The sequence below is a fragment of the Phyllostomus discolor genome, chromosome 7 (assembly GCF_004126475.2).
Source record: "Phyllostomus discolor isolate MPI-MPIP mPhyDis1 chromosome 7, mPhyDis1.pri.v3, whole genome shotgun sequence".
In the NCBI taxonomy this organism is placed as follows: Eukaryota; Metazoa; Chordata; class Mammalia; order Chiroptera; family Phyllostomidae; genus Phyllostomus; species Phyllostomus discolor.
In genome coordinates, this window is record NC_040909.2 from 37308027 (window position 1) to 37364886 (window position 56860).

At 41.9% G+C, this 56860-nt stretch overlaps 1 protein-coding gene across 1 annotated transcript; it reads left to right on the forward strand.

Moving 5' to 3' along the window:
* Positions 1–5895: 5895 nt before the first annotated feature.
* On the forward strand, positions 5896–51227 carry ATP1B3 (ATPase Na+/K+ transporting subunit beta 3). Its single transcript, XM_028518755.2, has 7 exons — positions 5896–6260; positions 28981–29109; positions 33658–33765; positions 37119–37303; positions 39556–39609; positions 48192–48275; positions 50566–51227. The coding sequence occupies exons 1-7, from the start codon at positions 6152–6154 to the stop codon at positions 50734–50736; spliced, it is 840 nt and encodes a 279-aa protein (XP_028374556.1). The 5' UTR covers positions 5896–6151; the 3' UTR covers positions 50737–51227.
* Positions 51228–56860: the final 5633 nt, after the last annotated feature.

Here is a 56860-nt window from a genome sequence, read left to right on the forward strand (position 1 = left end):
AATAATAAAGGAGAACTTCCCCAATGTGGCAAAGGAAATAGACTTCCAGGAAGTCCAGGAAGCTCAGAGAGTCCCAAAGAAGTTGGACCCAAGGAGGGACACACCAAGGCACATTATAATTGCATTACCCAAGAATAAAATGAAAGAGAGAATCCTAGACGCAGCAAGAGATAAGGAGACAGGTACCTACAAAGGAGTTCCCATCAGAGTGTCAGCTGATTTCTCAAAAGAGACCTTACAAGCAAGAAGGGACTGGAAAGAAGTATTCCAGTCATGAAAGACAAGAACCTACATCCAAGATTGCTCTATCCAGCAAAGCTTTCATTTAGAATGGAAGGGCAGATAAAGTGCTTCTCAGATAAGGTCAAGTTAAAGGAGTTCATCATCACCAAGCCCTTATTATATGAAATGTTAAAGGGACTTATCTAAGAAAAGGAAGATAAAAAACATGAATAAAAATGAATATAAAAAACTAAATGGTATAGGAAAGGCCTTAACTGTGGGGCTTTTTTGTTTCATTGCACATTTTTGTTAAAGGATTAGTACAGTAAAATGACAGCAAACTCACAATAATTAACAACCACACCTAAAACAAAAAGAAAAACTAAGCAAACAACTAGAACAGGAACAGAACCACAGAAATGGAGATCACATGGAGGGTTAGCAACAGGGGAGTGGGAGGAGGAGAGAGGGGAAAAGTTATAGAGAATAAGTAGCATAGATGGTAGGTTGAAAATAGATAAGGGGAGGGTAAGAATAGTATGGGAAATGTAGAAGCTAAAGAACTTGTAAGTATGACATATGGACATGAACTAAGAGGGGGAATATGGGTGGGAGAGGGTGTGCAGGGTAGAGGGGAATGAAGGGGGGAAAATGGGACAACTGTAATAGCATAATCAATAAAATATATTTTTAAAAATCAAATACCTCAAATTTATTGGGAGCATATGAGTTTTATTTCTTTAAAAAAAGGCCTAAAACAAACTTTTAAGATTCAGATACTATCAAGATTTGCTGTAAAATAATTACTGTGTGGGACATGATTTTAAGTTCTTCGCCCTTGTACAAGGAAATTCTTTTTGGTCCCTCTTTAGTTAGTGTTCATCATGAAAGGTTAGAAAAATTATAGTGTGGATTATTTTAGCGTATCACATGTCCAAGGGGCCTGATTATTTAATGGATGGCTTCGTGTGACATCCTTTTAGTTTCACATTTGAATTAAATTAGCAAGTTGCTTTGTTAGAGACATGTTGAACAAAAGTAAACCAAGACTCACTGGAGACTCATGGCTCAGCCCTTTCTATGACTGAAAATAGTTTTGTAGGGAAAGGGGGTGCAGTAGGGGAGGTAGAAGAAGGTAAAGGGGGGATAAATGGTGCTAAAAACCGGCTTGCCTTTGGGTGGTGAACACACAATACAATATACAGATGATGTATTATAGAATTGGACACATGAAACCTATATGATTTTATTAACCAATGTCACCCCAATGAATTCAATAAATAAAAAGAAGTTTTCTGTTTTTGACAGAGCTCTGTGAAGTTTAAAACATTTTTTAGTTAAATTAAATATAAAAATGAATATAAAAAACTAAATGGTATAGGAAAGGCCTTAACTGTGGGGCTTTTTTGTTTCATTGCACATTTTTTAGTGAAAAAAGCATGTATTATATAAAACCATATGAAACTGTTATCTTCATTTATTTTCACCTAATAGTTTATAACTAATTTATTTAAATGTTCTTACCCTGTTACTGAAGAATTTAAGTCTTCCTTTAAAAAGGGAAAAAAGAAATCTGCAGTTAGGGTTTGTGGGTGTCAGAGTTTATGATAGGAGGAGCTAGTTATATACTGTACTTTTTGGACTATAAGATGCTCCCCCCCAAATCTGGGGGGCTGGGGTGCGTCTTATAGTCCAAATGTAGCTCACCTAGCTTGCTGTGGGGGGTGCGTGGAGCGGGGTCACAGGTTACTAAATATTTTACCACATTTTTTGCTTCAAACTTCTTTTCCTATTTTCCTCCTCTAAAACCTAGGTGCGTCTTATGATCCCGTGCATCTTATAGTCCTAAAAATATGGTACTAAAATTTTTTTCCCCAACCATTTAATTTAAACTACCAAAGTAATACAACACATACATAGTTTTAAAAGAGTCAAAAAAATACAAAATGGCCCTGGCTGGTGCGACTCAGTGGATTGAGTGCCGACCTGGGAACTAAAGTGTCGCTGGTTCCATTCTCAGTCAGGGTACACGCCTGGGTTGCAGGCCAGGTCCCCAGTGTGGGGTAAGCAAGAGAACCACACATTAATGTGTCTCTCCTTCTCTTCCTCCCTCCCTTCCCCTCTCCAAAAATAAACAAATAAATAAAATCTAAAAAAAAAAGTTATAACAACAAAACCTCTACCATTTACAGAGCCCTTTCCTCTGCCAGATACTGTGCTCATGTTTTTCAAAACACCGGTTCACTTAACTTAAGATGATCAATAATGCCCTTTAATCTGCAAAGAATATAGAGATCCTGTTTGTTAAAGGATTAGTAAATAAAAACAGTTTTTAAATCAATGTGTGGAAAAGTACATTTTTTGTGGAGAAGAGTATGTATTCACAACTGTGTTTCTCAGATGCAATAAAATGCCAACACAATTACAGCTGCTCATGTGGGAAAGGACTATTTCTAAGGACATCTTAAATCTATTCTTTGAGGAACAAATAATAGACTTTCAGTGACTCAGTACCATAGTTATAAGACATCAGTTACAATAGCAAGTTACAAAGAAGATGCTGCTATGAAGTACTGATATATATTTTTTCTGTACACATGATTCTAAACTTCAGAAACAAACTAAGAGTTTTAGCAAATTAAGAGTCAAAAATATCTTGTTTATGTCTATAGAAAATAGAAAATGCATTCTGCTGACTAGAGAGTATACTCAATCAACAGCCAACAACTGTTTCTCTCATTCGGCCTTGTTCAGCTTTGTGAAATTTCCTGAGCTCTGCCATCATTCACTGCAGAGGTAGTGGAGGAGATAGGCATTTGAATCCATGTGCTGTCTGATAGTTTTTGAACATGGCCAATTACTTAATTTCGTTAAACCTTAGTTCCCTCATTTACAAAAGTAGGGTAACAACACCTCCTTCCTTAGGGTATTTGGGAGACTAAGAAAGAAATGACAGTAAGCAAGCAGTATGGGCCTGGGACTGCAGTGTGTATGAATGGTTGTTGTTATCATTAGGGTGGATTCATAGATGTCCTCTACAGGCAGTGTGGCTGGACTTAGCAAGTAAGCATACAGGACATCCAGTTAAATCTGAATTTCAGATGGGCAAGAATTATTTTTTTTAGTCTAAGTATGTCCCAAATATTTCATGGAATATACTTTTACTAAAAAATCATATTAAATTTCCACATCTATCTGGCAAAATAATTTCTCTTATTGGAGGAGGCCTCTCACAGGTAACGGCTGAAAGAGAACAGGCAGAGGACAGAGAGCCACAAAGGATTTTGCTTCCTTAACAATGCCAGGTGTATCCCTGGGGGCTCCAATCACCAACCTGTTAACAACCTAACAAGATGACCAATCGTGCCACAGAGACCACAATAATTTTTTTAGGGGAACCTTAGGACCCCAGCCAGTGTGGCTCAGTTGATTGGACATCACCCTGCAAACCAAACCAAACCAAATCAAAAGGCCACTGGTTCAATTCCCAATCAGGTCACATGCCTAGGTTGCCAATTCAGTCCCTGGTCAGGGTGTGTGCAGAAAGCAGCCAGTTAATATTTCTTTCTCACATTGCTGTCTCTCCCTCTTCTCCTTCCCTTCCCCTCTCTCTAGAATAAAAAATAAAAAATAATTTCTCTAAAGGGAGCCTTAGGTACAATCAAATAAACTTGCAGAGAATAAAGCTATGATTAAATTTCATATTAAATCTGCTCAGACTTGGTAGTCCACTATCTCCTAATACACTCAGTATTTTCTCTTCCAGGAAAGGTTCCAATATGATATACCAGAAACAAATAGTTCCCGCATTTTGGAGTAGAATATAAAATTTTCTCCAAACTGAAACCTGTTGGATCCAGCTACTGTATTAAACTAGGCATGGGTCTTAAAACTACTGTATTATATTTGTATTTAAATTCTTATTTGGAAAACCACAAAGCACTAAATATGAAAATCATATTAATCACCACTAAAAATATACAAACTACAAATCTCTGACAGCATTCAATGTCTCTGAAACACTATTTCATAATGTTCTTGCTTACCATATTTTCTTTGTGTGTGCCAAGTAATTTATTTCTCAGTGTGCTTGTTATCAGCACAGGCACACACACACCCAAAATAAATAAAGCAGATAGATTTTATATTTTATTCCAAACAGAACTTCTTCCCTCTTACCAAAACTAAAAAGCCCATCAAACCCATTATCAACTGTACCAGTACTTCAGCTTTCTTCTAATTTGAAATAGGATTTTTAATGAGATAAAAATAGTTAACTACTTCCATCCCTAAAGTGTTTCGATCTTGCATGTAAACTAAAGAAAAGCATTGTAGTCTACTTGCATGGTGATTTTCTATTTCTAATCCTAATTTCATGCCAGTTTTTACAAAATGCTTCTATAAATCTTTTCATGCCACTGGCTCAAGTAAGTAACTGGATTTTGATTATCCCCTGAGTCGTAATTATAAATTCAGTTTTCCTAAATGCAGGAGGGAATCACTTACAGTATTATATTCTCCCATCTCTTTTCCACTTGTGGGAGACCTAATTCCTAATTTCTTGCTTTGACAAGCAAAGTGAGCCAGAATTTCATTATCCATTTAGTTCTTTGCAGTTGCAGGCTGTTTAAACTTCCAGATGGATTATAATGCATCATTTCAAACACGAAAATGTGTGCTATATTTCTTCATTCATAATTTTTTACTTGGTAATAAAACAGAGGCACTGCTCCATTTCTTTTTCCCCAAATCCGCACCTTCTGCCCAAACTCCTGCAATCTTTTCATCCTGTCCCAGCAGTCTCAGAGCACGGTACTCTTCAGCTCCATCTTGTGTAGGAAACGTAGACTGCACCCTCAGCTCGGACCGAGGGGAGCTTTCACTATAGTGGAAAAGATGAGAAGCCGGGGAAGTTATTTAGGCATCAACGCTAAACGAACTGACTTCCTGTGAATTAAGAATCTCAGTGTCCGGGGAAAAGCAGAGGGCCTCTCGTTGAGAGAAACTTTAGGAAAGCATGTACTGTATATTGACTTCCTTGATCAATTCTGGGGAAATATTATACTCCATTGAATTAAGAATGGCATATTTAGAATGAAATTCCCATTCAGCCCAGATTCCTGGTTAAATCCGTCAAAAGAGCCAAAAACGGACATTCTCTGAGCAGCACTATAGGTATAATACACTGGCCTATACAGCAGACTATCTTTCAGTCACGTCATAGAGCCCAAAGGAGATCTCTTGGAGACGGTTTTGGAGGTAGCTCGAGAAAGGAAGTTTAAGCCCCCTCTTGAGCGAGGACATTTTAGGCAGAGTGGAGTCGTTTCCGAGTTTTGCTCCTCCGACGCCGCCGCAGGCAAGGAACGGAGAGGACCGCTGCCCGCATCATCTCTCCAGACTCCTCTTTCTGAGAAACCTGCGGGTGGGGGACGCCACCTTTTGCTTGTTATTATAAATTTGCTTCTTATTAAGCTTTCAGGATTTTTAAAGCTGCTCTGTGAAGTTTTCTGCCTCCTTCGACCAGGGCGAAAGAAACATCGAGCGATCACTGACCTGGGCAGGGAACTGCAAGGAGGGGAACAGCAGGGCGGGGAGGGGGCGGGCAGGGTTGTGGGCGGGGCGTCCTCGCCCCTAAGGCCGCGCCAGGCCGCAGGCGGGAGGCGGTGGTGGCGGCTGTGGCGGCGCGGGTCCAGCGGCGCGGGGATTGGCTGCGGCGGGCGGAGACGTCAGGCTCCCGCGGCCTCAGCGGTAGCCTTGCTCCTCGCGGAGCAGTCGGTTCGAGTAAGCGGGGCAACGAGGAGGTGTCCTCCGCAGTTCCACCTTCTGCCGCCGACTCCGGGCTGTGCCGCTTGAGCCGGGACGCACCTCCGCGCTCCTCGCCGCCTCCACCGCCGCGGCCGCCGCTCCCCTCGCCGTAGGCGCACACACCATGACGAAGAAAGACAAGAAGTCCTTCAACCAGAGCCTGGCCGAGTGGAAGCTCTTCATCTACAACCCGACCAAAGGAGAGTTCCTGGGACGCACCGCCAAGAGCTGGGGTAAGCAGACTGTTGTGGGGCGTGCGGGGCCGGCCGCGATCCAGAGGGCTCCGGGCAAGGTTGGAGGGGAAAGGAAAAGCGGGAGGTGTCTCCCGGCGGGGGTGGCCCCAGGATCCGCCTCTGCCGCCGGCAGCGGTTTTCGACCCCGGCCTCCAGACTCGAATCCGAGCGGCGGCGGAGCGCGGCCCATTCATTTTTCTTGCAGCCGGAGGGCCCTCGCTGGCAGCGGAGGCAGAGGGCCCGCGGACAGCCCCCCGCCTGGTTGCGCCGGTTTCTTCCTCCCCGCCCAGAGCGCACGTGCTGCCTGGGCCTCTCACCCTGAGCGGCCCCGGAAGCCGGGGACCTCCGCCCGGGGCCGACCTCCGAAAGTGCAGGGGACCGAGCTCCCGGGCCTCTTTGTACGGAGCGTGCCGGCGGGGAGAGGCCCTGGCGGAGGCGCTGGTGGCGCCGAGCGGTTCGGGGAAGCCAGACCCTGCCCCACACCCGGGGAGAGGAAATTTCCACTCCCGCTGCTATCTTGTGACTCGTCCATTCTGCCACCCCAACAGGTCAGAAAGAGTGAGAGTGTTAAGTGTGTGGGTTGCATGAATGCCGTGGTGAGTTAAACCAAGTGCATCGTCCACGAAAATGCACTTGAATTTGGGGAGTGAAAAGACCCTGAAAACTTGGTTCCTCCCTAATTCCTTTTTAATTATAGAGGTTTTCTTTATTAGAAAAATTGCTTCTTTGGGGGAAAGTAAATCCTATCTAAATGGCACAATGTTTTTCTGTGCCTCCAAAACGTGTGATGGTTGTATATGTTAGCAGTTTTTCTCTGTATGAGTTCTTTGTTTAAAAAAAAATAAGCCATTCACCGATGTAGTGCTGCTTTAGGGTGACTGTCTTTTTGGAAACATTAGGTAAACTAATTTTATTCTTTGTGGACCTTTTGAAAAATATTTTGTAAGTGGGTCTCGGCAGAACTTTTTTCTGAGATTAAATTCCTGGAGTTGAGAATTATTTAGTTGCATTTGTAAGAGAAGCATAAAGATAGAAAATTAGGCATAACTTAGAAAATAAACTTGCTGCTGACTGAAATCGGCTCCTCCAGAGTGATGGAAAGGTGGCTTTAGTCCTATCACAAGCTGAAAGGGGCCTTGGAGGTTTTTTAAACCAAAACCCAAGTTAGAAAAGAAAAGAAAAAAAGTATGTGGAGAGGTTGTGATTTTGCTTTGTGTAAAATTACATATTCCACAGAGCCAAGAAAAGAACCCAGTTCTCCTTTAATCCTGGTCCAGCGGTTGTATTATTTTACAGATGCCTTGCCTAACTGCATGGTAATCACTCACAATTTTTATTTAAATGGCTGTCTTTTGGGAACCCACTAGTGTAATGAGGAAATACATCTTGTGTCTGGAGATAAATGCGGGGGGGGGGGGGGGGGGGGGGGGGCGGGGGCGGGGGTTGGGGAGGGAGTGGTGAACAATTGTTATTGTTTCTCGAGTGTACTAACTTTTGCTGAAGGAATTTTTGAGCCTTCTAGAGGGATTAATTTCTGTAGGCTAACTTCCTTCCTCAGTGCATTTTCATTTCCAGTGATTAGTGTCTTCACTTACTGTTAGAAGGAAATGACCTTTCTTACTGGAGATAATGCTCTCTATATCTAACCTTTGTATTATATGAGGTTGGGCTAGAGGTTTTATTTGCTGTGTGCATTTAAATTGATAACGTGCCCAAATTATCACAGAATGGGGCATCCTCTAAGGGCAGCAGAAGTAGTACAAGTAAAGCTGGGATTAGTTTGTTAGGGTTAAGGCAAGACCTTTATCAAAATTGAAAATAAAGTATTACACTTAACAACAAATATTAAAAATTTCTGTTCATTGTAATAATAGTGCAGCATGGCATAAGTAGGTGAAAATTATCCGTATTATCCAGTTATCCCAGTGTAAGGGCATCCCTCCAAGGACATGTGGAGGAGTGGAATGTGGAGGCTGAAATCTGAACTCAGCTCACCAGGCTGTGTGTACCTTAGACCATGGGGGTCTTCATGTAGACAAGGGGTATCTTGTTCTAATTCTCGGAGAGGTGCTGTATGAGCTAGTTGATCTCATCATCCCAGAGATGCCCCTTATTAGTATTTAGGTATATATCTGAGCAGACTTGAGAAATGTCTATAACATTTTTTTTCCTGCAGAAAGAGGTCATACAGTGTTATATAATCTTTTCAGTATATTGTGGCCATTTTCCACGTTAATAAGAGTCTCTATTACCATTTTTAATACCTGACTAGTGTTCCATTACATAGTTAGATGTACTGTGATTTTTTTAACAAGTGTATTAACATGTATATTTCATGTATGCATAGGACATACCCAGGGAAAAATCAGTGACTCTTGTTTTGTTTTGTTTTAACCGGTGCATTATTGTATGTACTGGTCCTTCCTCCTCCTGTTCCTTTCATTTTTGAAAATTTATTTACTTGAGATTTTTCTACTGGTAGAATTTCTAGGTCAAGTATAATATATATGTAACTTTTACATTTTGAAAACGTATTAACCCTAAGAAAAAAATCCTCATTTGTGCAAAAGGTTTTTTCTAGTTGCTTTTGAATTTAGTGTAAGTGGTTATGGGGGTGGTTACATCTTTTTTTGATCTTGGTAAAGTTGCCGGGTCTCCTGGTGTGTAGAGAAAGGCCTTTTCTGTATACCCCAAGGATTTTATAAGGCATTCATCTAGGTTGTCCCTGATTTTATTTTTGTATTTGTCTTATAGTCTGAGGTTCCTCTCCAGATTCATTAGATATATTAAAAGTACAAATATTTGAAACACAATTTCTCCATTTATATTTGGGATACAGTGAAAGCACTACATGTTACACCATGTTGCCTTTTTTAAAACTGGCTATAATAAAGATTTTGAGTAGCCACTTGAATATGAAATAGCTTACTCTTGGTTACAGCAGTTTAAAATGCTTATAATAATTTACATATAATCATTTCATTTTATTTTCACAACCTTCTAAATCACACTGTGTAGGTAGGTGACCAAGTGTACCTAGAGCTAGTTTCTTTTTCTTTTCTTTCTTTTTAAGATTTTATTTATTTAAATTTAGAGAGGGGGATGGAGAGAGAAAGGAGAGAAACATCAATGTGTGGTTGCCTCTCACGCGCCCACCCACTGAGCACTGAGGATCTGGCCTGCTACCCAAGCATGTGCCCAGACTGGGAATCAAACCAAAGACTCCCTGGTTCTCAGGCCCGCACTTAGTCCACTGAGCCATACCAGCCAGGACTCTAGAACTGCTTTCTTAAGCACAACAATCAGGATGTATCAGGAATAAATAGTTGCCATTTGTGGAGAACACAGGACAAAGAAAATTTACTACTTTGTGACCAATGCTGCTATATTAAACCTAAATGCATTAAATACAATTAAAATGAAAGTACTGAAAGGTAGCCTAGAGATCATTCAGTGGTATTCAAACTGTAGAGGTAGTGGGCCATGTGTTGCAATTAACATTTTTTTAATAATAAAACAGTAAAAAACCAAAGTTTATTCTGCAGGAAAATGTTGTTCCATGAAATTTTTCTGTATTCTTTATATATAGATATACCAGTGTAATATGTATTTCTCACTGTGGCTGAGTCAGAAAAGCTTGAAAACCACTAACCTAGCCCTGTGAGAAAATTGAACCCACAGATCTGACTTATCAAAATTTACTCAGTGACAGAATCCTTGGGCTTTCAGACTCCCTCCAAGGCCAGAGGTTGTTAGGTTTTTTGTTTGTTTATTTCATTTTAGAAAGAAAAAATTATGACATTACATGTCCTCAACTAATGACATCTGCTTGTAGACTTCTTTGGAATTCATTGACTAACTTAAAGCTTGAGCTACTGATGTCCAGGAAGAGTCAGGATTCTAGACCAAAATAGTTAATACCTATTATTTTGTTCATGTGCCTTCTCTTTCATTATAGGTCCATGAAGTGCCATTTTCTCTGTTACCTGCTCCCATTATGGGTCATGCCTCATTTACATTTGGGATGCAGTGAAAATACTGCATGTTACACCACATTGCCTTATTTAAAACAGCTATATATAAAGACTTTAATTATATACAAATGCTCTGCTTTGGATATCAGACACCACCCCATCTTGGGTGTCTGTCTGTAGGGATCCTCAGAAGGCAAGTGTGTGTTTTTTCTCAGTATCATATAGTTTTGTAAGGTGGTGTTCTTTGTCCCGTGGAATGTGACACATTAAACTTGACAAATCCATGCACCATTGGGAAAGTAATAGAACTTGCCTTAGCCTGTGTGCAGACTGTGAGCAAAGGTCATTGGTGGGTGTGGCAGGGGTAGCAGCAGAGGCACCCTGAGCCATCACCCAGCAGGAGGCGGCACTTTCTTTAGTGGCTGTGGGGGAGAGGGGTAGCTTGCTGTGTTGTGCTCTAGACACCACTGTGATTACCATGACATGTGCCTATTCTGGTGGCTTTAGTTACTATCACTGTGTTAGGGCTCCCAAATCTGCATCTCTAGTCCATATGGCTTTTTTATATTATTATAACCAGTTGCTTATTAGAAATCTTAAGTTGGATGTTTTTTCATAGGCACCTCTTCATGTAAACCTCCATTGTCCTCAGGGGCTCCATTATCTCTCTGGCTCATTGCTCTCCTTTCATCTCTCTCTGCCATTCCATGCAGTTCTCTCCTACCCCTCTGGGCCTGCTTTCTAGCTTCTGAGCCTCCTTCCTTCACCTTGACATGGCAACTCAGGTGTCAGCTTTAATAACCTGATCTATGGTAAACATCTAACCTCTCTTTTGCTTTAAGACTGGATCAAGTGCTCCTGTGTATCCCATAATACCGGGCTTTATTATAGTACATATGACTTTATTCAGTATTGTTGTTTCCCATTGCTAGACTATAAGCTTGCTGTTCACGTCTTACTCATCTTGATTCCCTAATACATAGGTGGCAAACACAAGGCCCACGGGCTGAATCCAGCCCTCCACCTTGTTTTATCCGGCCAGGCACCTTGTTTACCTGGTGGCAGCGCCAAGCTCTCCCTTAACTGTTAAGGAGTAGTTACATTTATGCAGTCCTAAAATTACATTCAGCTCTGTGAAGGCAACCATGAGGCTGATGTTGCCCCTGGTGAAAATGAGTTTGACACCCTGCCCTAATACCCAGCCTGTTGCCTGGCACTTAGTAAGAATGCAGTAGAAATCCATTGAATGGTTGAACACTATCATGAAAGGTTCCCGTGTAATTAGTCCTTTTTAACATATTTTTAATGTCTTTGATACTATTGATATATCATAGTATAACGTTTCCCCCAAGGTTTGGGCACTCCCCCCCTCGTTTGTTTGTTTGTTGGTTGGTTGGTTGGTTGGGGTTTTTGGGGGGGGTTGCTACAGCACTGATAGGCTTTCATAGTTCAGTGTTCTAAAGATGCTTCCACTTAACTTTCTTGTTGTAGACTCAGCTGAGTTTGTGACCTGGGTTGAGTGTCTGACTAGGGTAACAGAACCAGGGGTATTCAGGTCTCCCAGGTCCTGTCCTATTGCTCTTTTTAGGCTTTTTTTTTTTCCTTTAAAGTTTACTTGCTCTCAAATTTAATGAGGGCTGAATTGATAGTGTCACCCACTCCCTTACAAGGCAGACTCAACTATTACTAATATTTCTGAAAAGAATTCTCTAACTTAGCCTCCCACATATCTATTGAAGCTTTGTTACTGAGTTAGTTGTGGAGTTGGCTCTTACTTTGCTGATGCTGTGGTAAGATACAACTTTGGAACTGACCCTCATCCAAAGCATGAGGTACTTTGGCTAGTAACACACAAAAACAGTGGCCCTAGCCCAACTCCATACTTCTCTAACTATTCCCTTCCTGGTTCCTTCCTGTCTGCTCTTCTCCTCTTTACCAAATGTATATTTTCTAGGTGCTGTCTTTGGCCTTGATTTTTCTTCATCATCTTCCCTTGCAGTTTCATAAAACAATCGCAAAGGTCACTCAGATTTTACTTTCTGATTTAACATCTATCTCAGATTCCAGTTGCTTCATGCCTGTCCCATTAACCTGTGAGAGTGAGGCTTAGGTAACTGTGGCACCTTATATATCACCTAGTAGATGGAGTCTTTCCTCTTCCTCCACTAAAGTTATGAGTTGCTCCTATATTTGTAATTTTTGAAAACAGTATCACTATTCTTTTGTATCATGTGGGCTCGAAACATGGACAGATTAGGCCAGTTCTCTGTCCATGCTTCTGACCTGCTCATCCTGCAAACCCTCCTCCACTCTCCCGCCCCCCAGTATTTTGTGAAAGCACACATGCAGGGAGCCTGGGATATTCATTTTCCCAGCTCCTAACACTTGCTACCTGTTTGAAATGTCTTAGCCCTTAACACCTCCACCGAACTCTGTCCCTTCTTTAACAAGATCTGGTCCTCCCTTTTCTTATCAATTTTCTGATTAAAAATCTTAAAGCATCAGATAAAAAGCTTTTGTAACTTTTTCAAGTGAACACAGACTATTGGCTTTCCAGCTTTTTGAAAAGTGTTGTTGATTCTAGGAAGGTGGGCCCTTAACTCCTGGTCCATCCCCAGAAAGATCCCAGGAAGCAGTTGGAACCATCGTGACCTAAACCTGTGCAATCTCGGTGCTGTCAGATTATTTCTCAGGCTGCAGCTTTGATCATGCTACTTCCTGTACCCCAAAACTGGGGATCTCCACTGCTTTCAGAAGGTCGAAATAACTTCCAAGACAGCTTGGCATTTCAGGCTTATTGGCTTAAAACTCAATTTTCAACCTTATAACCTGTCATTTCCCGCCTTACTTCCCAGACATCACATGTCAAAGCTCTATGGGGGTTTGTGAGGCTCTGGGTCTGGAATGCCATGCACATTCACTCTCCCATGCCCTTCATTCTCTGTATCATGAATCTTCCCTATTCTCCAAGCTAGCGTGATTGCCAGCTCTGCTGCCCAAAGCCTTTGCTGATGATGCCCAAGTGAAAATAATACTACATTTACCTCCTGTAGCACATAAAACTTTGCATCCTGGTTGAAGTTGCGGGTGTGTGTGTGTGTGTGTGTGTAAAACTAACTATATGTTCTCAGGGTGATTTACTTCTGTATTTCATATCCCCACAACAACTAGCACATAGTAAGTCTTACTTTTTTTTTTTTTTGGATGAACAGATTGTCATTTAATAAGTTTCAGCTTGAGATTTGCCTATTGCTTGGGCTAAAGTTGAGAGTGTTGTGGTCCAGTTGTTATATCTCCACATGCAAGTCATCTTTGTATAGATACTTGTACAGAAAGGCGTAATTCCCCTTAGCTCACCGTGATTCTGTCCCACTAAACTTCTAATTCATTTTAAAGTTTTCAGTTAGGGCATCATAGTAAACATGAGCCTGCTGGCATAAATACGTACTTTTTACTTGATGAATCTTAGAAGTACACAGATATCCCAAGAAAATGACCCAACTAGAACTCAAAATACAGACCTAATTTATAGTTCCACATCTCCATCTCAGCTTAGATAACTCATTTAAAATCCCTTGGTCTTAGTTGCATAAGAAAAGTTTCAAATATCACTTTGATATGAAAAACAAAGCCTAAATGAATGCTTTTAGAACAAGAGGTAGAAAACCTTTTCTTTAAAGGACCAGATAATACTTTAGGCTTTGCCAGCCATATGGTGTCTGTGGCAACTACTCAGCTCTTCTTTTGTAGCTTGAAAGTGGCCACAGACAATGTCTAAACTAATGGGCCTAGCTGTTTCTCAATATTTTATTTACAAAAACAGGCAGCAGCTGTGGTTTGCTGAACTATGCTTTAGAACTTAAGAGGTAGTGGTCTAGGCTGACCTAAGAAACCTGAACTGGTCTGAAATGGAATGTGGACTCATGGCTTGGTTCTTTTCATATAACAAAAATGACACCATTGTTTGAATCTTTAAAATACAGATATGAATAATAAGTAAGTCAGCTGTCATCCTCAGCTTCCCTTGGTAACTACTGTTAATTAACTACAATACTTTTTTAACTGAATACTGGCTGTATTCACTTTGGATAACGGTCTGGCAGTTTCATACAAAAGTGAGTATACCTCTACCCCATGACCCAGCAGTTCTACTCCTAGGTGTCTACCCAAGAGAAAAGAAAACCTGTGTCCACATACAGACTTATACAAGAATATTCATAGTAACTGCAAACTGGAAACAGCCCAAGGGCCCACCAGCAAACTGGTGTGTCCACACAATGGATACTACTCAACAGTAAAAAGGAACTAACTGCAGGTACACAAAACCTAGATGAATCTCAGGCTTAGTGTAGAAAGGACTTTACCAAGGCAAATACATGGTATATGATTTCACTTATATGAAATTCTAAAACAAGCAACACTTAATCTATGCTGGAAAAAAGCCCAGATTGGTGTTTGCCTCTAGGACGCTGGGCGTGGGGATTGACTGGAGAGCGGCGTGGGAGAACTTCTCTTGATAGGGCTTGAATCATTTGTCAGAAGCCAATTATTGGTACACTGGAGATTTGTGTCTTTCACTGAATGTAATTTTTGTCTCTCAATTTTAGTTAATATGCATGCTGAAGTGTTTAGAGCCAAAATCTACTGACATCTGCAACTTAAAGTGCATAAACAAAGAGATAAATAAATACAGTAAGAGTTTTACCTGGGGGATCTAAGTGGGTGTATGCACCCATACATTACTTAATTTCACTCAACTTTTCTGTGTATTTTTTTTAATATTGCTAACTGAATCTTGGAGAAAAAAGAATACACAAATACGTTTATGTTTCTCTTGATTGCCTTCCACTAATCATGGAGTCTTTTCTGCAGATAATGATTATTTATCAGTTTTCCTACCAGTCCTTTTTCAGTGCATTTATATATGTATATGTGTGTGTGTATATATAGAATATAGGAATAAGTAATTTTCTTTTCCACTTTTACATGAGTAATAGGAAAAATGTATGTTCTAGAATTTGGTTTGTTTTTTTCCATTTAATATGCCTTGGCTATGTTCCCATGTCAGTAAAAAATAGATTTATCTTATTTCTTTGAGTCATTGCATAATGTTCCATAGTGTAGAGCTATGTATCCAAAATACATGTTTTTTTTTATAATGAATATTTAGGTTGTTTCCAGATTTTCTTAAAAACTGCTTCAGTGAAACCATTTATTTAAGGTAAATACTGAGGAATGGAATCAGCAGTTTGTAGTATATGCTTATTTTTATTATTAATAGGTTGTCCTCTAAAAAAAACTGTACCAATTTCTACTCCCTCCAGCAGTGGCTAAAAGAACCTGTTTCCCATCAACTTTCTGAGCATTGGCCACATTGGACATTATCACTCTTTAAACATTTTTGCCAGTTTGATGGGATGCTCGTATCTGAGTATAATTTGCAATTTCTCTAAAAACTGCAACTTAGCATATTTCTCTGCTTACTCAGTTTCCATTTCTCTTCAGCCTCTCACTTATCTTTTTGTTCTCTTTCGTCCCTTAATTCTTTCATTTTTTAAATTGTACTTGTTTTAAATTAATGTTACCACAAATAACAATTTTTTATGAGTTGTTCCTAATCACTTCCCCCAAAATATACCGAATAATCATTTCTCACTGATTTGAATTGCCAACTTTGTTACATGTAAAACCTCATTTTATATGGATTTCTTCCTGGATATTATGTTTTGTTCACCTGTATCTCCAGTCCTATGCCATTATCACACTAGTATGTAAGCCCTATATAAGTGCTTGAAATAAATGTGAGAAACTTGTGTGCTGTCTACTTTTGGTATCTTGATAGTGCTAGCTTCATAAATACCATTTAGGTTGCTAGCTTCATAAATACCATTTAGGTAACTTATGGAACATACAGAAAGATAGTTTATGTATGGAAAAAGAATCTATTCCTTGAAAACTGAGAGAGCCAACTAAGCCATTTAGTTGGTATCTCTTAGATTAGAGCTCTTTATTTTTTGTTTTTTATTCGCTTTTTCTTTTTTATTTATTGATTTGGGGGGGAGAAGGGAGAAAAAGAGAAACATTGATTTGTTGTTCCATTTATTCATGCATTCATTGGTTGACTCTTATGTGTGCCCTGACCAGGGATGGAACCTGCAACCTTGGCACATTGGGATGATGCTCCAACCACCTGAGCTACCCAGCCAGGGCATCTGTTTATTTTTTTTGTAAAAGCTTCTAATTTGAAAATGTTTATTTTCATTGAAATCCTATTTCATCTATTTTCAAATTTATTAGTTGAAAACTGGTTTTATTCATCAAATTAAGTGATGTTTTTGCAATTTGTTTCTATTTGTGCTTTTATATTAAATCACTTCTCTTGAATGTATTTTAGTCTTGAATTAAAAACCTGATTTTTATGTTAATCTCAGTTGCTTTTTGGTGAATGCATGTAAGGCTGTGGATTTTCCTTTGTGTTCTGCATTATTGTGTTCTGCATAAACTACATTATTGTTTTGAATTTTGAATATTTCAGGTTTTTAGTCCAAGGATTATTTAAAAGTTTGTTTTTCTAAATTTTTATTTTAATTTGTAATATGTTTACTTTGACTTTAGAGAATGTGGCCTTGGGGGGGGGTTTGTTTGTTGTTTTTGCATTTAGTTTTTTGTTTTTCTTAATTTAAGTCATGGTCAGTTTGGGAACATTGTTCCAAGTTCGTAAAGAGTGTATTTTCTCATGACTGCAACATTCTACATATGTTAGATCACTGGTGGTTAAGTTTTAAAAATACTGTCCTGTTGACATTGTGTACTTGATCTGTGGATTTCTGCAAGAAATATGGTAAAATTCCTACTCGTGGTTGTGATGAATTTATAGTTCTACTTTTGTTTTATATATTTTAAGCCACTTAGCATCATGAAGGTTTATGGCTGTTATGCTATATCTTGCTTTTCATTTACATTTTAATTGAATTTATTGGGACGACTGTGGTTCACAAAACCATACAGGCTTCAAGTGTACAGCTCAACAAAACATCCTCTTGCACACTGTGTGGTGTGTCCATCACCCAGAGCAAAGTCTCTTTCTGTCCCCATTTACCCCCCCTTTGCCCACCTCCACCTCCCCTCAGCCCCACCTCCCCTCTCCCCCTTTCCCTCTGGTTATCACCATACTATTGTCTGTGTCTGTGAGATATATATATATCTATATCTACATCTGTATAGATATCTATATCTACCTATAGATCTGTAGGTATATGATATGTGTATCTACACACACACACACACACACACACACACTGCTTAATCCCTTCATCATCTTTCATCCAGCCCCTCAAACACCCTGCCTTCTGACAGCAGTCAGTCTGTTCCAGGTATCCATGCCTCTGTTTCTTTAGTTTATTTTTGTTATTAGATTCTGCATATAAATGAGATCATATGGTATTTGTCTTTCTCTGATTGGCTTATTTTACTTCGCTGTTGCAGAAGGTAAGATTTTCTTCTTTTTAATGGCAGAATAGTATTCCAGTGTATAAATGTACCACAGCTTTTTTATCCAGTCATCTACTGATGGGCACAAGGGCTGTTTTCAGATTTTGGCTATTGTAAATAGTACTGCAGTGAACATAGGGGTGTATGTATTCTTTCAAATTAGTGTTTCAGGTTTCTTCAGATACATTCCCAGAAATGGGATTGCTGGGTCAAAAGGCAGTGCCATTTTTAACTTTTTGCGGAAATTCCACACTGTTTTCCATAACGCTTTTCGGTCTGAAGTCTAGTTTGCTTACAGTAAACAGTACCACATCTACATTTGTTTTTGAGACTTTATTTTCAACCATTACATGTGTTCATTTTAGGTTTTCTTTTATAAATAGCATTTAGTAGATTTTTTAAACTCACTTTGAGAAGTTTTAAAATTACTTGACAACTACTAAATTATTCATGTTATAATATTTGAGGATTTTAGTTTGTTTTACAATTTAAACAATTACAAATTTTAACTTTTTAGATAATTGGCTGACTCCTGAAAGTGGAAGGATGCAGGGGTTGCAAAGGGGCACAAGAGTCTTCAGGGGTAGCGGAAGTGTTCTGTATCCATATCTGTAGTGTGGTGGTGGCGGCACAGGTCGTACAGCAATCCACACTGGTTGGAATTGTGCAGTTGAAACCAGTGAAAGTGACTGTATGTCAGTCATTCCTCAGATCTGATAGGGAAAGAAATTCCAATTCCTTCCTTCTCTATTCAGAGGTACTCACTATTTGTGAATTTGTTTTGTAATTTCTGACCCATTTAAAAACACTCCATACATTTATACAAATCTGTAACTCGGAGTGTTTTAAATTTAAGCAAGTGATATGTATCATTTTGAGGTTACTGTTTTCTGCTTAGAGTTTTTGAGATCTGTTTGATTCATTTTTAACTACTGCTTATAGGTTTCCATTATGTATTTTATTTTATTTCTCCCTTGCTTTGTTTGAGGACACTTTGGTTGTTAGCAATTTTTTGCTATTGCTCTTCCATTGTTTCTTTTTTGTATTATATGACCAGTTCTTCCAGGTAGGATTTGAGGTTGGTAATTCTGAGTCCTTGTATGTCTGGAAGTGGGTTTTGTTTTGTTGTTGTTGTTGTTGTTTTGTTTTTTTCTCTTTTTTTTTTGCCTTGGTTGATTGATATTGTAGTTTATAATCATTTTTTCTCAGTTTGGAATATACTGTTTTATTTTTGCCTAATGAATTCTGCTATATCATATTTCTCTGCCTTAGGTAACCTATTTTATCTTTTTGAAGCTTTATGAAATTTTCTCTTTAGATTTGGTATTGTGAAATTTCTAGTTTGTGTCTAGGTACAGGATGTTTTCAGTGTTTTTTAAATCTGTGCTGATCTAGATACAGAATTTGATATTTCGTTGAGCATTCCCCCTCCCCCTTTCCCGGTGGAACTATTAGATCTGTTGGTGTTGTGGTTCTGTCCCCACATCTCTACAATTCCCAGACACACTCCCTCTCTGTCTTTCTGCCCAGTGTTGTAGAATGCCTGCATATTCATCGGTTTCCTCTTGCCCCTTTGTAGTCCATCTCCTTCTGTCTTCCCAGTCCCCAGACAAAAATAGATCTGCTTTTTGACACTTTGGTTTGTGCTTTCTCAAATTTTAAATACAAGGAGTCATGTAGTCTGTACTCTTGGGGGAGAGTGGACTAACTTATTTTATTCAACATAACTATTTTGAGTAGTTCATGTGTAGATATAGCAGAATTTATTCATATGTTGGTGTGCGTTTGGGTTGTTTGCAGTTTTTAGTGATTACAAATAAATCACCTGTGAGTATTCATATATTTTTCCTCTGTGAACATGTGCTTTCATTTTTCTTGGTCAAATATTTAGGAATGTATTGGCTGGGCTCCTATCATAGGTACATGTTGCTCACTTTTTGAAAAGTTGTCAAAGTGTTTTACAAAATGGTGTTGGGTTGTGTTGTGTTGTGTTTTGGTGTGTTCCCACCAGGAGTGTGTGGGTCTCAGTTGCTCCACTCCTGGGCCATCGCTTGGTGTTGACAGTCTGACATTTCTAGCATGCTGGTAAGTGTGTCATGGTGGCTCACGGTTTTCATTTGCCCTTCCTTGATGATTAATGATACTGAGCACCTTTTCGTGAGCTTGTTTTCCCATTTTTACATACGGGTGAAGTTTGCGTTCAAACGTTTTACCCATTAAAAAAGTGTGTTGCTTTAAGAGTTCTTCATATATTCTAGATGCTTATAAGTTCTTTGTTGGTTACATGTTTTGCAAAATTTTCTCTCAGTCTTGGGTTTGCCTTTCTATTTCCTTAAATATCTGGATTTTTAAAATTTGACTTACCTCTAATTCAGCTTATCTACATTTTTTATTTTAATAATCAAAATATGAATACTGATTTCTTTAAAAAATCATTTTTCACCTTTTACTCTCCTATAATTATAATTTTAATTACACTTCTCTCTCTCCCTTGCTGCATTTGCTGTTATAACCCATTTTGTTAAGGTGTGACTTTGTAGAGTTTATAACTTCTTTGGATTAGTCTTTTCTCAAATATTTTGTAATTATTGGATCTGTGCCCCTCCCCTTTGTGTTTAGACTTCCCTGTCACAGCCTTGGGGGTGTAGGTAGCACATGTAGTAGCCGAGAGCTGGTCTAGGTGTGGAGACTGTACTCCTTTAGGTTTTTTACCAGCCCATGTAGGACACTGGCCACTTTTTCAGCCCAAGCCTCATGCTCCCGGTTTCCACTGCATAGTAAATGCTGCTGCTGCTCTTCCTAGTTTCTTGGCACCAGGGGGCATGCATGTTTGGGGGGCAGGAGCACAGTTTACTCACCTGGCTGCTCCTGCTGTGGAATCATCTGGTCATGTGGTTTTTGATCCAGAGCTTCCTCTTGTTCTCTTCCACTATAGTGTCATCATGTTGGTGTCTCAGTTATTAATTTTTCAAAAAATCATACTTATGTAATTGCTTTCCTTTTATCTTTTAAAATTTCTTTTATTTAAAAAATTTTAAGCCCTGGCTGGCATAGCTCAGTGGATTGAGCTCGGGCTGGGAACCAAAGTGTCCCAGGTTCGATTCCCAGCCAGGGTACATGCCTGGGTTGCAGGCCATGGTCCCCAGCAACCACACATTGATGTTTCTCTCTCTCTTTCTCCCTCCCTTCCCTCTCTAAAAATAAGTAAATAAAATCTTTAAAAAAAAATTTTTTTAATTACAGTTTACATTTGATAGTATTTTGTGTTTGGTGTGCAGGTCCTGTTCTCCATCTTTGGTGAGCCAACTCACTTGTTTCTGGGCAGTCTTGTCTGATGAAATCCCGTTCTTCCTCTCCCTGCTAGAGATAGTTCATTCTTCTGTGATTTTCCCCCTAACACTTAATATCTGTAGTTCCTGGTTTATGTGTCTGCCACTCACGATAATTTTATTCTATGTAAATTTCTGTCACCTTGAGTAACTCAGAATGGTTGAAATATTTTTCAGAGAATGAGAGTTTTGATTACATAAGGTAACAACTTGAGGCTTCCGGGCAGAGCAGGCCAAGTAAGGTACCACATGGAGAGGCACTGGCCTGGGTGTATCTCTTACTGGCAGGTTAATCCTGGGCAGGTTATTTAATCTTGTTTAACCTTTTTATAACACCATAATTTTAATAAATATATGAAATTTGATTGCATGTGTAGATATATATATATATCTTTATTGTAAAAATAATACATACTCATTAGTTTAAGAAAATTAAGAGCTAGAACTATAAAATTCTTTAAAAAAACAGATACAGGTTTTCATGACTGCATTAGGCAGTGGTGTTCTTTTGTTTTTGTTTTTTAAGATTTTATTTGTTTTTAGAGAGAGGGAGAGAAACATCAATGTGAGAGAGAAATTGCAATCAGTTGCCTCTCGTATATGCCTTGACTGGGGACTGAACATGTGACCTAGGCAGCCTGACTAGGAATCAAACCATGACCTTTAGCTTTGTGGGGTGATGCCCAGCCAACTGAGCCACACAGGACAGGGCTGAGCAGTGGTGTTTTTGCTATGACACCAAGTAACTAAAAGCACAAGCAACCAAAGAATGAATAGATAAATTGGACTTAATCAAGATTACATACTTTTTTTTAAAAAAAAAATTTCATTTATTTTTAGAGAGGGAGAAAGAGGAGGAGAGAAACATCCATGCATGGTTGCCTCTCACATGTCCCCAAGTGGGACCCTGGCCCCCAACCCAGGCATGTGCCCTGACTAGGAATTGGACCAGCAACCCTTTGGTTCGCAGGCCGGCACTCAGTCCACTGAGCCATACCAGCCAGGGTGAGATTAAGAACTTTTCTGCTTTAAAGGGCACTATGATGAAAGTGAAAAGACAACCCACAGAAAGGGAGAAAATAATTGTACATCTTACAGCTGATACGAGGCTTGCATCTATAATATGGAAAGAACTCTTAGAACTCAGTTAAGTTTAAAAAAACAACCCAAAATAAAAATCGGCCAAAGATCTGAATAGATAGTTATTCGAAGAAGATACAAATAGCCAATAAGATTGTGAAAAGATACTCAGTATCATTTGCCATTAGGGAAATGCAGATGACACCCAGTAGGATAGCTGTATTAAAAGGCAGTAAGAAATGTTGATGAGGCTGTGGAGAAGTTGGAGCACTGCTGGTGGGAATGTAGATGGTACAACTGCTTTGGAAAACAGTCTGGCATGCACTCAAAAAGGCTAATTGTAGAGTTATCATATGACCTAGCAATTCCACTCATGGGTCAATAAAATGTGAATTATACCTCAATAAAAAGTTATTTTTAAAAATTGAAATATGCTAGATTTTAAACTTATCCATTTAATTGACGTCTAAAAAATATGGTTTATTGATTAAGCTATTGCAGTTGCCCCAGTTGTTCCCTCTTGCTCCCCTCCTCTCAGTACCCTCATTCCCTCCAGCAATCACCCCCCTTTAGTTCATGTCCAGGGTCATGCATGTAAGTTCTTTGGTTACTCCATTTCCTATACTGTGCTTAATATCGCCCTGTCTATATGTACCTACTGATTTGTACTTCTTAATCCCCGCATCTTTTGTCCCCTTCTCTCCCTTTGAACTCCCAGCTGATAACCCTACAAATGATCTCCATATCTATTATTCTATTCCTGTTGTTCTTGTTTGCTTAGTTTGTTTTTTAGATTCAGTTTTTGATATTTGTGAATTTGTTGCTTTTTAATGTTCATAATTTCGATCTTTTTCTTATATTTAACATTTCCTGTAATAATAGCTTGGTGATGATGAACTCCTTTAACTTTGTCTGGGAAACACTTTATTTGTCCTTACACTCTAAATGACAGCTTTGCTGGATAGAGTAATCTAGGTCGTAGGTCCTTGCCTTTCATCACTTTAAATACTTCTTGCTAGTCCCTTCTAGCTTACAAGGTTTCTTTTGAGAAGTCAGCTGACAGTCTTATGGAAACTCCTTTGTAGATAACTCTTTTTCTCTTGCAGCTTTTAAGGTTCCTGATTTATCTTTACTTAACCTTTGGCATTTTAATTATGATGTGTTTTAGTGTGGTCCTATTTGCGTCCAACTTGTTTGGGACTCTCTGCGCGTCCTGGACTTACAGGCCTATTTCCATCACCAAATAAGGGATGTTTTCTTTCATTATTTTTTCAAATAAGTTTCCAGTTTCTTGCTCCTCCTCTTCTCTTTGTGGCACCCTTATGATTCAAATGTTGGTACGTTTGGAGATTTCCCAGAGACTCCTTATTCTATCCTCATTTTTGACTTCTTTTTTCTTCTTGCTGTTCTGATTTAATGCTTTTTTTCTTCCTTATGTTCCAAATCTTTGATATGATTCTCAGCTTCATCCACTCCTCTGTTGTTTCCTGTAGACTTTTCTTTATTTCACTTAATGCAACCTTCATTTCTTCCTGGGTCAAATGAATTCTTTGAGCATCCTGATAACCAGTGTTTTTAACTCTGCATCTTATAGTTTCTCATCTCCATTTCGTTTAGTTCTTTTTCTGAGTTTTGTTCTGTTCTTTCATTTGGGCCATAGTTCTTTGTCTCCTCAATTTGTCAGCCTCCCTGTTCTTGTGTCGGTATATTAGGTAGAGCTGCTTTGACTGCCTGTCTCAGTAGTGTGGTTTATTGTAGAAAAGGCATTTATAAGTTGTGTGGAGCGGAGCCTTAGGTAATTGCCAGGGTGGGGCAACCTGTTTTACTTCTTTGTGGCTCTGTATGGAGGGGGCTCAGAGAGGAGACAGGGCCACTGCCTGCCTCTGAAGAGATTTGCCCAGGAGGAAGCTGCCTTCCAGCACTTGTCCTGTGGCCAGTCACTTCACTTTCTCCCTGTGTGCCACTGGTGCCCTTCCAGCTGTTGACCTGGCGCTGAATCCCAGAGGATGTGGGTCTGAGTAAAGTCCTGAGACCTTTGCAGACCCTTTAAGAGGAGTCTTCTGAGAATCCTGCAGTTTCTTCTGCTGCCCCAACCCCCACGGATTTACAGCCAGAAATTCTGGGAACTTATTTTCCTGGCTCTGGACCCCTGGTCTGGGCAGTCTGGTGTCAGGCTGGGGTCGTTGGCTTCCAAGGTGTCCTTCCCAACTTTTATCTGCCATGCACAAGTGTGTGACCGCCAACTCCACCATTTCTCTGCATTGCTTAGCACCACTTCTGGTCTCCATGCCTCTCTACATCTCCACCCCTCCTGCCCATCTGGATGAATGTGACTTCTGTTAAATCCTTGGTTGTCAGACTTCCATACAGCTTGATTTTCTGACTAATCTGGGTGATACTTGTTTTGTGACCTCGTTATAATTTTTGCTGTAGTGTGAGGAGGCAAAGCATGCCTCCATCTTGTCTGGAAGTCCATAATTGATTTTTTAAAAATTGTATTTGTCTCTACTTTAAAATTTTTTAAACTGTAAGGAAAACACTAACTTGTTTACCAAGGGGACAGAAAAAGCAAACTTTTTTCTGGTCAGCAGAAAAAGTTGTCTGAGGAGAGGCACAGTCTTTCTGGGATGTAGGCACCCTCAGGTAGCAAGGAAGTTTGCAGTAGGGAGTCAGGTCACAGGATCTCAGTGTGTTGAGTGGATATGTATGTGCAGGCTTTGATGAAGCCTAACGACCACCACCCCCCCCCAGGTTATGTGTGCTGGTGTTGTATAATAGTTTGTCTGGTCTTTGTCTCGGGGTCCTAGCACACAGGGGTGCCAGGGTGGCAAGAGTGCCTTTACTATGCTAACAGAATGACACATAGTGGGGCTTCCAGATAGGTTCCATGGGAGCTGGTACCTGGAAGGACTAATCGTGTGATTTGGAGGTAGCCCTGACCTCCAGGGAGGATAGCAGAGGGAGCTGCAGATTGGTTTCAATCACGTGGCCAATGATTTAGTCATGTCCACCTAATGAAATCCCAATAACAGCTCTGGATACTGAAGCTTAGTGGAGCTTCAAGGTTGGGGAACACGTGGATGTGATGATTGGCCTTCATTCTAGGAGGAGAGGGCATAGAAACTGCATTCCCTCCCAGACCTCACCCTTTGTGTACCCTTGATAATAAAACTAATCCTAAGAATAGTCCTTTCCTGAGTTCCCTGTCATCTGGTGAAGAACCGGACCTGGGGTGGGTAGTGGGAACCTCCCAGGTTGGTAGCCAGTTGCTTACAAGTTTGGGTGGCATCTGAAGTAAGGGCATTCCTGGGAGGCCTGGCCTGAATTAGTAGGGTCTGTGCTCCTCCAGGTGGCTGGTGCCAAAACGGAATTGTCAGACACCTAGTTGCTGTTGAAAGGGGGTGACTGGACACAACCACCCATTTTTCTTTCCCATGGGTGACATAGGCCAAACCTTGGCCAGAGTTCTTGCTGCTTAAGAGTCCACCTGAATCAAGCCTCGTTTGCTAAAACATTTTTGAGAGTAAAATGCAGTTGAATAGATTAGGCTTTAAACCTTAAGTTTAGCCTTAAAGCCTAGTTGCAGCATTATTCCAAAAAATGTTTCTACTTTGTTGGCCTTTTTCCCCCTGAATGTTTTTCCTTTTTATGTCATCAAATCCCTGGGCTTTTGTTTTCATTTCTATAAATTAAATTAATTAAATACTATTATTACTCCTTTTTTTTCCCTCCCCTCCAGATGGGACAGAGTGGTCAGGCCAGGATTTGAGCCTGGCTGGCATAGCCAGTGCATGTTGTCACTGTACTACGTAGCCCCCAGCTGCATCTACCCCCTCGTCAGAACAGGAGCAGAGAGAGGAAAAGGATTTGAAAACAGGGCTTCTCAAGGAACAGAAAGGAAGAGGGAGGAGGAGGGTCAATTCCTGTTTGAGGGAGAGGCAGAAGTTTTTAGCCGTTCAAAGTCTTATGTGCCTTAGAGCTGAGAGTGCAAATGTAGCAGTGGGATTGCTTTGCCGCCGCACTGTTAGGACAGTGGTGTAATTACAGCATGAAACTTTTTGATGCGTATTTTGAGTAAACATCTTTGGTTATGATTCTGTTGACTTTAGACTATTTAAGAAACTGATGTTTCTTCAGAATTTTAGTCCATTTTTCTTTAGTTGGTTAATGAGGTAAGGAAATTCTTAAAAGGATTTTAAGCTAGGGAATATCAGTAATATAAGCACGATTTAAGCTTCATTTGTTGTTTCCTGCTCACAGTAACTAGCACTGGGGCAGCATGGCACACTGAGCAGTTCCGTCCACCTGCCCGTTTTACTGACCGAGGACGCCTGCAGCTTGAGCTCTCGCATCGTGTTAGGCCCATCAGGAAATGGCATCTGAGTCTCTAGCTGCAAGTTTCCCCTGTTAGAGCAGCAATTTACAATTTCTGTTCTTATTTTCTGTTTTTTTTTTTTTTTTTTTGTCTTAGTAGGGGAAAGGAGGTTAAGTGTTGCTGTTGTTTCATGTATGACATTTATAAGTGAGATTAATTTTAATTTTTGAATGTTAGGTTTGGGGCTCTTGGAAAAACAATAAAAAAAATCAAGTAGGGAAAACTCGCTGCAGTGCTGGAAATGACTTATTTGCTTGTTTGTACACTTCCTACATTCAAATTGACTTAACGCACTAGTGCACAGCATCAGATTTGGGACATGGCTATTAATTTGTGTATGTTTTGTGACCCTAACTCTTCATAGGGAGTTTGAACACTTTTCATTCTGTAATGGTTCTTTAGAAACCACACTTGGATACCGCTTGTTCATGTCTACTGTATGTTTATTTGCTTTCTAACCTTGTGTATGGAAGTTTAAAATGAAGTTTTGAGAATGGTATAATAAAAGTGTTTGAGATGACTTAAAAACAATGCCAGGTAATTTAACCCTTAGCACTTTTGTTTTGAACTTCTGTTTAATACCTCCTGCACTGGTTGACAAACTACTCTGGCCTCACTCTGCCTGTTTTTGGGTGAGGTTTTATTGGAACCAAGCCCACACTCACTACATTTATGTACAGTGTTGGTCCACTGTGGTCTACTGTGTGGAGGATTTTATCCGTAGATCCTGCAGACATCCAGATCTGAAAGAGTCATTTCTCCCCTGTATGTCATTAAACTAGCCTTTGAGCTTCACATGTGTTTCTTTTCCCTCTCTAGTTAACTGATCGCTTCACTGAGATTTATCTTCCCTTTTTTTCCTGCAACAGGATCGCTGTGTGGTTAGGGAAGTGATGCTGTCTGAAGGTGACATGCTCTCCTTTCCTCCTCCTGTCCTCTCGCTCCCTATTTTGGCCTCCTGGTAATTGGGGCGGGGTGGGGACGGGGGGCATGTTAGCCTAAATTAAAATGAAATCATCTTAACTATTTTTCCCCCTTACTTGAAAACGTGGGGAAAGGCAGACAGTTTCCTGGGCTGCAATTAAGAAATAAGATTACCTAGCTTTTCCCCAAATCTCTTTTGGGGTCATGACGTCTTTTGAGAATCGGAACGTAGCAGAGCTGCTCCTGGCAGGGTGCGAAGGGTGATGTATTTTGAAATACATCATTATGGAAAACTTCTGGGGAGTAGGGGTGAGGAGTCCGCAGATTCCAGGTTAGGAACCCCTGCTCGAGCCTCTCTGCCAGGAGTTGATTGAGGAAACAAAATTGGGCTTTAAGGCTGGGACATAAAGCTGATGTTAATTCAACTCTGAGGAATTACGTGTTCTTAACTTACTGTTATACCTGAGGATTTGTTTAATACTCATTGATCAATTTGTAAACATGTAACTATAAGTGTGTGATTTTAATATTCTGTGTAATTTTGATGGTGACCAGTAGAACTTCAGATATACACATTTGAGAAAAAGAACTACTTTTAGATGTTCTCAAAGAGGAAAGGTCACTGGCTTAGGCTAGCTCAATCAGTGTTTTCAGATTGAAGCGAGAAAGATTAAGCTCCTGATGTTGAGACTTGCATCTGCCAGCTTTTGCTTTGTGCTTCGCAGTAGAGTTGTGAAGGCCCATTGGTTGGGGTGCTTGTTTCCAGTCTTGACCTCTCTCCACTTTTGAATGAGCCTCCCACCCGACCAGTGTTTCCTGAACTTGATTCATTGAATGCCATCTTTAGGATTTGCCTTTCTGTACATTTCCTGGCTATTCTTTAAATCAACTCACTTTTTAATTTTTAGACGGGGGAAGGGAGGGAGAAAGGGAGGGAGAGAATCATCAATGTGTGGTTGCCTCTTGCATGCCCCTTACTGGGGACGTGGCCTGCAACCCAGGCATGCGCCCTGACTGGGAATCAAACTGGCAACTCAGTGCACTGAGCCACACTGGCCAGGGCTCAACTCATTTTTTAACACTTAAATTTATTCATATAATTACTGTGTAAAATATGGGATTGGCGTACTCATTCTTTTCTATTTGCCACTTAAAGGAACATGTACAGATTGGGTTAGTCCCACTTAAAATAATCTTTTATTTTTCTAGAGAGCATCAAGTCCCATTTGGGAAACACTCCCCCATGTGCTGGAATTTTAAAGCTCTGACCTTGAACCAGAATGTGCCCTGGAGAAGCTATTTGTACCTGGAAATGTTAGAGGAGAGGAGGGCTCAAGGATGGGTGGGTGCTCCCTTGCTGGAATACCCCTTGCTTGGGCAAATTCATATTCTGAATATGGAGATATGTGGCTGTGTGCATGGCAGAGCTTGGCATCCTGGCCTTGCAGTGGTTGGTTAGTTTTTGTTTTGTTTTTTTAATCTGGACACACATGCACACAAAGTATGTTTATATCTCTAAATTTCATAAGTTTTACTTTCTTTTACAGGTTTGATCTTGCTCTTCTACCTAGTCTTTTATGGGTTCCTGGCTACACTCTTCACGTTCACAATGTGGGTTATGCTTCAGACGCTGAACGATGAGGTTCCAAAATATCGTGACCAGATTTCTAGTCCAGGTAATTAACTTGCCGTTGTCGTGGTTTTTATAGCTTCATCACAAATGTTTGACGGAGCAGATAAAAGATTGTTAAACCTTGATGGTAGATAATGTAAGAGTTTGATTTTGTTAATTGTTTAATATTTACATACTGATACAAAGACCTTTAATATTTACATACTGATACAAAGACCTTTAATATTTACATAGTGGGCTGATAAATCTTGTGTCCCTTGCCAGGGGTAAGCAGAAATGAATATTGAGAATTATACCAAAGCCAAATTTGACCAATGCATTTATAGGTACGAATGGCTTTTATGAATATATGTAGCTGTTTCACTTTGTCCTGAGTTACTTTACTTACAAAGTATTTATTTTGGCTCTAGCTCAGGTTAGAGCCTTGGTCTTATAAAATACATACTTAATTTTTTTTAATTGCTTAGTATGGAAGTGGTAAGAAATATTAAATAATGATACATTAATAGATAATAAAATGAGTGCACTTTTAATGTATTTCTGCTTTATTAATAATCTTAGGAGGGGATCAGGATACTGGAGAATATACTTTAGCACAAAAAAAATCTTAGCTGGAGCATTGTTTAAATCATATTGTCTTCCTTCTGGTTCTTTTTATTTATTTATTTAGAATCTTTCTTTCTTTTTTTTTTTTTTTTTTTTTTTCTTTTTTTTTTTTTTTTGGATGATTGATTTTAGAGAGAGCAGAAGGGGTTAGGGGGGAGAAACATTGATCCATTTATTTATGCATTAATTGATTGATGCTCTAACCAACTGAGCTACCTGGCCAGGTCTGAAATAGTCTTTGAATGCCAGCTCTGCCTTCATTCTTGGCCATGGCTCTTGTCTTTAAGATGCCAGCTATTTTTATAGAAGTAAGATAATAATATGCCAGAACCCTAGTGTATATTGCCCAAAATGTGAACAGCTTCTAGAGAAAATAGAATGGAAGGTTCTATGTGGAGGAGTGGGATCTGGGTAGCAGGCAGGACAGGGAAGGTGGGAATCTAGCAGGAGATTTCTGTCTAGAGCAGCGGTTCTCATCCAGCGTCGATTCGCCCTCCGGGGCCCATTCAGAAATGTCTGGAGACGTTTTTGGTTGTCACACTGGAGCGGCGCTACTGTGAACAGAGGCCAGGCTTGTTCCTAAATAAACATCCACAGTGCACAGGATAACCCGCCACAACAAAGAACTACCAAGTTCAAAATGTCAGTAGTGCCAAGACAGGAACCTCGATCTAGATCCTTGCTCATTGCACGGACTTGTGAGCCGCAGCAGCAGCCAAACTGGACTAATTTCCTCACCTGATTTTTCTTAGAACAGCATGTTCTCGTGGCTTTTCCTTTGTTTGCAGCTAATACCCGTCTAAACATCATGAATAACTCCTAACTCTGTCAGTTTATTTGAATATCAGACTATCTCCATGCTAATTTTCCTGCATCTCTCATTGTAGCTATTTTCGTTCAACTTAGACTAATTTTAAGATAATAATTACCTGGCTGGCGTAGCTCAGTGGATTGAGCGCGGGCTGCGAACCAAAGCATCGCAGGTTCGATTCCCAGTCAGAGTACATGCCTGGGTTGCAGGCCATGACCCCCAGCAACCGCACATTGATGTTTCTCTCTCTCTCTTCTTTCTCCCTCCATTCCCTCTCTATAAATAAATAAATAAAATCTTTTTTTTAAAAAGTAATTAATTTTCTTACTACATCAGTTATGTGAGTTAATTACTGTTGAACATAATCTGATCTATTTTAGAAATATTAAACTCTGTTTAATTGCATGAATAATATAAGTAAAATATGTTTAACATATTTAAATACAGTTTTAAACTGAGTCCCTTAAAATTATTTGCTAAATGTATTGTGGTTCTTAATGTATCATTAGTTTAAGTAAATGAATGAATATGCACACATTCATATGTATGTATAATATTAAATAAGTATACATTAGTTAAACATTATTTTTTTCTCTTCATAAATGGATTATGGGCAATTTTTGTTTTTCTTTGACTTGTATTTTCTAAGTTTTTTTTTTTTTTTTTTAAACAACGACCATCATTGCAATATATTCGTGCCCAGTAAAATAATTGCTAACTTCGAGCTGGTATATGTATGTATCTCACAAAAACATACTGCCTATCCACACCCCTAGAGATACACACACACTCATTCCCCAGCGGTTGAAGCTGGAAAGAGGTAAGTTATTGTAGTCGTCACATGCTGGGGATGGTCTTGGTTTGGGGTAAGCTAAGCTAAGAACGGTGGCTCCCTGCACTGTCCTGCTGTGGTCCATTCATTTTATGTGAGAATTCAAATGGGCTGTTAGATCACAGGAGCCGGGGCTCTGGGAGCATCGCTGTGCAGCCTCAGAAGACTGGTGTCAGAAATTGTTTTAACATTCATACAAAATTTTGTAAATTATTTTTAAAATTCTCCTAGAAATTAATCACGTAAAAGAATGCAGTTTCTAAATATAACAGATATCTTCATGTTTTTCTTTAAAATTAATTTAGAAATCTGCATGTTTTATATTGGATTTTTCTTAAAAAATAGGTGTTTATACAGGTACATGCAAGCTGCTTTGACTCCGTTTTGGGGGGGGCGGGTTTTGCTTGCAGTATAATACAGCTTGTTTCTGCTATAAAACCTCAAGAAAAGCAAACTGTCACACATATACAGATTGTCCTTTCCGATATCAGATGGTCAGAGGTTTTATTTTGCTGCCAACCTAAGAAGTATCCATACCTGTAGAAAATTTTGATAAGAGTTTGTTTGGGTCAAACTGATGGCATTGCTGGGAAGCAAGATCTCAAATGCACCCCAGAATGACAGTTTGCAGTTGAAGGGGGGAGTGTAAAGAAAACTACCGGAAGGGGAGAGAAAGCTAGGCTCTGGGGATTGGATTACAGGATAGTTAAAATTATGGATGGGATCATTTGCTCTTCTTGGGGGTAGCTGCCCTCTGGAGGGGTCTGAAAAAGAGGCATGGGAAAGGTTTGTTAAGTGGACACACAGAAACAATGGTCAGGGCTTGCTTAAGGGGAAGATAACCTTTTACTAGAGAAATTACTGGCCTGAGATGGGACTACCGACTGTGACCTGCCCAGTTAGGAATTTATGATTAGATCATTCTGTGAGGTTCCTTTTGGTCACATTTATTAGTGCCCATTTTTCTCTCTACACTACATTAAATATTTTTATTAAAAAAATAAGTTACTGCTGATTTTACAGTAATTTTTCTGTGGGTGGAGTAGTGAGGAAAAAGAGGCATTCTGGGATCATACAGATTCAGGTGGTCTGCTGTGTCGTGGTGGTGGGTGAGCGTGGAGGGGCTCACGGGCTCGTTGGTGCCCCGTACAGAGTGAGGTTGCCCTGCCATTTAGGAACATTGTTTCATCGTATTTGGGTTGTAGTCGGTCTAGTTTAACCCAAAAGCTGTATAGTTCAAGCCAGGCGAGTATTTGTGGTTTAAAAGAAACTGGGTCTGGTTTAAGAAGAAATAGATGTCCATAGGCAGCAATTCTAATGAAAACTACAACAGCACTTTTTATTTGTATATTTTTCAGATTCAAAGCAAGGGGGAATGTTTAGAAGCTAGTGAAAATTTTAGGATTGTTTTTAAGCCTTTTTGCAAAGCTGAATTAATAATCTATATCTAATGCTTTTTAATGAGGAAAGCTTATATTAAAGTTGGAAGACTGAGTATGTTTCTTCCAGATAAATATGTTTTCTGTTAATAAACTCAAAGAACATGTACTATTATTATATACATGAGTATGGGCTCCTGCTATGAAATTGTTGGTGGTTATACTCCAGATTCAGTATGAAAGAACCATATTTTCTTAAAGATTTTATTCATTTGTAGAGAGAGGAGAAGGGAGGGAGAAGAAGGGGAGAAACATTGATCAGCTGCCTCTCAAGTGCCCCCAACTGGGGACCTGGCCTGCAGCCCAGGCATGTGCCCTGTCTGGGAATCAAACCTTTTGGTCCATAGGCTGCTGCTCGACCCACTGAGCCACACCAGCCAGGGTGAGAACCACATTTTATAGAGCACTGTTTATCATTGAAGGAAGGGAGATTTCACCAAGAGTTATAACTCTCTAGGCCTCATTCACTGAGTCAGGTGAGCTTTCTTCGTGAATGTTTCCATACAGCTATTTGAATGACGAGAGAGCTGTTTGATTTGCTAAAATTTTTCTCCACATATTAATGGCACATTGGCAAAACCAAAAATAATCTGATAGAAAATGAATATAGAAAATGCGAAGTAAAACTTGCCTCTTTTGAGGAACAGAGCAATTACAATTAACTGTAGCCAACAGATTTAGGGGAGTTTCTGATTGGCCTGAATGATTTTGAGGATTTGAGATTCTTTCACTGTAGATGTTGACCTCCATAGTCAGAAGTGGGAAGATCTGGGTAATTTCAACCTGCCTGTGAACACAAATGTCCATGTAACTTACTGAGATCCGTTTTTTAGGGGTAGGAGGAAAGAGAGAAGGGAATTTACTATAGTTGATTTCCCCCTTTCTCCTTTTATCTCATTACAGGACTTATGGTCTTTCCAAAACCGGTGTCAGCGTTGGAGTATTCGTTCAGTATGTCTGATCCACAGTCCTACAAAGGGTATATTGAAGACCTTAAGAAATTTCTAAAGCGTAAGTGTCTTTTCTTAGAGTAAGATAAAAGATTTTAGTTATTGTGGAAACTAGTACCAAATTATGATTACATTGAGAACATTATTCTTAGAGTTATTTTACCTGTTTTTTTTTTCTATCAGACATGATCAACTAAGAGGACTTGCAAGTAGATCTTATGATTAGTTGTGATATTCTAATTTACAGAGCGAAGGGGTCTAAGCCTGTGGGCAATTTTTTTGAATTTTTTTATCCTGTAAGAAGTACATGAGTAAGTTCATTGAGACATAACATGTATATCTGCATTAAAATGCAAAGTATTTGAGGAATAAAGTAAAACTGTATTATATAAAATAATGCCCCTGAGTGCTTGGATATTTTGCATACAGCATTGTGCTTGTGTGGGGGACAGAGATTTCATTTAAAAAATCTCTGTATCAGTTTTGAGGTGTTTGGAGTTACCTACCAGTTGTAAAGCTTTCTAGTAGCCACGCTGGCCCAGTTTTTTCTTGCATTTTGCTTGGCTTAACCCCATGGTATTAACATGAATAACCATCAAATGCCCTGGCCTCTTGGTTCTTGATCGTCTCGCCTTTGCCTCGGCCACACGCCCCTACAGCCATTCTTTAGAACGTGTAGGACTCCGTTGCCAAAATCCTGGGTTAAGGCTTTCCCACCACTAGTCTTCTGCCTCATTTGGCCTTTCAATTCACTTGGCCCTCTTATCCTAGTCCCTCACACCCAGTCTTCCTTCTTATCAAAATTTCATGGTTTTTTATTTCTTTTTTACTCTTTCTAAAATCACTTGCCTCTGTGTATTTGTCGTACATTGCATTGGATGGAGCCATAAAATTTGTGGATGAAGCTCTCTTCCTTAGAACCTGCCCCTGAGCAGCCAGGTGCTGCTGAAGAAAGATTTTCAACAGGACTAATTAGCATTGGACTACTTGATCATCTCCCTTAACCTGTTCCATTACCCAACATGACTGTGGAGTTGCTCTGGATAATTATTTCCAGCCTCTGCTCAAACCTCTACTTCCCTACCTTTTCCTTTAGAACCCACTTTCTTCATGCATGTTCATGTGCCACATACTGATGATTTGGTTAACGGCTACATTTCCCACGGTGATCCCATGAGATTATAGTGGAGCTGGAAAATTCCTGTTGCCTAGCAACAGAGTACCTACCCATCATAAGACTGTGGCACAGCACATTACTCCAATACCATTGTGTCACAATTGCCAACAGTATTCAGTACAGCAGCATGTTGTACAGGTTTGTACCCTAGGAGGAATAGGGAAACAGAATTTGTCACCCCAAAATGCCTGTGGCATAGGGATCATTTTGGGCTGGTTAATTTGAAGACACAGCAGCCTTGGGAGCAGTTCTGAAAACCGAGAAGTTACCCCTGTTAAAGACCTTTGCATTTGCCAGGACAATCTCCATGTGTAAGGGGATGGACCTTCTCTCTGGAAACTCTTTATTAAGAAAGTAAAGAATTGCATGCAGTAGACAGCATGCGAACCTGCTTAGCAACCTTACCCTTGTTTGCTGTGCTTTCCCGGGTGGCCTCCCATAACTGGCACCCCCACCCCAGTGCCTGCCTTTGTCTTCAGCTGCAGATCGTATTTAAGGTGGCAGCTTTGGGCCATTTTGGCAAGTTACCCTGTTTTCCTCGGTTTCTCCCGTGTGTACAGGAGGAACACATGTTATGAAACTCTTGTTTTTCTCCTGTTAATCTTTTATTTATGGGGATGTCTCAGCCAAAAATCCAAAAGGACAGGAAAAATGCCTTTTCCTCTCCTACAGAGTCATGGACTGTGCCGTCTAGGTGTGTGTAAGTGAACTCTGTGGTGTTCACACAAGGAGGAGCTCACCTAAGGATGCATTTCTCAGAGGAGACCCCCATCACTTAGTGGCACATGGCTATCACCTTTGCTTCTGCTTCAAGATAAAATTGAAACCCAGATGGGAATTCCCCCCGGTTCCCCACTGCTGGTACAGCCAGCCAACAGTCACGCCCATTGTGTCTGTGGCGCACTTCCTGCCCTGAGGCGGGCTTTGGCCCCTGCCCCGTTCCTGGAAACATCGTAGTGTTTGCCATCTTTTCTTAAGTGTGTGGGTCCTCTTTATTGGATCTCTCCCATCAGCATGCAAAAACCCTTGGTTCTTTCCCATTTTAAATCACAATCCTCTTTTGATCCCACATCTTCTGTTAGCTGCCCTTCTAAGTCTCTTTCCCTTCATAGTTAAAGATACATTTATTTGTTGTGAGATAGAGTCCATGATTTAAAAATCAAATAGTAAAGAAAGGTTTGTAATGAAAACACTTCCTTGCCCTACTGCTTCCTAGCTGTAGTCCTGTTTATTCAGCAAATACGTGTTTTGAGTGCCTTCTCTGTGTTAAGCACTCTTCTGGGTTCCATCAGTACACACAAGAAAAATCACCATGTGCTCTTCCTGCCCCGTGGTGCATCAGAAGGTAATCGGTGTTGTGGAGGAGAACAAGGCAGTGAAGGGGGTTGGGGAGAGCTGGGAAGATTGCAGTTTTAAAGGGTGGGCCAGAAAGGCCTCCTGTCACTTTGCTGCAACTTCATGAGGTCTTTCAGGATGAACACAGGTTCTCTAGTTCACTTAGGTCACACCAAGAGTTCTCTGTAAGACATTATTGCACTAGATATGAACTGCATAGTAGTGAGTGTCTTCCGGTACGCTGAGCTCAGTGAGATGGGCCAGGTCAGGATTGCTCACTGTTGTACCGTGTCTGCCTAACGCTGTGCCAGTGCAGGGCAAGCATCGGCCAGGCATTGACAGTTCTCCCTCTTCTTTCCTCCCCTTCTCCAAATTGTAACCTTTTCACTCTTTTACCACTTTGAGTCAATATAGTTACCTCCATGTCCGCTAAAAACATCTTCCTCTAAGCTAACATCAGCTGTTAGCTCTGTTTCAAGTCCCCTTAGTATAGACTACCCAGCACTGTGTATCTTCAGACCCTTCAGTTACGATTTTCTACGTAACACCTGTCCTCCCCGAGCACTGTAAGCTACAGAAGGGTGGCAGCAGCGCCTTGTTATGTCCTCACCATTGTGTCTTGGGCCAGGAGCATAGAAGGCATTCGGATGACGCCATAGCTGGCTTGGACCACCTGATGGCCAGAAAAGAGATCTGTAATCCAGCTTGAATCATTGTGGAAATGCATAATTTTAGATCACTAGATAAAGGAACAGACTTAACATTCTTTCCCTAAAATTATCTAATAATTAGCATTGCTGTTTTTGTTTTTGAAGAATGTTGCCCAGAGGAAGATATATTCCTGGTTGTTTTTAAGATCTCTCTTCAGCTGATCTGTGCATGCATATATGTTTCCTTTTTAGCATACGCTTTGGAAGCACAGAAAAATCTCATCGACTGTACCGGTGGAATACTCTTTGAACAAAAGGGTCCAGTTTATAAAGCATGTCAGTTTCCTGTTACCTTACTTGAAGAATGCAGTGGGGTCAGTGACCCTTCCTTTGGCTACTCCAGTGGACACCCTTGTGTTCTTGTGAAAATGAACAGAGTATGTACATGTTTTACCACTGTTGCTGCTTTTTCTAATACCCTCTATTAAGCTGGCAAGTATTTTTAAAATGTTATCTCATTTAGGGTAGCTTGTGTAACAGGGCTAACAGTGGTATTGATTGACCTCTGGAAAAATTCACACAGGAAACAAACAAGATTGGTTCACAAATTAGTCATGGTTTAGGGAGTACAAACATCTTCCATGTTTTCCCTTTCGGAGGCAGCGACACGCATTTAGGCGTAGATTAGTGCCTCTCGGGGCGGGTCACGCCCAAAGCATGGTTTTGTGAATGTGCAGTGCTCATCTTTGAGCCCTGTGTGGTAAAGTGATTCAAACTCCCATGGGGAGTATATGAAATTTAGTAGGAAAGCATATTTTTATAATATATGTATATAAAATTAAGTGGTAGAAATACAAATAAAGTTGCACTATAGTGAGCTCAGTTACAGCCAGTTAGTAGCATCTTGCTATGTCGTACAGAAGAGATGCCCGAATTGGGTAGCCGTTAGTAGATTCAGAAGCTGATGTTGTCTCCCTGTGTAAGTGATAATAACTTGCCTTCCTGGTGCAAAGGAAGCTGTTCCTCTTCTATAGTGAACTGGTCCCTAACCCCTGTGCATTGCTGCTCTATGAACGTTGCACTGCAGAGCCGAGTTCTGATGCAGTCATCCTGCTGAGGCCTGCAAGGTCTCCCCTTGAAAAGCGAGGGCATCCCTGGGCATTTACTCAGGATAAGGGCAGTTTCTTCAACAGGTGGGGATTGTGAGTTCAGATGTCACTAAAGTCATCATCCCATAAGCAAATGGCTCCCATTCCCAGTAGGAATACAGCTTCAGTCATCTGAAGTTGGCACTGCTGAATAAGGAGTTCCCTGAAGGGAGGGCCAGCCAGACCCTAAAATGCCCACACTGCTGCCCCTCCAGCCCCTCCTTCCTTCTTCCCCGGGTGGACAAGGACCGTTTCCTGTCTATCCCACAGCCCTCTAGAAATCATTCTGAAACACTGCCTGACACAGAGTAGGCACCAATAAATGATTGAGGGCTTTTTCAGCAAGACTTTATTAAGAATTAAGGTTAACAGAGCAAACTAAAAGTGATGTGAAACTGGAAAAATCTAGCTTGTAAAATGAATTAAATTTTCCCCTTTAACAGGGATGCCTTTTATAATCCCAACCTCCTAGGAGTGTCTTCAGGGCAATTACATTGCTGGAAAACCTATTCCTCATATAAACCCAAGAGAAATTTCAGTTCCTTCTCCCACGGGCCCAGCCTTCTGAGTTTATTTTCTTTTAACATGACCTCTTTGAATGATGAGGGTCTGAGATTATAGTTGCCAATAGGGGTGGGCTTCGCAGAGCCTAACAGGCAAACAACGTCAGACGCACAGGGGTCAGTGGTGCGATGTGCACACCAACTGCAGTTTGTTCCAAAGTCATTACGGGGGCTAGGATAGCTGTTGCTGCTTATATTATTGTCTAGGTTACTCTGATACCTGTCTTTTGAGAGGAATATTTACAGTTACAGGCATTCACATGTAAAATGCATATAAATTCAAAATGCCAAAAGTCTCACAAAATAGATGGATAAATATGTTATTCAGGTAAGACTTAGCTACAAACATGAAAGTAGACTCATTCTATAGAACTCAGTGGTGCTGTGAGAATCTTCTTAAAATGGGATTCTTCAACTTCTTTTTTAAATTTATTTTAGAGAGAAAAACATCTATTTGTTTTTCCACTTATGCATTCAGTGGTTGCTTCTTGTACATGCCCTGACCAGGGATCGAACCCACAACCTTGGTGTATTGGGACAATGCTTATTCAATGGAGCTACCTGGCCAGGGCATGACCTAATATTTTCATGAAGAACAGTTAATTAATTATATTATGCCTCTGCAATCCTGCAGTAATTGTTTGCTTTAATTATTTGGTCATAAAATAATGGAATTAAAAGGTTTCTGTTTAAGGGTAGCAAGTGCAGTACTATGCTTTGGTCAGTTCTTTGGTAACTAATTTATTTCCTAGATTGGCCTAGTACAGTAATAAGATAGTTGGTAAGATATTATATTGAAAAGTCCATTCTAATTCTTTAAAATAATTAGCATAAAAGGCACAGGTAACAGGGTTTTAATACACAGAGTTACTGTTTGTCTCAACCCTTGCCCTCCTGGTCCCCAGCAACAAAAGGTCTGATGTATACATTTGTGATCATTTGTGATGTTTCAATCAATCAGTATTTTTTTTTCCTTAGATAATTGGATTAAAGCCTCAAGGAAACCCAAGGATAGACTGCTCTGTTTCTAAGGTTAGTATTAAAAAAAAAAAAACAACTTTTGTTAATGCTTTAGTGTACCTTAATACTTTAAAAGTCTAATGAATAGTAGTCATTTATTTTTTCCTTCCCTGGCACATTTTTAAAGTACTGTGTAGCAGTGGTCCCCAACCTTTTTGGCACCAGGACCAGTTTCGTGGAAAACAATTTTTCCAGAGGGCAAGTGGGGAGGAGGGCCTGGGGAGTAGAGCAGGCGGAGCTCAGGCAGGAAGCTCACCCGTTCCTAACAGGCCACTTGACCAGCACTGCTCCACAGCCCCAGGGTTGGGGACCCCTGCTCTATAAGGACATTCTTAGAGGAATAAAATTTCACCAGACTTTGTGGGTAGCCCTTCTCTCTTTGCTCATGATAATTTAAAAAGACTTCTTTACCATGTGCATTTGATTTCACACACATTGCCTTTATAGCTCCACATACCGTGTTTTATTTTCTAAGATTCACTTTTTTCCCTGGCTTAATAACACTGAAATTGTGGTCGGCCTACAATTAATGATGTCTTATCATAAGATTTTTTTTGTCTTAATAGTACATAAAGTAGTGTATATCAGTGCAGTCTGAGATTTAATGAAACACGGTAGGTTTTCCTCAAGGTGGAAGCATTGTTTTTCTTTATTTCTCTCGAGTGTGCTGTGCAGCCTTCATCTCATAGTTTCTTTTGTTTTCTCTCCATGCTGCAAGTGCAGCTGAGTATGTCAACCATGGGTAAGAGCTCTGAGGAGAAACTTTTAAGCTCTAAATTTAATTCTGTCATTGTGCAAAATACTAACTTTCCAACTTCAATTGTACGTCAGAAGTATTTTAGTTGAAAGGTTATGCTGAAATCACTTCTGATGTTGTTTGTAGAAGAGAAAAAAAGTACTTTGTTTTAACCATGAATGGATTTCTTGTTTGGGCAGACACTTGCTCAGTGGTTTCCTAATTCAGTCATGCATCAGAATCACTTGGAGAGCTTACTGATTCCCAATCCTGAAGTTTCTGACTCCATTGGTCTGGGGTGAAGGTCAGAATTTGCATTTTTACCTGAAGCGTCTAGGTGATGGTGATGCTTCCGGCCTGGGGCCCACACTCTGTGAACCCAGCTTTAGAGCATCCCGGATGAGTCCAGCACAGCGTCAGGGAGTTTTTGGTTCCTCATCTGGGTTGAGGTGTACGTACAGACGTGACCATAGATAGGCCACTTTATCTCTTTGTGCCGTATTCAGCTCAGCAGGAAACTTGGATAAGAAGCCAGAATCTCACTTAAAACCAGATGCTATATCGAAGCCAAGCTTTTCTTGATGAACAAGTCCTTCTAAAAACCTAGTGAGCATATACTGTTATCTCATGAGACAAAGGAAAGCATTCCAACTCGAAGCTACATTTAGAAGCAGTGTTGTATAACTCCCTAGGAACCTCCTTGCTTGCAAGTCTTCCCAGTAGAAAGTCCCTGAAGCTTGGGTGGTAGCCACGCACGAATGCTAATTTCACGACAGTGTACCCGTCCCGTGTGCAGGAGCTTCTGCTGTTGCACGTGAGCAGACTACATCCATAAGCTCGGAGGGTGGGTCTCGAGAGCCAACGCCACCCGAAGGGAAAACACACACGCCTTGAGGCCATGGGGACTGAAGCTGAAAACAGCCCCCCCTGAGGTTTCAGTTTTATAAACCTTTGGCCAGTGTAAAAACCTCCTCGTAACTCATCCCTTAGGGTTTTAAATGGATTTTTCTCCTTCTTTATTTGTTCTGTATCCTTTGCATTTAGAATAATTGGGGGAAATGTTAATGAAAAATCATGGTCTAATTACTCAGATTTCAGACTGTTTTTGTTATGTGTAAAGTGTATAAACTTTAAAGTGTATAAACTTTTTTGTTATGTGTAAGTGTAATCACAACAGATGGGGTCCATTTAGTTTTGGGATGTTTTTGTTTTTAGGAAAAGCACACAGAATTAGAAGAAGGGCTTATAAAACTTTGCATTTCATCCCAGGCTGGTCACGAAGGAGTGACCCTGTGGGGTCCCTCGGTGTCAGTGCCCCTCCCTGTAGGGCAGACAGGACATTCCCTGCACAGGCACTGGTGACGGGGCCTGCTCTGAACGGGCAGCCTTTAACATGTCCCTGTCATTCGGGAGTTTTTTTTGGTGTTTTATTTTCTTACGAAAGTGAATCATGTTCATTTGAGAAAATTTAGAAAACGCAGAAGAAGAAAAAGATAATGCTACCCAGAGATGATCACTGCTTCAAACATTTGGTGTGTATTCTTTAAATAGTTTATGGGTGGGGATTGTACAAAAGAAACAAAATACATTAATTTTAAAACTTTGTTTTCAGGAGACCTGGGTGGCAATTAATAAACTTTTGTACTTAGTCCCTTGTAGTTTCCTGTGTGGTCCTGTTACAGAGCAAACAATGGGGGCCTGGGACGATATGCTATTGGGGAAAAAAGCCCCCAGGTCCGTCATATCTGCCGTCAGAGGAAGTCATATCTGCTGTCAGAGGAAAGACATCTCTCAATGCCAGAGATTTGTGAAAAGGAAAGAAAATGTTTATTTAATGCTATACTAACTTAAAGTAGTGATTAATGTCTTTATCAAAAATCCTAAAGTCCCTTTTAAAACACCTACAAACAGACACAGTCTTTCCTTCCTTCCCCCTTTGCCCAGTCCAGAGTACCGTATCTCAGAAAAGGAAATAGAAGTCCATGGCTCAGGCAGTCCTCTGGTTATTCCCAGTTAGTACTCCATCTCGACTGGGAGACCTCCCTGGGTTCCCGGCACCCTCAGCTGAGTCGCCAGGATCTCTGCTAAAACCAGGTGGTGGTTCCCCCTTCTAAAGCTGTGGGGGTCCCCACTCTGGCACAGGCACATGGTCCTCTCTCTCAGGGCCACGGGAGTCCCCATTCAGCCAAAACCCCGTGCTTCTCCCCCTACGCAATGGCTGCAAGGGCGGGGGCGGCGGGGGGGTCACCATTCTGCCAAAGCCGCATGGTGATTCTCTATCTCAGGGCTGCGGGAGTCTCCACTCTGTCAAGGCCATGTGGTTCTCTCTCTCAGGGCTGCTGCATCTCGGTTTAAATCCCCGCGCCCGTCTTCCCTCTGCAGCCCCATTTCCAACTCCTCCCACACTCACATGCTAGAACTCATATCCTTCCAGCTTTATTGGACTGCCATTATGAGTCTGGGCAGGTGTGGCCCCAAGTCCTGGAGCCAATCTTCTCCAAGCTCCCACGCAAGCAGTCACTGTTAACTCAGGGGACCTGCCCCCCCAGTCACGTCTTGGTGGGGTAGTTACTTCCATTCCCCTGGCTCAGAGCAGGCCACAGCTATTTAACATATCTAAGCGACCAGCCAAAGGCTATAGATATGTTAAATGACCACACCAGAGGTTAGTTGCAAGGCTGTTGCTATGCAGAACAGCTCTCAATGGCCCTGCTCCATTTGTCCCTTCCCCCAACCCACACCTGGGGAGTGGGAGTGAGGACATCCAAAAATCTCCTGGACACCGAGTTCTGGACCCCATTTTAAGTGCCCATTTGGGGTCCCCCCTCTTGGCTGCACCCTGTAACAGTCCCATTGCATATACCTAGGAAACTGTGACACACATGCTTTACCCTGAAGTAGCTCATCATTATTCAGGCGTGCATTTCAGTATTTCACAATTTCTAAATGCTTGTTTTCACGGAAGGTATAAAATACAAATTTAAGTAAAAGCCTGCCAACATTGGGGTTCAGGTAGAAACCAAGAGAACAGTTGAGAGTCTGTCGCGCCTGGGACCTTTCCCGAGAGCCTCAGCCCGACCTGTAACTGACCCTGCCCTCCTGTGGGTGGTTGGGCCTCAGTGAATGAAGTAGATATCAGTGAAGTGTGGTATTGTTACAGAACACACAAGGGGGGGCCTGGGACGATATACTATTATTGAAAGAAGGCCCCAGGTCCGTTATGTCCGCCACCCTAGTAAAGACGTCTCTCAATGCCAGAAATTCGTGAAAAGGAAAGAAAATGTTTATTTAATGCTATACTAACTTAAAGTAGTGACCTAATGTCTTTATCAAAAAATCCTAAAGTCCCTAAAAACACCCACAAACACACAGTCCTTCCTTCCTTCCCCCTTTGCTCAGTCCAGAGTACCGTATCTCAGGAAAGGAAATAGAAATCCATGGCTCAGGTAGTCCTCTGGTTCTTCCCAGTTAGTAATCCCTCTCGACTGGGAGACCTCCCTGGGTTCCCGGCACCCTCAGCTGAGTCACCGGGATCTCTGCTAAAACCAGGTGGTGGTTCCCCCTTCTAAAGCTGTGGGGGTCCCCACTCTGGCACAGGCACATGGTCCTCTCTCTCAGGGCCACAGGAGTCCCCACTCTGCCAGGCCACGTGGTTCTTTCTCTCAGGGCTGCAGGAAGGGAGAGTCCCCACTCTGCCAAAACTGCATGGTTCTCTCCTCCAGGGCTGCCGCGTGGTTCTCCCTCTCTCAGGGCTGCGGGAGTCTCCACTCTGTCAAGGCCACGTGGTTCTCCCTCTCTCAGGGCTGTGGGAGTCTCCACTCTGTCAAGGCCGCGTGGATCTCCCCCAATGGCTGCCGTGTCTGGGTTTAAATCCCCCGCGCCAATCTTCTGCAGCCCCATTTCCGACTCCTCCTACACTTGGGCACACTTGCCCTCAATCTGCGGTCTTCTCCAGGTTTTCTGGTCGCCATCGTGGGTCTGGGCAGGTGCCACCCCATGTCATGGAGCCAGTCTTCTCCCAGCTCCCACACAGGCACTGTAACTCAGGGGACCTGCCTCCCAGGTCCCATCTTGTGGGGGAGGTCCCTTTCCATCCCCCTGGCCTTGAGCATGGCCATAGCTATTTAGCATATTTAAGCAACCAGCCAAAGGCTATAGGTATGCTAAATGACCATGCCATGGATTAGCTGCAAAGCTGCCCTGCATGTTCTTGCTCTGTGTGTCCCTTCCCCCAACTCACACCTGTGGGGGAAGGGGTGAAGACACCTTAAAATCTCCTGGACACTTTGAGTTCTGGACCCCATTTCAAATGCCTATTTGGGGTCCCCCCCTTGGCTGCACCCTGTAACAGTATCTGACTGGAAATTCACACTGAAATAAAGTAACCCAAAGGAAACCTTTTACATTTGGGGGAACATCTCGGTTTCTGTGAATTTAAGCTCATATTAAAGAAAAGTAGTTTATACAAAAGCAGTGCAGAAAATCCCTTATATTAAAGTGGTTATTTTTTGTCTGATATAAAATGTGGGGGGGGGTTTTGTTTTATTTTGTTTTTAATAAGTACAGTGCTAGGGTGGTGTTGGAAGAGCGATATAAAATGGCCTGTACAATGGTCATTCTCTCAGCCCCGTTACCCCCTGCGCTGTCCCCATGGCGGTGGGCTGGTCGTGAGCACCGGCCCTCACCGTGGTCTCCTCACTCTGTCCCCCGTCCTGGCTTCCCTGCCAGCCCGGCTCCGTGTGCTGCGTGACTGTTAGCGAAATAAGCTATGGTGTTCCATGTGTGCTTTCAAAAATAGAAGTTAGTATATTCAGTTCAGGAACTCGCTTTGGTAATGTTTTATTTTACTTAGTAAACTTGCTACCGATTTTAATCATTGTCTATATGTTACCTAGTATGTGTTTAAATTACAGTCATTAAAATTAGACCTATTTGGAATGTTACAAGAGAATTTTTATAAATTGCTTATGAAGAATACTAGAAATAGCTAACAAATAGCAGGATTATATGGTAATTAGATTTGTGCATGTATCATGTTTGTCTGTTTTTAGAAAGACTGGGCATATAATTCCAACAGACTCGTAATAGTTTTGATTTACATGTGCTCATAAACTTATTTAAGTGAACTGTGGTATTTAAATTGATTAAGAATGGTTTTTTTGCTTGGAGTACCTTAAATTTTCCCTGATAGTTTTTGTCCGTGTCACGACACTTCCTCCTCTGGCTGCAGTTGTCACGGCTGTTCCTCCCCTGAGACTCAGGCCCGCTGCCCCGCCAGGTGGTGGTCACCGTTGCCTTCCAGTCTAGAAACAGTATTTTATGCATTGGGGGTACATCGGTCCTAAATCCACGGATGTGTTTCTTTTTATTTTTTTAAGTATATTTTATTGATTATGCTGTTATAGTCATCCCATTTATTTCTCCCCTTTATTACCCTCCACGCTGCACCCCCTCCCACCCACATTCCCCCTGCTTGGATCATGTCCATGGGTCATACACATAAGTTCATTGGCTTTTCCATTTCCCGTACTGTTCTTAACCTCCCCCTGTCTATTTTCTGCCTACCATTTATGCTACTTATTCCCTGTAACTTTTCCCTCACTCTCCCCTCTGTACTCCCTGCTGATAATCCTCTCTATGATCTCCATTTCTGTGATTCTGTTCCTGTTGTAGTTGTTTGCTTAGTTTATTTTTGTTTTTTAGGTTGATTTTTTTTTGTTGTCATTGTTCAGTTGATAGTTGTGAGTTTGTTGCCATTTTACTGTTCATATTTTTTATCATCATCTTTTTCTTAGGTAAGTCCCTTTAACATTTTATATACTAAGGGCTTGGTGATGATGAACTCCTTTAACTTGACCTTATCTGGGAAGCACTTTATCTACCCTTCCGTTCTAAATGAGAGCTTTGCAGGATAGAGCAATCTTGGATGTAGGCCCTTGCCTTTCATGACTTTGAATACTTCTTTCCATCCCCTTCTTGCCTACAAGGTCTCTTTTGAGAAATCAGCTGAGAGTCATATGGGCACTCCTTTGTAGGTAACTGTCTCCTTTTGTCTTGCAGTTTTTAAGATTCTCTCCTCTTTAATTTTGGGTAATGTAATTATGATGTGTTTCGGTGTGTTTCTTCTTGGATCCAACTTCTTTGGGACTCTCTGAGCGTCCTGGACTTACACATCTAGTTCTTTTGCCAGATTGGGGAAGTTTTCCTTCATTGTTTTTTCAAATAAGTTTTCAATTTCTTGCTCTTCCTTTTTTTTCTTTTTTCCTTCTGGCACCCCTATGATTCAGATGTTGTAGCATTTAAAGTTGTCTGGAGGTTCCTAAGCCTCTTCTCATTATTTTGAATTCTTGTTTCTTCATTCTGTTCTGGTTGAATGTTTATTTCTTCCTCCTCCAAATCGTTGATTTGAGTCCTAGTTTCCTTTCCTTCACTGTTGGTTCCCTGTATATTTTTATTTATTTTTTAATATTTATTTCTTTTTCTTTTAGAGACAGGAGAAGGGAAAGATAAAGACAAGGAGAGACATCAGTGTGTGGTTGCCTCTCGTGCACCACCTATTGGTGTCCTGGCCCGCAACCCAGGCATGTGCCCTGACTGGGAATTGAACCTCAAACCCTTTGGTTCACGGGCTGGCACTCAGTCCACTGAGCCACACCAGCCAGGGCCTGTATACTTTCTTGATTTCACTTTACATAGTCTTCACTTCTTCCTCTATTTGCGACCATACTCAACCATTTCTTTTGAGTATCCCGATTACCAGTGTGTTCAACTCTGCATCTGATAGATTGGCCATCTCTTAATTGTCTAGTTCTGCTTTTGGAGCTTTGATCTGTTCTTTCATTTGGACCATGTTTCTTTGCCTCCACGCACCTGTTACATAGTAAGGGGCGGAGTCTTAGGCATTCGCCAGAGAGGGGCAACTCACATGGTTGTGTTGTGGCACTGTCTGTGGGGGAGGTGTCAGAGGGAACAGTGCCCCTTGCTCAGCTACTAGCTGGCTTTCAGTCACTTCCTCTGCTACCAACAAGCAAATTAGGCCCTTCTGGTGCTGATTCCCAGGTGAGTGATTTTGTGTATGTTCTAGGACCCTGTGGGTCTCTCCAAAGAACTCTCCTGTGAGGCTGGGAGTTGCTCCTGCTGCTGCAACCCCCACAGGTTTTTACAGCCACAGGTTTTGAGGCTTTATTTCCCCACATTCTTAACCCTGGGTTGCGAGGTCTGTCTCACACCAGACTTGCTCCTCCCAGTTTATCTGCATGCAAGTGTGGCACCACCAGCCACCACCTTGCCTGCCCAGTCCTCCAGCCATCCGTTGCCACTCCTCCCCTCTACCCCAGCTACCATCTTCGCCCCTTCTACCAGTCTGAATGAATGTTTCTTTAACTCCTTGGTTGCCAGACTTCCATACAGTTTGATTTTCTGGTAGTTCTGGTTATTTTCTGTTTTTAAATTTGTGGTTTTGCGAGGAGGTAAAGTATATCTACCTACGCCTCCCTCTTGGCTGGAGTCTCCACTCTGCTGCCAGATAGCCAAAGAAACTGGCACATGGTGGTTGGAAGACAAGTAAGATTTTACAGACAGTGCATGAGCCGGCCTGGCTGGAAGTTAGAGGGTGCTGTCATGGAAAAGCCTGTGTGTATCAGGAAATGCGAGAAGAGTGAGAATAGTTTGTTTCAAGAAATTCAAATCAAGATGAGCAAGTCTCTTCTCAAAAACACACCTGTAATTAGTGCAGTTGGAGCAGCATTGTGGTTCCCCCATACTGTTCATAATTGGCACTCTGTAGTGTAAAATACATTTTTAAATTTGCTTTTTTGTGACCTAAAAAGTTTTGTTTTGTTTTGGCTTTCAACTCTAGGGTGAAAACACAACTCTATTACTTCATCCTGCCCCAGGAAATCTAGACTTAAAATATTTTCCATATTATGGGAAGAAACTGCATGTAAGTATTTAGAAGTTCTTAAGTGATTGGGACTCTGGGGAAATGGGCTCATCTGTATTAAAGTGCCGCTTGTCTGGGATCTGTCTACGTAACTTGTGTAACTTGTGTGTCATGCGTTCTGGTCTTTAAACACACATTGTGATGACAAATCGAGATTCCAGACCTCCCATTCAAATCGAAAAGTCTAGGCAGGAAACACCATGATCTCTGTCGTTATTTAGGATGTGATTGTTTCAGGAATATAGAGAGGTAGTCAAAAAATAAAGCTCATTACCCAGAGATGATTTACTTATAAAACTTTTTATTTTACAATAATGTCAAACGTAAACTGGCTAGAGTAGTAGAAAGAATTTCCATAGACCCTTTATGCAGCTATCCCAAATGTTAACACTTTATCTCACTTGTTTTAACAGTCTCCATTTATATATAATTTTTTTCCCTGAACCATTTGGTACTAAGTTATAAATTCAGTGTTTCTTTCCTAAATGCTTAAGTGTTTTTCCCTAGAAATAAGGACATTACCTCATATAACCTTAATACAGTTGTCAGAGGAATTGAACATGAAGAGAGTACTATCGTCCAGTCAGTAGGCCTTGTTGAGATGCATCCGTTGTCCCACTGGCGTTCTTTCCGGGAAAAGGAAAAGTGTGTTCCGACCCCGGGCTGTTGCGCTGTCGGCATCTTCAGTCGCCTGTGACCAGGACAGTGCCTCCGTCTGGTTTGTGCCCTGGCGCTCAGGCACAGGCCTTTCTTTCTTTTTCGGGCGGCTGGAGTTTGTCTGATGTTTTCGTGAATAAATGCAGGCCGCACATTTTGGCAGATGTGCCTCAGAAGGAGTGTTGTGTCCTCCCAGAACAGATGATCAGGAGGGACATGGTGCTGATGAGTCCCTCTGATGGTGATGGTGACCTTGACCACTTGGTTAAGGGCGTGTCAGCCAGGTTCCTGTAAAGTCACTCTTTTTTCCCCCTTTGAAATAAATAAATATCATCTAGGGAGAATACCTTGAGAGTCTATAAAATTCTGTTTCTCCCACAGCCTTAGCATTTGTTGATTCTTGAGTGTATCAGTCAATAGTAGAACTGTTCCTGAGTATTTTCTAGTTACATTTCTCCTTTTTCCACTTACTAGTTGGCATTCTGCTCTAAGGAAGAACTTTTTCTTCTCTACCACTTTTTATTTATGTCAGTATATTCTCATGTATTCTTATTTTATTCGGGGGGTTATAATCATTTACTGTGGTGCTAAAATTGTCTCAGACTTGGCTGGTGGGAGACATTCAGGCGGCTTCTCTGTCCTTCAGACACGCTCCCGTGAGTCTGAGCGCTTCCTTCCTTTCTGGCACCGCAGGGTATTCCGGGCCCACCTTGTACTTGGCCTGTGCCAGCCCTGGAGTCAGCCCCTGGTTCCTTCTGGTGGACAGCCATATTTAGAAATCACACCGACAGTGCAGCAACTGAGTGTGTTTGCACCAGGTTTCACAGCAATGATAAGTAGGGGACGTAGGGGAGACCTAAGTAACATCATCAGTAAGGTACCTTACGCATGTTTATCAAACGTAATAATATAGTACATGCCCTCGCGCACACCTGGAACAGTCACAGACATTTATCATTTAAAAAACAAAACCATTCTAGCCCTTACCAGCATGGCTCAGTTGCTTGAGCATTGTCCTGCAGAGAAAGATCACAGTTCGATTCCCCGTCAGGGCACATGCCTGGTTCGCAGGCCCCATTCTCTAGCTGAGGGCGTTCCAGGGGCAGCGGATGGATGTTTCTCTCACACATTGATGCTTCTCTGGCTTTGTCCTTTCATTTCCCTCGCTCTAAAAATAAATAAATAAAATCTTTTAAAAAATACATCGTAAACCTTCATAAAGTGGAAATATATTGTAACTGATACTTTGATCACAATGCAGTACTTGTTAATATACTTATTAAAATAAATTTTCAAAGAGGGAGGGAGTTGAAACCTTTTATTAAGCAACTTTGAAAGGGGAAATTCAAGCCAGGATGGTAGAACACCTGGAAAGGACTGATACCGAAGCGCAGCATGGCCACAGCCCACGGGGCTCAGTGAGAGCGGGAAGGAGGGAAGCCCGTGGCCGTGCCTGTGCTGGGGAGGATACAAGGACGTCCGGTTTCAAGTGATAGAGGTAGAGAATGGAAAGTAATAGATCTACTTAGCAGATTAAAATTTTGTTCTCATATTTTACGAAGTAAGCCAACTATTGTTGAAGTGTAGATGAAGTTACTTTGAATGGTTAATGTCTTTTCCATTTATTTACCAGGTGGGCTATTTACAGCCATTAGTTGCTGTCCAGCTCGGCCTTGGTGCTAGCAGTGCCCCAAAAGAAGCAACAGTCGAGTGCAAGATTGTTGATTCACCCAACCTGAAAAACCACGACGACCGTGACAAGTTTTTAGGACGAGTTGCGTTCAAAATCACAATGCATGCGTAGTAGGAGTTAGAACGCGTCCACAGAGTAAATGTTGTGTTGTCTGTCTTCATTTTCTATCAGCTGGACCTGACATTCTAGAATTACGAGACCACCTGAGAGAGGGGTGGGGTGGTACATGACACTGGGGTAACGTAATGTGCTTCCAGATCATAGTGTTCGATGTCCTCTGAAGTAACTGCCTGTTGCCTCTGCTGCCTTTGGGAACCATTGTACAGTCACCCGATGGGGACTGTGAACACCCGATTCTGAACATGGGGTCTTGTCCTATTTTTATGTGGTTTAATTGCCAAGTGTCTGAAGCTTAATGTGCTGTGCCATGTAAATATTTTATAGATTTAACACTGGTTAACTGTCATATTTTGATGCCAGCAGAGTTTTAGGGGTGAAATGGTACCTAACCAACACGAAGTGACTTTACAGCTGCAAGAAATGTGTGTGGAGAAGTTCTGGGTATGAAGAGGAAAAGAAAATAAAAGTGGATTTGAAAAGTTGTCTTGGGTTTTGTGTAATCATTTTAAGAACACAGACTTTTTGTTTTATAACATGTAAAAACAAAAAGAAGTAGCGAAAGGATTATTAGTGTGGGACTAAATCACTTATAAAAAGTATTTCAGCCCTGGCTGGTGTGGCTCAATGGATTGAGTGCCAGCCTGCAAACCAAAAGGTTGCCAGTTCAATTCCCAGTTGGGCACATGCCTGGGTTGTGGGCGAGGTCCTCAGTTGGGGATGTGTGAGAGGCAACCACACATTGATGTTTCTCTCCCCATCTTTCTCCCTCCCTCCGCCTCTCTCTAAAAACAAATAGAAATCTTTTTTTAAAAAAAGTATTTCAGACCATAGATCAGGGGTGTCAAGCTCATTTTCACGGGGGGCCACATCAGCCTCCTGGTTGCCTTCAAAGGGCTGAAATAATTTTAGGGCTGTATAAATGTAACTACTCCTTAATCGTTAAGGAGTTGAAATTACATTTGGTCCTTTGAAGGCAGCCGCAAGGCTGATGTGGCCCCTGGTGAAAATGAGCTTGACACCCCTGCCACAGATAAAATAGCATTTTTAGGTGATCCAGTATAAATAGGCACCTAATTTTTTAATACAGTTTTAAATTGTATAGTAGTTTGTAAAATACCTTGTTACTGCTTTTATTTAGCAAACTGTGGAGTCTAATAAAAAATATAAATTGTGAAATATAAGACATGGCAAACTCCCACCCAAACAGCATTTTATTTTAGCATTATTTGATGAGTGTCATGAACTATTTCCTCCTCAGGTGTTTGTTACAATTCATTGTCGTAATGTGAGGTGTTTTCTCTCTTGAAAGAGGTGTGCTTACTGTATGACTTCCAGGTTTTTTATTTTTAAGCTTATTTTTTATTTTCTCCTTAAAAAGGAGAGGCTGGTATTTTTTTGAGGTTTTCTCTGTTTTGGTGCAACTTTGGAGGAGTGGGACCCGCCCACCCCTACTGGCTCAGGAATAGCTGTCTGGAGAACCTCAAGCACTCTGGGGGCCTCCGCTGGCCACACAGGCCTCAGCATCCCTGCGGCAGCGACCGCACTTCTGTAGTGGGCATTCATCCCCTCCCGGAGATCTGCTTATTGCTCTCACTAAGGTCTTGGTGATGACAGATTTTCATTGTAGAAGTCTTTGCAACTAAAGAAAACGATTCTTGGGAGTGGTTACTAAGGCAAGCCTTCTCTGGGCTTGGATTTTCCCCTCTATCCTGTCTCCTGAGACTGAAGCAAGGGTAGGAAATGCTGCGGCTCCAGAGCGCCGCAGTGGGCCCAGTGGGAATGGGTCAGACCCCGCGCCGCTGTCAGCTCGGGCTTATGTGAAATTCTTATTATTAAATACACAATTAAACGTACGTTGTGTGCTTCGAGGTATAATATAGATAGGTTGTGTGTTTTTAAATCAGCTTAGATGAAAGCAAGCTTGTTCTCAGACCATGAAACAAGAATTGAGATATCCAGAGTGGAGAGTGGGGAGAGAGGAAGGGGAATACACGCAAGTCACTAAGTCATTCACACCTCGGTGATTCGGAGGTCTGGGCGTGGCTCCGCCTGGCTTCTGTCGGACCTTTGCCGGCCAGTCTGACTTTTCCTGCCTGTTACAATGTGTGTCCTTTCCTGCCACATCTCAGGTTTTCCTCAAAGCCTCACTGGGTGTCGCACATGCAGCTCTGATTCCCTGTGAGAGATTCTGCGTGTCCAACAACCTCCTCAGTGCTGCCTGGTCATGAACCGCATGCAGTTCGACTAACCATGGGCCACAGGACAGAAAGCTCTGCCTCCTCTGGGAGTGAGTCTAGCACTAGTTTGATCGGTGGGTAGGGAATCAACTGTCAGTCAGCTTGCCGGTACGTCACATTCAACAAGGATGTCATATTTCTCGCTCAAGGGAACCTGTGGCTTAGTTTCCGCAGACTTCCATCCAAGCCAAGTTACACTTGGAATTCTTCTCCACAGTGAACTCCCTTTCATTTTGGCCACTGACGGCTGGTAGGTGACGAGTTATGAGTTACAGTGCTGTACAGTCTGTCCCACTTGGGACCAGCCAGCCTTCAGCCTCCCGTGTTAAAGAGTGTGTGCAGTTCATCCTGTGACTTCAGCTGTTGTCCTTTCTTGGTGATTCTCCCCATGTGGTGGGATGAGAAAGGCTGGGTTTCCCTCATCACAAAATCCAAGTGTAACATGTCCTTGAAGGTGCAGCCTGCAAAGAGGACTTTCCAGATTCTATGTAGAGTCTGCTGGAAGAGAAGTTCCAAGGAAATCTGCTCATGATCATTCGGGGGCAGAAGGAGGCAGAGTTGGCTCCAAATCCTGATTTATGGTTGATGCTTAAAATGCTTACGCAGTTCTCTTTTAACGGTAAATTGAGGGTAATGCCACCCCTGAGGGCTGCAAGGATTGAGTGGGAAAGTTCACATGCGGTGCCAACAAGTAGTAGTTCGCCTTAGCTGCCAAGGACTCGCCCAGCCCCGTGAGGGTGCAGACTGCAGGGCGTGGGCTTCCTGGTGACTGGAAGTGGCGTGTGTATCGCAGCTTTGCTGCTGTGTGGGAGCAATTGTTTTCCCCTCACAGGACGGGGGCTGGCAAAAGGAGCCAAAGTCTTTGCTGTCTGTCCACAGCCTTGTGCTGCAGGTTCATACGAAAGGGGATGTCACGAATATGTGAATTTGAAGCAGTCCACGTGGAATTGTTTTTATTTCATTCGGTTTCCACTTGAGTGAAGTTGTCAAGTTGGAGCTTAAAGAAAACTGAACAGTTTGCTAAACTGATTTCAGTTTTCCCGATCCCGCCATAGCCACACTGGCGGAGCTGTGTTCTGAGCAGAGTGTCCTCAGGTGCTGCTCACTAAGATTGCCCTCCAGGGTGGCCAGTGCTTCCAGCAGGGAGTCTGGCTGCAGGGAGGCTGCACGTGTGCTGTTGGCTGTGAAGGTGGGTGTCAGGCGTGACTAGAACGCAGTGCGTCTGCTTTTTGAGCAAACCAGTTTTCTCATGTCCCAGTGACTGTCCTTCAAATAAGCCCCTTCAGACCAGTTACGCTACCACATTTCTAACCTTCAGGACTTTCCGGGGGGGGACTTTTGGGCTTACCTTCACAAGCCTGGAGTGTAGTCTGGCCATCGTCAGAAAAGCTTGGATCTGTCCGTGGAGGACAGGCTTTTTAGAAACAATCAAAAGTCACTGGGGAGTCAAGACTGGGAGGGGCTGTATTTCAGCACGAAAAACAGCGTAAGAGACTGTCTCTTAAGTCAGCCTTTCGGATTATTCATGTGGCCTGGGCATGACTCTGAAGAGCCTTCACGGGAACAAATTGACAGCTGACCTACTAAACTCGTGGTTGCCCTGACCAGTGTGGCTCGGTTGGGTGTCATCCTGTGAAGCAAAAGGTCACAGGTTTGATTCCTGGTCAGGGTATAGACATGGATTGCGGATTCAGCCCCTGGTCAAGGTACGTGTGAGAGGCAAACCAATCAATGTTTCCCTCCCTCCCCATCCTCTTCAAAAAAAATTTAAAAGCCTATCTCTCAAATTCATACTAGAAAAGAGCACTTGGGGGTACTGTCCTGAGGGGATGAATCCTGATTTGGCTCCGTTGCCTCTGGTGCGATGCCAGGTGGCAAGAGGAACTTTGAAGATAAAGCTTAAGGTTAGTTACTAATCAGCTAGCCTTTAAATGGATTATGCTGGATTAGCAGAGGGCCTGATGCAATCCCAGAGCCTGAAGCAGAAGGCAGGTCTGAGGCAGGAGGAGGACTGGATGCACTGTTGCTCTCTGGACAGTGAAGGGGGCCCGTGCAGAACACCTGAGAAGGAAATGAGTTCTGGAAACAGAATCTGCCCCCAAGGCTCCAGAGGAGAGCCCAGTGGAACCACACTGGGTCCGGACTGCTGACCACAGAAACAGGAAGGTAGGGTGCCATCTGAAGCCACTGTTCTGTGGTCATTTCTTATGGCAACGAATAGAAAACTAACATGGATATTTTCTCAATGATGATTATATCCTGCGACCCAGTACTTCTCAAACCTAGCGTGCCTGTGACTCTTGAGGGGATCCTATTTAAACTGCATGTGGCGATCCAGCGATGACTGGGTTGGGGCCTGAGGTTCTGCATTCCTAACAAGCTCCCGGGGGCCGCTGGGACGGCAGCTGCTGCTGCTCTGAGGACCGCATGGGAACACAAGGCTCTGTATCGTTGCAGGCAGTGCTGTGCCTGGACTTCAGAGCCAGGACAAAGGCTGGAGGGAGTGGGGACTGGCAGGAGGAAGGCCTGGGATAGATACCATGCAGCTGTGAAATAACCTTCAAAGGCTGAGGAGGAGCGGCCCCCTCTATTGGGGGGCCCCTGGCCTGCAGCTGCCTAAAGTCACCCCACACAGCAAGCCCATATGGTGTTCTCATGGGTTTTGCTCTTTTCTGGGGCCCTGTGGGGGGACGAGGGCTTGCAGCCACAGGTCCAGCTTCCTGAGGAAGCAATGCTGCAGGCCTGGCCATTAACAAGGTCCTTACCAGCACCCCCTTTGTCCCCAGCTAGATGAAACGTAAGCAGCTGGTAGCCACCAGGCTGGAGGTGAAGGAAACGCACCTCGTCCGTGAAGGAAACACTACTCAAAGCTGCTCTCAGTTCTTGGAAGGAATAGACTCATCTATTTACATTTTTGATTCTTTTACTTGTAATGTTCGTCAAGCACCCCGAGTGCACCAGGCCCTGGGCCAGGAGCTTGGGCTGAACTGGAGCACAACCGAGCCCTGCCCTCACAGAGCTGCAGCCCCATAGCTGCCCGAGCAGCAAGGCCGAACCCACTTCTGGTCGTGGACCCTGGGCACAGAGTCCTCTCTGCTCTTCCTGGAAGGCAATGGCTGCTGGGAGCTAGGTGCTGGGCGGCAGGAGGTCCGGGTGCTCTCCAGTGCCCGCCTTTGGCCCCAGGTGCGGTGGGCAGGCTCCTAGGTCTGTGGAGCTGCTTTCTGAGGAGACAAGTTATAACTGGTCGAAAATTCTTTTGAGGCCCGAGCCACCCAGAAGGATGGCAGTGACAGCCAGCAAGCACACCTTCAGGATGCTGGCTCTGACTGTACAAATAGGCTAAAACAATAAAAGACTGGAGAAGATCCCATCAGATCCTTAACAAGTAACTGCAAAGCACAAGAAGGTTAGTTAGCCTGGATAGCAAGCAGAAGTCAAAAATCCATGTTAAAAACAATCCATATTAGAAGAGAATAAAACTGTGATGTTGATTAGGTGTATTTATAAAGGTTTAAAAATAGCACAAGGACCCTGGCTGGGTGGCTTAGTGGGTTGGAGCATTGTTGCACACAGTGAAGTGTTGCTCATTCGATTCCTGGTGGGAGGCACGGCCTGAGTTGCAGGTTCTCTCCCGGGTCAGGGTGCGCACAGGAGGCAACCAGTCAATGTTTCTCTCTCACACTGGTCTCTCGCTCTCTGTCCCTCTCTCTAAAATCAATAACAAAATAGCCTCAGGTGAGGATTAATGAAAGAAAAGAAAACTCCTCATGTGGTACTTTGTCTTCTAGACCCCTCGAAGAAGCAGGTAATTTAAAGAGGGTCTGTCCCCGCAGCCATCTGAGGGACTTTGCTAATGAAGCATCTGGAGTCTGGTGGTT

Excerpts from the sequence above, each read along its gene's own strand:
- ATP1B3 (XM_028518755.2), top strand. The coding sequence starts at position 6,152 with ATGACGAAGAAAGACAAGAAGTCCTTCAACCAGAGCCTGGCCGAGTGG. Across the intron at positions 6,261-28,980 it reads ACGCACCGCCAAGAGCTGGG|GTTTGATCTTGCTCTTCTAC; the intron begins GTAAGCAGACTG and ends TTTCTTTTACAG. Across the intron at positions 29,110-33,657 it reads TGACCAGATTTCTAGTCCAG|GACTTATGGTCTTTCCAAAA; the intron begins GTAATTAACTTG and ends ATCTCATTACAG.